The sequence below is a fragment of the Prionailurus viverrinus genome, chromosome C2 (assembly GCF_022837055.1).
Source record: "Prionailurus viverrinus isolate Anna chromosome C2, UM_Priviv_1.0, whole genome shotgun sequence".
Taxonomy (NCBI): domain Eukaryota; kingdom Metazoa; phylum Chordata; class Mammalia; order Carnivora; family Felidae; genus Prionailurus; species Prionailurus viverrinus.
The window spans coordinates 21101380-21173468 of NC_062569.1; the positions used below are offsets into that span (position 1 = coordinate 21101380).

The 72089-nt window shown below is 38.0% G+C and overlaps 1 long non-coding RNA gene across 1 annotated transcript; it reads right to left on the reverse strand.

Moving 5' to 3' along the window:
* Positions 1–34258: 34258 nt before the first annotated feature.
* Positions 34259–40457, reverse strand: LOC125175724 (uncharacterized). Its single transcript, XR_007155944.1, has 3 exons — positions 40359–40457; positions 36742–36869; positions 34259–34457 (listed from the first exon to the last, which is right to left on the reverse strand). It is a non-coding gene; the product is annotated as an uncharacterized LOC125175724 (long non-coding RNA).
* Positions 40458–72089: the final 31632 nt, after the last annotated feature.

Below are 72089 nucleotides of genomic sequence, written 5' to 3' on the forward strand. Positions count from 1 at the left end.
CCTGACATGGGACTCATGGAGCCTGCTTGGGACTTGATCCCACAAATTGTGAGTCATGACCTGAGCCAAGATCAAGAGTTGTACACTTAACTGACTGAGCCACCCAGGCGCCCCTAGAATTGATGTGAATTCTTTAAAAGGTTGGTAGAATTCTCCAGTGAAACCATCTGGGCTTGGAGATTTTTCTTTTGGAGTTTTTAAATGATGAATTCAATTTTGTTAATAGTTATAGGCCTATTCAGGTTATCTATTTCATACTGGGTGTGTTTGCTAGTGGTATTTTTCAATTTTGTCTCAGTTATTAACTCCACCAATGTAGAGTTATCTGTAGTATTCCATCATCATCACCATCATCAACATCATCAACATCATCATTTGATGTCCATAGTGTCTCCAGTTATATCTTATTTTTAGTATTGATAATGCATGTCTTTTTTTTTGGTCATTATTACTAGAAGTTTGCAATTTTATTTATGTTTTAAAAGAACCAACTAGTTGTATCATTTTCTCTAGTGTTTTGCTAGAAAAAAATCCACTTATTTCTACTTTATTATTTCCTTATTTCTGCTTGTTTTGAGTTTATTTTGCTTATTTTTGCTAGGTTTTTGAGGTGGGAGCTTAGATTTTGGGTTTGAGACTTTCCCCTTATATAATGTATATATTTAGTACTATAAATTTTCCTCTTAGCACTGCTTTGCTACATCCCACAGATTTTGCTAGGTTTTGTTTTCATTTGTATCAAGTTCAATGTAACTTAACATTTTTTTTCTTGGGTCTTGCTCTTTGGCCATGTGTCATTTGGAAGTTTCTTGGGGCATCTGGGTGGCTAAGTGGGTTAAGCATCCAACTCTTGATTCTGGCTCAAGTCATGATCTCAAGGTCTGTGGGATCGAGCCCCACATCCCTGCTTGGGATTCTCTCTCTACCTCTCTCTCAATAAATATTTTTTTTAAAAGAAGTGTGTTTCTTAGTTTCCTAGTGTTTAGAAATTCTGTTATATTTCTGTTATTGTTTCTATCTTAATTCTACTTTTCTCTAAAAACATATTGTAAATTATTTCAATTTAAAAATTTTAAGGATTGTTTTATGGACAAGGATATGGTCTTAGTATACATTTTCCATGGGAACTTTAAAAGAATGCATATTCTGCTCTTTTTAGGTAGAGTTTTCTTTAACTGTCTTTTCGATTCTGTTGATCGATAATATTGTTGAATCATATATACTTTCTGATTTTTTTTTCTCTTGTTCTATCGATTGTTTAGATAGGGCATTGAAGTCTCTATAATTGTGAATTATTCTCCTTTTAACTCTCAGTTCTTGTTTCACATACTTGGTAGCTCTCTTGTATATGCACAGTCTTGGTGGATTAACCCTTTGCCATGGATAATTCGTTCTCTGTCTCTGGTACTGTTCTTTGCTCCGAAATCCACCTTATCTAATATTACTATAGTTACTGCTGCTTTCTATTAATTTTTGCATTACACACCTTTCTTTATCCTTTTACATTTTACCTGCCTACATCAATGTAAGTTTCTTGTACCACATTTTTAACCCACTCTACCACTGTTATAATTTGTATATTTAGATCTTTTATATTTAATGTAAGTATTCACACGTTAGGTCTTCATTCTATCAATGTGTTTTTTGTTTTCTGTTTGTTCTGTTGTTTTTCCATTTTCCTGTTTTCTACAGATTATTTGTAATCATGTTTAGAATAAAATTTTCTTAACTTTTTAAAATGTTTATTTATTTTTGAGAGAGAGAGAGACAGAGACAAAGACAGATTGCAAGCAGGGGAGGGGCAGAGAGAGAGGGAGACACAGAATCTGAAGCAGGCTTCAGGTTCCAAGCTGCCAACAGAGAGGCTGTCGTGGGGCTCAAACCCATGAATTGTGAGATCATGACCTGAGAGCTGAAGTTGGATGCTTAACCGAACTACCCAGGAGGCCCTTGAATAACATTTTGATTTGTCTATATACTTGTTGTTGTTGTTGTTGTTGTTGTTGTTGTTTTTTAAACATAATTTATTGTCAAATTAGTTTCCATACAACACCCAGTGCTCATCCCAACAGGTGCCCTCCTCAATACCCATCACCCACCCTCCCCTCCTTCCCACCCCCCATCAGCCCTCAGTTATTATCAGGATTTAAGAGTCTCTTGTGGTTGGCCTCCTTCCCTCTCTGTAACTTCCCCCCCACCCCTTATCCTCTCCCTTGGTCTTCTCTTGAGTTTCTTAGGATCCACATATAAGTGAAAACATATGGTATCTGTCTTTCTCTGTCTGACTTATTTCACCTAGCATAACACTCTCCAGTTCCATCCATGTTGCTACAAATGGCCAGATTTCAGTCTTTCTCATTGTCACGTAGTACTCCATTGTGTATATAAACCACAATTTCTTTACCCATTCATCAGTTGATGGACATTTAGGCTCTTTCCATAATTTGGCTATTGTTGAAAGTGCTGCTATAAACATTGGGGTACAAGTTACTATGAATCAGCACTCCTGTATCCCTTGGGTAAATTCCTAGCAGTGCTATTGCTGGGTCATAGGGTAGATCTATTTTTAATTTTTTGAGGAACCTCCACACTGTTTTCCAGAGTGGCTGCACCAGTTTGCATTCCCACCAACAGTGCAAGAGGGTTCTGGTTTCTCCACATCCTCTCCAGCATCTATAGTCCCAAGTTGTTCATTTTAGCCACTCTGACTGGCATGAGGTGGTATCTGAGTATGGTTTTGATTTGTATTTCCCTGATGAGGAGCGACGTTGAGCATCTTTTCATGTGCCTGTTGGCCATCTGGATGTCTTCTTTAGAGAAGTGTCTATTCATGTTTTCTTCCCATTTCTTCACTGGATTATTTGTTTTATGGGTGTAGAGTTTGGTGAGTTCTTCATAGATTTTGATATGAGCCCTTTGTCCGATATGCCATTTGCAAATATCTTTTCCCATTCCGTTGGTTGACTTTTAGTTTTGTTGATTGTTTCCTTTGCAGTGCAGAAGCTTTTTATCTTCATGAGGTCCCAATACTTCATTTTGCTTTTAATTCCCTTGCCTTTGGAGATGTGTCAAGTAAGAAATTGCTGCCGCTGAGGTCAGAGGGGTTTTTTCCTACTTTCTCTTCTAGGGTTTTGATAGTTTCCTGTCTCACATTCAGGTCCTTTATCCATTTTGAGTTTATTTTTGTGAATGGTGTAAGAAAGTGGTCTAGTTTCATTCTTCTGCATGTTGCTGTCCAGTTCTCCCAGCACCATTTGTTAAAGAGACTGTCTTTTTTCCATTGGATATTCTTTCCAGCTTTGTCAGTAATTAGTTGGCCATACATTTGTGGGTCCAATTCTGGAGTCTCTATTCTATTCCATTGGTCTATGTGTCTGTTTTTGTGCCAATACCATCCTGTCTTGATGATTACAGTTTTGTAGTAGAGGCTAAAGTCTGGGATTGTGATGCCTCCTGCTTTGGTCTTCTTCTTCAATATTAATTTGGCTATTTGGGGTCTTTTGTGGTTCCATACAAATTTTAGGATTGCTTGTTCTAGCCTCGAGAAGAATGCTGGTGCAATTTTGATTGGGGTGGCATGGAATGTGTAGATTGCTTTGGGTAGTATTGACATTTTAACAATATTCTTCCAATCCATGGGCATGGAATGTTTTTCCATTTCTTTTTTTTTTTATTTAAAAAAAAATTTTTTTTAATGTTTATTTATTTTTGAGACAGAGAGAGACAGAGCATGAATGGGGGAGGGGCAGAGAGAGAGGGAGACACAGAATCGGAAGCAAGCTCCAGGCTCTGAGCCATCAGCCCAGGGCCCGATGCGGGGCTCGAACTCACGGACCGCGAGATCGTGACCTGGCTGAAGTCGGACGCTTAACCGACTGCGCCACCCAGGCGCCCCAACAATCTTCTAGCCATTCTTTTAAGGTAGACCTGCCAACAATAAATTCTCTTCGTTTTCCTTTGTCTGAAATGTTATGATTTCCTTTTCATTATTGAAGAGTAATTTCTCTGGATATGGGATTGTATTAATAGTTTCCTTATTCAAGTACTTGGAAAATCTTGTGCTGCTTCCTTCTGGCCTTCATGATTTCTGACAAAAAGCTACTCTTATCCAAATAATTTTTTGCATCTAGGTAAGGTGTTTTTTATCTTGCTGCTTTCAAGAATTTTTTGTTTTTAGTTCTCCTAAGTTTGACTATGATTTATTTGTGTGTGGAATTCTTTGGGTTGATACTGTTTGGAGTTTACTAAGATTCCTGAATCTGTGGTTTCATATCTTTTACCAAACTTAGGAAGTCATCATTTATTTCTCCAAGTACTTTTTCCTCTTTCTCTTCTACTTGCTAAACTTTAATGACATCAATGTTAGACTTTTGTTATAGCCTCACAGTGCCCTGATTGTTCATTTTTGGTTTTTACCTTATTTTGTCTTTGTTGTTCAGGTTGGTTTTTTTCTGTTGCTATAATTCTTCTTTCTTTCTGTTCCTCCACTTAGTCATCCATTGATATTTTTATCTTGGTTCTTGTATTTTTCAGTTTTAAAATTTCCATTTGGTTCTTCTTTATATTTTCCCTTTATTTGCTGAAGCTTTCTATTTATTTGTTGCAAGTGTTTGAAAATTATCAACTAAGAATTTTTACGATGACTACATTAAAATTTTGGCGCTAATTTTAACATTTCTGTTATCATGAAATTGGCATCTATTACCTGTCATTTTCTCAATCAGTTTGAGATATTCTTAGTTCTTGGTATGATGACGTATTTTTTGTTTGTTTATTAAAAGCTGGACATTTTGAATGTTAAGCTTCAATTTTAGCCTGTTTCCTCTGACACAGTATAGAAGGGGTTGGAAGGAATGTGCCACCTTGTCACTGCCAGATGAGAATTCATGTTAAGTTTCCCAACTCAACTTCCATTCACACTCAGGTAGACAAGAGGTTTAGTCATTACTGAATGGGTGTTCAAGTCTCCTACTAAGTCTCCATTAACACCTTTCTGGTTGGGAAAAGTAGGAGCGTCTTGTTATTCTTCCCTATGAGGCCTCTACTGACATCATGGAAAAAAATTGGTCATCACTGGTGGTAAATATCCTGATTCTCCATTAGACCTCTACAGACACCACCCAAGCTGGGGCTGTAAGTTGTGCTTTACTATTGCCAGATATATTTGGAAATCCAAGTTTTTCTACATGGTCTTTAACTCCACAAGGGGAGGTTATCACCTAGTGGTGATGAAATTCTTGGCTTTTTAGTTTTGCCTCTCTGAAATCATTCTGGCAAAGGTGGAAGTGTAGACTACCCACTCAGTCTTATCTTAAGTGGTTGGGGGTGAGGGTCACAATCTTTTTCTGTGGTATTTGGATTAGGTAGAGAGGTATTGTCTAAAGTTTCTGTCTTCCCACATTGTCCTTTTTCTGGTTCTTTGGATAGTAAAATCCAAGTTTTATTGGGGATATTTTATTCATTGGCTTTTCTGGTTGTCATCTTCTTTAGTTCCAAGTCTGGAATATATTAAGCAAAAAGAAAACTCAGAAAACACAATATCTTATCCATCTTTGTGCCTCAAGACCCCTAACCAATCCACTTTCTTCTACCTTAGTTTCTCATATATATAATATCCAAGATCTTTAGTTGTACCTAGTGGGAGGAATAGAGAAAAGTATATTTATTGCATCTTTTCAAATTTTGTTACTCTTCCCCATGCAGCCCAGCAAGGAGAGAAGTACCTTGAGGTTATACGTCTTGGCCTCGACTCTGCTGATGGTCAAGTGTGGGTGCTTCCACATGAAGACTCAAGGGCAGATGTGAAATTTAAGGCATCTCCAGTTTCTTCCTAGCTTCTATCTTATGCACTTTGCCACCTTCTAAAATGAGATGCTCAAGACACTTGATTAGAGGAGCCCAGAGAAATACAGGTATATAAGGTCTGTTTCTTGACAACGTGCATCAGTTGGAGGGAGTTATTTAGTTTTTTCCTCCTGCAGGACTTCTAATTATCATGAGGAACCACAAATTACCATGAATCATTTGAGATACAAGGTCAGCCAGCCCATCCACCTGCACTGTGGGAGGCCTGATTTTATTAGTACTAACCATGCTTGATAGATGGATGTCAAGGCTGTCTTGAATTCCTTTCACAGAAGAATCTGTGTAACATTACTTAGCAGGATACTCATTTACTCTGGCTGAGTTGTCACTGGATTTGACTTTCAGTGAAGCCAGCTAATAGAGACAATAGTAAAAAAAGTAAAAACCAAAACCCAAGCAACAACAACAAAACCCCCCCAAAACAAACAAGAAGGTGGCATAGAGTCTGTCATTCAAAGGGGACTTGAGGGGAAAAAACAGTCCCCTATTTATTTTCCTAAAGGTGGGAAAGGAATGAATAGAACATACTAGGTCACACTCATTCTACACTTCAGTATCCTCATTCATTAGCATTCTCTAATTTGCAATCATTGTGTTTACCCTCCTTACCTCTAAGGGTTTCTGCAAGGCTAAAATGACGTATAATATCACTCCTCCAATGACAAGTGAGTACGAATCCCTAATTATTGGCAAATTTGCATAGTCAATGCCTCCTCTGTGTTCTTTTTGCTTTCTTATATTCTTCTTACAGTTCCATTCAGGATTTAAGAAGGAAGTGGAGAAGGAAATTCCAGGATCCATGAGGTATAATGAAATAGGTCTTGTGATGCCAATTGTACTTTTTCATCATAAGCCTTGCTGGCATGAGGAGCGGAAGAAGATGGGAAGATGTAATGGAAAGAAGAAAGAGAGGTTAAGTCAGGAACTTGCATCTACTCATGAAATATGTGTTAGTCCCTCAGGATACCCCAGGCACTAAGCCAGACAGTGGAATTAAAAGTCCATGTAGCCCAGTCCTCCACTGGATTCCCATATAGAGGGATAGACGATGAAACCAATAATAATCATACAATGTCAATATTGTCAAGGATAATGATTTATGCAACTGTCTTTAAATACCTTTAAATACCTAGCATTCTTAACTCTGCCTATATGCTCAGGGAAGCAAATTTTCACTGAGATGATCATATTCGAGCTAAGTCTTACAAAGGATAAGGAGCTAAGAAAAGAGGGATAAGTGAACACTGGAGAAAAGTTTGCTGCAGCAACAATTTGAAGTGACAATAGAAGGGCTACAATTTACCAGCAAGGAAATTGTTTAAAAAATAATAAAGTACAAAAAAAAACAAAAAACAAAAAAACAAAAAAAAACAGATACAGCAAATGCAATTTGAAAGCAAGGTAAAGTTGAATGCATTTCAGGTTAGCATAAGAAAATTTGGTCTTCAGCAGTTTCTTTTTAAGTTAGCAACATTTTATTTCGGAACAAGAATTCCCCCAACTTGCCTCTGTTCTTAAAACATCAGAAGCTTCATGTCTGAGAAAGGAGAATAAAACCCTCTTTTTCTCTTAATTCCTTCACATATATAAGCCATATGAGGCACTTGATGCCCTGGTGACTCACTCACCTATTCCCTTATTGAATTTGATAGGCCACAAGCTCTGGAATTCTCTTAAGGGTATAAAAAAGAGGACATGGAAAGATCAAGAAGCTATTGTTGAAAGTAGACGGCATCGAAGAAGTAGCATTTATTTTTGCATTTTACATGTTTAAATCCACTAGGATCTTTGTCCAAAATCTCGAATCACTGATCACAAATTCAAGGGCCACTGCTGTATACACAAGGTGTATTTATTTTGTCCACATAGCTTTTTAAGAATCTTGAAATTCATGAATAGACACTTCTCTAAAGAAGACATCTGGATGGCCAACAGGCACATGAAAAGATGCTCAACGTCGCTCCTCATCAGGGAAATACAAATCAAAACCACACTCAGATATCACCTCACGCCAGTCAGAGTGGCCAAAATGAACAAATCAGGAGACTATAGATGCTGGGGAGGATGTGGAGAAACTAGAACCCTCTTGCACTGTTGGTGGGAATGCCAACTGGTGCAGCCACTCTGGAAAACAGTGTGGAGGTTCCTCAAAAAATTAAAAATAGACCTACCCTATGACCCAGCAATAGCACTGCTAGGAATTTACCCAAGGGATACAGGAGTACTGATGCATAGGGGCACTTGTACCCCAATGTTTATAGCAGCACTCTCAACAATAGCCAAATTATGGAAAGAGCCTAAATGTCCATCAACCGATGAATGGATAAATTGTGGTTTATATACACAATGGAGTACTACGTGGCAATGAGAAAGAATGAAATATGGCCCTTTGTAGCAACATGGATGGAACTAGAGAGTGTGATGCTAAGTGAAATAAGCCATACAGAGAAAGACAGATACCATATGGTTTCACTCTTCTGTGGATCCTGAGAAACTTAACAGAAACCCATGGGGGAGGGGAAGGAAAAAAAAAAGAGGTTATAGTAGAAGAGAGCCAAAGGATAAAAGACTCTTAAAAACTGAGAACAAACTGAGGGTTGATGGGGGGTGGGAGGGAGGGGAGGGTGGGTGATGGGTATTGAGGAGGGCACCATTTGGGATGAGCACTGGGTGTTGTATGGAAACCAATTTGACAATAAACTTCATATATTGAAAAAAAAATAAAAATAAAAAATAAAAATCTTGAAATTTAATTATATGTATTATTAGAATTAATTACTTCTCTGTAAAAATCACAATACCTGGCTGTCTAGACCCAAACTTTTGTGTAACAAATGAACAGACAGTGAGGAACTACCATCTCCTGTAGATAAAGCCTGTGCTCTTCAGTTTACCATGTCTCCATTCTACTCTGTTTCCTTATACCTGGCCAGATTCACTCAATTTGTTTTTTCAATGCAGTAGACTTAGAATTTATGAATCCATATATAAATAAAGCAATTTAAAATGTATCTCACTTGATTTTAATGATGTGCCCTATCTTCAGTTTTCACAAATGCAAAACCAAAGACATGGATTTGGATACAGGTAGTTTATTTGGATGGTGAGCCCAAGAAGCTATATTGGAGAGGGAGCAGGGAAGGGAAGATTGCCAAGAAAGAGAGGGTAAATTGGCAACTTTCTGCATGAAATATATGTGACCTTCTGAAACATAATTTAGAATGTCTCAGGGAGGCAAGAAAACTGGAGCATTTATCCACTACATTAATGCTTTCATTGGTTGACAGTCATACTTGGGAGATATTAACTCTCCTATATGTCCAGCTCTACCAGGTTGCTTGAGCATAGGAGGAGTGCTTGTATTAGGGAGTTGTAAGTGCTCATGAGAAGTTTCCACGACAGTTGCAGACAGCCTCAAATTGGTCCAAGTAATATGAATGAGGTAACAATAGTTCTTGCTACATAGTGGTACTCCTGAAATGGAATGTTAGTCCAGGTCCCTCAAGAGGCAGACAAGAAGATGGAATTAAGCATGCAGGGATTTCATTAGGGGAAATACCTATGAAAGAAAATGGGAAAGACTGGGAAAGCCATGAGAACTCAATGCAGGTCTGTCCTTAAATGAGGGAGACAGGACTCAGGGATAAGACAGAAGTGACTCAAATGGCCAAGTGGCTTAAGAAAAGGTTTGGCAAAGCCATGGGGAAGTATGTGAGTCAAAGTCTGTCCTTAGAGGCATTTCAAGTCTTCCAGGAATAGGCTTGCCTTAGCATCCCTGCCATCTTCCCACTGGCTGGGTGTCATCCTAAGAGGTATGTCCTCTGCTCAAATATGATGGTTCTGGAGCATGGCTGCTGATTAACTGCCATCCTTGTAGTCAAAGGTCTTCTAAGTGCATGGTGGTGGCCACCGCAAATAGAAATAGATATATGGCTTGGCATACAACATCCAATAATGTGCAAGCGTCAGGCCATGCTGGCCTGTGTATCTCCTTCAATTCTTGTTCAGTGACTCCTTGGCAACATGAAATTGGCCATGATGGGAATCTTTGCAACACAGACACTGACAAATGCTGCAAATCACGACTTTTTCTCCACTCCAGAGACTGTTGTTAAACATGTACCAGTGCCCCACGAAAAACATCTCTACTAAATGTGTCACAATGTAATAGAATAAAACCCTCTGAATATTCTTCCATTTTCAACCTTACTGAGATTGCACTTCTTTAGAATGATTCCATATTGTTTCCTCTGAAATAATGTCACTCACTTATTTTTACCACCCAAAGAGACTTCATTCCTTTATCTGTCACACAAGAATGTCATACAAGTGCTCTTTCAAAAAAGAAACACATGGTATTTTTATATCAGTGTTTTATTGTCTCTCTAGTCTGAAGACTCAAGAAAAAAATTACATTGAAAAGCAAAATTGGGGCCCGGGTAGCTCAGTCAGTTAAGCTCTTACTCTCAATTTCGGCTCAGGTCATGATCTCACAGTTGTGAGACTGAGCCCGCATCCAGTTCTGTGGTGAGCATGGAGTCTGCTTAGGATTCTCTCTCTCTCCTTCTCTCTCTCTCTGCCCCTCGCCTCCTCATGCTCAGTCTCTCTCTCTCTCAAAATCAATAAATCAGCATTGAAAAAAGAAAAGCAAAATTGTATTCTGTTATTACAATATTATATGTGGCATTAAAAATAAGAACACCTTTTTTGGTGAACATACCATCTCGAGATGCAATAATAGAGTTAAAGTTTAACCATCAATGAATGAAATAAGGTACACTCAACTTAGCAAAAGGGTGAGAGTCAATTCAGACACCTGAATTCTAATATCATGTGTGTTACTCATTCTTGAATTTCAGGGCACTGAATCGGTCTCCCTTCTATAGCCTAATTCAACAAATGAATAGGTAGTATTGCCCCCTACTTACTGCAGAGAGAGACATATATATCGTAGAATAACACCAGTAAAGCAATTTAGGTTTCTGAGAAGAAAGGTCCTTTGTAAATAGCAAGCATTATTATTCATATTCAGGAATTTTAACAACTCCCACAGCTTCCCTTATGATTATCTGCCATTTCCAATAAGTAACACTTCAACATTTGATGTTATCATGCAATCATAATAAAAGAATATTAAACTAGAAAAAAAAAAAGAAAACCAAACACATGGAAATGTCTATACATTGTATTGTATCATATCATGTAATTTAAAATTCATAAAGTCTACAAGACTGGCATAATTTGAGCCTATTCAAGTATACGCTGTCATTTTGGAATAAACATTGTTTCTCATAAAAATTAGACATTTTTATGAGGGTGTGACATTTTAAATAAATACCCTGCTCAAAAGAGAATAGAAAGTTAATGTTTAGATTAGGTGGTACCCACCTGTCAGAGATGCTGTGCTAAAAGTGGATATAGTCACTCTCTTGAGAGTACTGGGATTTGAATCGTGTATGAGGGGGTGAGAGCAAGGATGGTAAAAATTGATGTGCCTACTAGTGAAAATACGTGTTGGGGACAAAGTGGGATTTTGCTCAAAACCACGTTCTTGAACTGTGCCAGGGATTTCGCTTAAAAAGGTATATAAGAATTGCACATTTGCAGAAGCCTACGTTTATAATCCTAGCCAATAGGTCTATGCGGAAGATAAAAAGACTGCTCAGTCCCCCAAATGACTTCCTATCTTCTCCTCATTAGAGATTCATTATGTTGGATCTTTAAGATTCTTTTTATCTTCGAGTATTGTCTTTTCAATTAAATATATCCTTGAGTTAGAGTCATTCTTTAAGAAAGTCTCAGTAAATATTTTATTGATAAATGAGCACCTTAATTTCTAGTTAAGAATGAAAGACCAGGGCCTTTTTGGTAGCTGTCTAGAGAGAGGAATAGAGTCACAGATGACACATCTTGGGGCAAGGATATGAAAACCAAGGGAGAAAAGAGGTGTGAAATAAAATAAATAAAACAGAGTAGGGAAATGTACAGCCTGGTCCTGTGTTTCTCAAATTATGCCATTCAAGCAGTTTTGCTGATTTCTGGGTTAATACAGTTCCTTTATATATAATGGAGGTCTATCTTCATAGCTATGTGTTGGCTGTTTATTTTTATACACACACATGCACACACACACACACACACACACACATGCACACACACGCACACACACAAATGTGTGTCCTTTGTAATGAGGAACATACAAAATACATTATATATGATGCCTAATTTGATTTTGTTAACCATTCTATGTAGTATATACAATTAATTATATCTTACAGATGAGATCACAATAGCTCAGATATGTCAAGTCCTTGGCCCCATACGAGATTTTGAATGAAGAACTGTCAGACACGAATACCCTTTACTAACCATTATGCTACAACATCTTCCTCCTAGCAACTTGTTCAAGAAGATGGTTTATTAAGAAAAGTTGTGGGGCGCCTGGGTGGCTCAGTTGGTTAAGCAGTCGACTTGAGCTCAGGTCACGATCTCACGGTCCGTGAGTTCGAGCCCCGCGTCGGGCTCTGGGCTGATGGCTCAGAGCCTGGAGCCTGCTTCCGATTCTGTGTCTCCCTCTCTCTCTGCCCCTCCCCCATTCATGCTCTGTCTCTCTCTGTCTCAAAAATAAATAAAACATTTAAAAAAATTAAAAATAAATTAAAAATAAAAATAAAAAAATAAAAAAAGAAAAGTTGTTCTGTGATTCAGTATGTTTGGAAAATGTTACGTATTATAAAATCTTGGATGATCAGAAATAACATTAACATATTAAAGGCTAAAGAAATATCATATTTATCTAAAATAAAACACCTTTGTGTAACCTGCCATTTTCAAAGCTGATCAATTTCTGATGGAGCTAATACTCTACAGACCGTAACTGGATATCATGAGCTAGAGAAACATGAGTTAATCCTACATTTCCCTCCCTTCTCTTGACACATTTATAATTTTACTAAAATCCCTTCTTGGGGCACTTGGGTGGTTCAGTTGGTTAAGCATGTGACTCCTGATTTCAGCTCAGGTCATGATTTCACAGCTCATAAGACCCAGCCCTACATCAGACTCTGCTCTGACAGCATGGAGCTTGCTTGGGATTCTCTCTTGCTCTTTCTCTGCCCTTCCCCCACTCAAGCACATGGGTGCACTCTCTCTCTCTCTCTCTCTCTCAAAATAAATAAACATTTTTAAAATTAAAAATAAATAAATAAGAAATAAAATCCCTTATTGATTGTTCATGAAGCCTTTAAGTTCAGTATAGAATCCTGAATAGAATTTAGAGAGATGATTCCTTAATGCCAAGTCATTTGGGCGAAACCTGATTAACTGCTGGAATTGTAAATCACTAGTAATTTGCAGGTATGTTTCTCCTAGGGAATAAATTTGGATTTTGGCTCACCAAGTGCGTATTATTAGAGTCTTTTTTTTCCTAGTTCTTACTAGATAATAAGCTCCATGAGGGCAGGGAGTAAGTTTTATTTCATTCACTATCATATATTGGCAGTATAATTTGTGGGCCATTAAGAGCTACTGAACAGACATTTGTTGAATAAAGATTATCAATGAGGGGCGCCTGGGGTGCCCAGTCAGTTAAGCATCCAACTTTGGCTCAGGTCATGATCTCATGGTTTGGGAGTTCGAGTCCCACATTGGGCTCTGTGCTGACAGCTCAGAGCCTGGAGCCTGCTTCAGATTTTGTGTCTCCCTCTCTTTCTGCCCCTCCCCCCAACTTGTGCTCTGTCTCTTAAAAATAAATACACATTAAAAAATAATAAAAAAAAGATTATCAATGATTAAACAGTAGAAAAGTGACTTAAAACTCAACATATTCTCCACACTAATGTCTGACATTAAAATCCAGGATAAGGGTTGTCCGTGGAATGAGGGTAAGAGGTGGTGACTGGAAGGGACACAAATGGGGCCTTCTGGAATTTTCACAATATTTGTTCCTGATCCTTGTGATGCTTATACGAGTGCGCTCAGTGTTTGAAAATTCATCAACCTGTGCTTCTTCCCATGTTTACTGTATTTCAATAGTACTAGGGAAATATGTGAGATTTAAAAGTGATCAATGTTTTCATCCATTTCATCAATACCTTCTGAGTATGTCAGAGCTCATAGATACATGGAGATCAAGAATTCACTACTAACTACTGATAGACAGTTGGGTATGGTTAAAATCTCACAGTGGTGAACCTTCCCTAGATGGACTTGGCCTAGGCCTCCGGGCCTTTCTATGATGTTTGGGAGTTTTCAGATTGTAGTTCTGTGAATGCTGGGGCTATAGTAGAGAAGGCAAGTTACATATTTTGTGTTTGGAGTTGTACTCTGTAGTTTACTTGCATCACCTAATTCAGTCCTTCCAATAATTCTACGTCGAATATTATTCTCTCTCTTTTATAGATGGAGAGAGATACTGAGGCCCAACGGGCTAACCTAACTGGTCCAAAGTTGTAGGGCAAGCACAAGATTTGAACTCAGATTCTCTAGTCTTGAAGACCCAGACTTTTCTAAATACCATGCTGCCATGAAACCAGTTCTCCTCTAATGAAAAGGAACTCTCTGTCTTGGATAAAACAGAACAAAAGAAAACAAATCAAAACAAAGAAAAACCCCACAATTCATCAGAAATTAGACTCCAAAACCACCACGGATCTGAGATTTCAATTTACTTTCAACTCCAATGTTCGACATATGTGAATTCCAATGATTTGCCTTTTTTTTTTACTGTGTTAAGAATTCTTAATAAAAATATACTTCGTATGTGCTTCTCTTTTTACAAGCACTATTTCTGCACATAAGTGTAAAATATAAATGAAATATCCATAATTATCAGTTAATAAGCATGCGTTCTGCTGAATTTTTTACATATCTAATTGGCTTTATTAAAGTGTTCATGAATCAGACAGCATCCCATCCAGCAAGTGGAAAGGAGGTTCATGTTCATTTTTTTAAACTATGTTTAACCTTCCAGATTAGACATACTCACAAAGTTGAATGATACCCTGAATCCCATTCTGTTTACAAATAACATGTGTTAGATTTAAAATTTAATTTTGTTGAGGCGCCTGGGTGGCTAAGTCAGTTAAGTGTCCAACTTCGGCTCAGGTCATGATCTCATGGTTTGCGAGTTTGAGCCCTACGTCGGGCTCTGTGCTGACAACTCAGAGCCTAGAGCCTGCTTTGGATTCTCCATCTCTCTCCGTTCCTCCCCTACTTGCGTGCTCTTTGTCTCTCCCTTTCCCTCCCCCCCCCCAAAAATAAACATTCTAAAAATTAAATAAAATTGTATATCTGTCCACAAATTCCATCTGTGGTTTGAACGGTACAATAAGTTTGGAAGGGGAGTCAGTTGGATAAAATACAGCTTATTCACATTTGGCTCAATCAGCACATGGAACAATAAGAATAAAAGAAACAATTAAATTGCCTTTTTTTTTTTTTTAAACGTTTATTTATTTTTGGGACAGAGAGAGACAGCATGAACGGGGGAGGGGCAGAGAGAGAGGGAGACACAGGATTGGAAACAGGCTCCAGGCTCTGAGCCATCAGCCCAGAGCCTGACGCGGGGCTCGAACTCACAGGCCGCGAGATCGTGACCTGGCTGAAGTCGGACGCTTAACCGACTGCGCCACCCAGGCGCCCCTAAATTGCCTTTTAAGTGTATTTTGACAAAGCCTTACAAAAGCAAAAGTTTTATCAGGTAAATTCTGGAAACAACTTTATTTAGGTTGTGCATTTTCTGCTTTAGTAGGGATCAGAAATCAGAATCTTGGAGAGAGTTTTCTTCTTTTACTTTAAAATAAATTGCCATTCAGACGCTGGGTAAAATCATAAAAATTGGGAGAAATCAGTCAACTCCAAAAGGTTCATTTAGTTTCTGACAATATTTCTCACACTTGCAGTGAACTATGCAGAAAGAGACAGGTGATTAGCAAGTGTCATTAATCATGTAGGTAAAAGAGAGTGGGGGTGGGGGGGCTTTCATTTTCAGTGAGCAAAAACTCAGAGGCTAATGAAGGCAAAAGTCAACGGGTGACACGTAGTTTACTTATCTCATAGAATAAAGTCTGATTTGGAAAAAAAATATTGTGATTCCAGCAGCATTCTTTTATGATTATTGAAGTCATTTATTCTCCATGGCACACGAATATATCATTTGTCGAAACATATTGGCTTTTTAAAATTTATCTTTTTCTATTTATTTTCACTGTTCAAAGAGAACATGTAGCTTTCTGATCTAAAAGCATACTCAGTGAAAACTGTGGATTATTCTGCCTTCTGAGTGACTCTTCAAAGGTAATTTCCCTGCCACCAAAGGTCAGAACAAAGAGTTACAGTCTTTGTGTAACAGGTGCAAAACCTGTTCACGTAAAGGTAAAAGAAAACAGATACTATTCAAACAGAATTCTAGGGTAGCCTTTGACTAGGGGAGATTAGAATACAGAAGTGGAGATAGGTCAGGTAGTTCTTGAAAAATTTTGTAGGGCACTCATCAGCAGAAGAGGCTTGATCTTTCTATCAGTCAGGTCAGCCAGGAAATAGAGATCATACAATAAATTGAATAGGGTTAATTTAATAGAAAGAATTATTAAATAACAACAGATTAACGGCAAAGGAATAAAGAGGATGCTAAAGAATTCCAGAATAGGGCATTTTAGAAGCAGCCACTACCTCTAGGGATAAGACAGAGTACCTAAAGAAGGAACACATTCGAAGATGTTCCCTATCCCCTACAAAGGTTGAGATTCAGACTTCGTTGTAAAAAGGTAGCTTTAGCGGCCCTAATGGCAGAGAAATTTGCTGGGATGCTGCCAGATAGGGCTGGAAGGCAGGAAAGTACCAAGTACCGTGCTGGTGAGAACCACTGAAAAGCGGCTACTAGGGGCACCACTACAATACTCTGGGAAACTACCTTCTGGGCAACCACTGAGATTCATTTGCAGGGGAGTGTAAACGAGTGTTTTGCATGTCCGCCAAGGGCTGCAAGAGCAGGGGAAAGTACACTAGAAGAAAAGAAGTCGCTTCCTCCTGTAGTGTTCCTCCAGTGCCATCAACTTACAAAGCTTAATCTTGTTCCAGCTGCAAAGAAGAAATGTTTCCAGGGTCCAGCTATAGTATCACAAAGCAGGGCAACAAAGAGTGGATTTGTTACTGAGAGGAAATACAGCGGTAAGTGGCACAACCATCAAGCATATGTCTGGGCGCACAGGCAAACAAGCACACCCTGTGGACTGCATACAAAAGTATTTCAAGATAATAAAATTATTAAGATTGGAAATTCCAGCTAGATGGTATCACATTGGCTCCAAAACTTTAATCTCATTTCTTTAGCAAACTTTCACTGAGCGAAATATATATTTAGTCCAAGTTATCTGAGCTATAAGAGTAAAAACTCCTTTCCTAAACCAACTTTAGTGTTTCCTTTTTCTACAAATGGTTGTGACATCCACTAAGTTGGACAAGGAATAAACTCGCAATAATTCTTTTTTTTTGTAATGTCTATTTATTTTTGAGAGACAGCACGCATGAGCGGGATAGGGGCAGAGAGAGAAGGGGTCAGAGGATCCGAATCATGGAGCTTGAACCCATGAACCGTGAGATCATGGACTGAGCTGAGTGGGTCACTCAAACAACTGAGCCACCCAGGCGCCCCAAACTAGGAATCAAGTTTGAAAACTCGTTTCATTCGTTCACAATGTTAAATTGTGGACCCAACAAACACTGTTAATTGAAAGGAATGCACTTTACAAATCTCTCTAGTCAATGATTCTTTTCTGTCTCTACCCAGACAGGACACCACCATCTCTTCCCTAAATGACTCCAATAGTTGTCAGGGGATTTTTGCATCCAAATAGCATCTGACTTCCGTGCATTTTTAAAAAGGAATTTTAAAAATGTGCAATATGTCTCACAAGAGTGTATACAATGGATATACTACCAAGAATAGATATCAAAGTATCCTCCGTGCATTAGACCATTACCAACACCAGTGAAAATCTGAGTCATTTCCCAGTCTTGCCCTCTACCTCTCCCATCAACAGGGTTCCGTTTTCTGAGTGTTGTGCTAATGATTCACTCTTAATAATTTTCTGCACATATATGCATCTTTGAATAAATTCCCTAGTTGCATTTTTTAAACTTTACATAAATAGAATAATGGCATCATCCTCTATAACAACTGTTTTTTATTTGTTTGCTGATAAAGTAGCTGCCTATGATTGAGTTTCATTATGGTATTCTCTTTGTGACTATCCCATGCTTTCTATATCCATTTTACTGTGGAACAATTTCTAGGTGTTTTTTCTTCCTCTTGTTATGAACAGCAATGTTACAGATCCTTATACATATCTCCTGGTGTCTCTGTGGAATAGCTTCTTTTTGACAGATGCTGGACTAGAAATTGAGCAAATTTCCAATCGATAAGATATAGGACTTCCCATTGCTCTACATGCTCGCCAACACTAATTATTCCAGAATTTTTAGCTTTTGCTAATTTTGCGTCTGTGACATGGTCATTTATTGTGGATTTTCCTGTATTGTTCTGATTACCAATGAGGTCACACATCTTTCCAGATACTTAATGGTAACTTGTATTTGTTCTTTTCTAAAGAGCTTGTTCAAGTCTTACACACATTGAAAGAAATTATTTCTACATGTTCCTACTGATTTGTAGTGATTTTAATTTTGTCAGTTAATATGTTGCAAATGTCTTCTCCCATTAAATGGGTTTTCTTTATATTCTTTAAATACTGTACTCTAATGAGCAGACATTCATAATTTTATTATCATCAATTTTCTCGATATTTCTCTTTTTGTCCTTTATGCCTTTTCATATATTGTTTAGTAAGTCCTCTAACATTCAGAGTTGAACAACAATTATCCTATACTTTATTCTAAAGGTTTAAAAAATTTGCCTTTTTAAGTTTGTCTTTGATTAAGCTGAAATTATTTTTTGCATATAACATTAGGAATATATTTTAATTTTTCTTCCATACAAATACTACAGTGCTTTTAATTTATAACAAATTTGTAACAAATTTGTTATTAATAATACCATACAATTTCACTTATATGTAGAATTTAAAAGGCAAAAGAAATAAAACAAAACAGAAACAGATGCATAGATAACAGACAGCAATCTGGTAGTTGCCAGGAAAGGGAGGCGAAATAGGGTAAGGGGGTTAAAAGGTGTAAAATTCCAGTTATAAAACAAACAAGACACGGATGCAATGTACAGCATAGAGACTACGGTTAATAATAGTCAAACTGTTTTGTATGGTGTTCGATTGTAGCTAGATTTAGTGTGGTGACCGCTTTGTTGTGTGTATAAGCGTTGAATCACTTTGTTGTATGCCTGAAACTAATACAATATTCTATGTCAACTACACTTCAACTAAAAAAAAAAATTGTTCCAGCACTATGCTTTGAATATTTTAACATTTTCTCACTGATTTTCATTACTAGCCACATCATAAAATAGGTTTCCATGTTTGAGTCTGTTTCTGGTTGTTCTCTGTCCCTTTGATCAATTCTGTGCCGATACCACACTGTTTTAATTACTATTAAAAATCTTACCTGATGATTCTTCTTCATCAGTGTCTTGACTTTTCTTAGCTCTTTTCTATCCCATAAATCTAGAATAAGTTTGTCAAATTCTTTGAAATATACTAGTGAGAGTTTGCTTTGCAATTTTATCAGATCTATAGATCAATTTGAAAAAAAAATTGACAATTTTACTATATTGGGTTTGTCTACTGTAAAACATTACTTTTAAATATCTCAGGAAAATTATGCAAATTTTAGCTAATGGTCTCACATATATTTTGTTATGTTCATTCTTACAAGCTTTCATTTTTCTTATGCCATTGTAAATGACATTTTTGAGTTTCAAATTTACAACAAACCAATACCATATGTCACAGATAATGGCAGGGATCATATCATGAGTAAGACAAGATAGTAATGAAGAGAAGAAGGAATTGGGCCATGAATAGAATTTGAGATTTCACAGTGTGTAATTAAACACTATGAAGACACAACTTGGTCCAGTGGCTGTCTCTGGTGGTCTATGATTGGGGTGTAGGGGGGCACAAATAATTTTATATATTTAATTTTCCAAATTATTTCAGTATGTATTTTAGTATCATTTTAAGAGAAATCACTCATTTCATCGTTCTCCAGAAAATATTACACTCTGCCTAAACTACCTTTATATATGTGTGTGTACACGCATATGTATATATGTGTTTTTATTTTTGTTTTAACTCTGAAACAAGGTTCTCTGATCTCTCTAGTGGATGTGTTCTATTGTCTCACATGTTTTGGTCAGAAGGTGCTTATTCAATTCATGAAAATTCTTCTATGGGTAATGGTAAAACCATTTTATCCTTAGTAGAAATGAAGAATAATCCTTCAATATTAATAGTTAAACTATTTCTATATGTCATAAAGCTGTGATAGAGAGGAATCATATATTTCAATACTGCATTTTTCTTTTTTGAGTCAGGAAATCTCAGTTCCTATATCTTGTCTTCCTGTGGTTAGTTCAGTGCAACAAATACCTCTTGAGGACTTTTTCTGTACCAGGTAGAATGTTACTTGCTGCAGAAAAACACATAAGTTACGGTCTCTGTCTTAAGTGAGATAAATAGTTTCAACAACAGATGTACGAACAGAGCCCCAGATTGTAAGAAATAGAAGTTGGTTTCCTGCAAGAAGGAGGGCAGGTGGTCATGGAAATTTCAGAGCCATATTAGCAAATAATTTAATTATGTACATGGTTCTTTATGCATTGATTCAGATTCAAGTTCTTAATAACTTTCATATCCTAAAGATGTGAGTACAGTCCTGTTGCTACCTTTCACACTTATGACTTGTTGCAGCAAGATGACTGATGAAAAGAGACTCCGTATCTGCCTCCGTCTAGTTTGGAAGGTACACAATATATATTTGGGACAATGGCTGAGTTAGTGCTATATAATATTATTACAGGTCAGTCACTGTGGAATTGTGGTCTCAGAATTATTTTGTCAAGTTATCTCTCATTCTTTTTAATACTCTAAAGGCAGGACAGAATGATCGAATGTTCTTTGACAGAATGAGAGAAAAAATGCACCCCAAACATGTGAAAAAATGCACTGTGATGAAAATAAACATATTTAAATTTGAAGTGAATTATTAAAATAACAAATAGAATTATAACAGATCGGCACTGCATGGAGGTCAGGGAAATGGGGAGTGTACGTACATTTTATTTAGGTCCAGAAATGAGAGAACCAACTACTTAACATGCTCTACGTCACTCAGGGGTCTTTTACTTCTCACCAAAAGCTGCAGTGGAGCATTATTTCTAAAGGAGCCATGCTAATAATTAGAAACATTACAAAGCATGCCAAGGTTATGTTCTTAGCAGGTAAAAAAAACACGTCGAGATTCAAACCCAGGACTGTCTAGTCCCCCAAGGGTGTGCTCTCTCTTATAGCCTGCAATACTTCCCAGTTATCAGAACTGTGAAATAAAAGCATCACGGGAACCATACAGAGTGGGGTTGGCACACGGTGAGTGCTTAACAAATGCTAAATGTTGTCTGTTTCTGTTTTTATATTTTGCTACCATGTAATTAGAATCTTCTAGGGAAAAATAACCAACAGTCAGAGGGATCACCATCCCTACTTGGTTTGTATAGCCAGCATTTCTCACAGTGTGCTGTGTACCTGAAGCACTGGAATCATCTGGGAAGTTTCTTACAATGTACATTCTGATAATGAAGGTTTAGGGAGGACCCCAAGATACTACGTTTCTAATAAGGCTTGCAGATGATGCTGATGTTGCTGGTCCAAGGACCGCACTTTGGGCAGCAAAAGTTTACAAATCTCTGAGTCACCTGGTACATTTATTTAAAATGTACTGTCCCATAGTTACTGTCCCATAGTTACTTACTTAGAATACTTGAACGTAAGCCTTGGGAATATGAATTTTCCACACATCTCCTGGCACTTTTGCACACTAAAATTTAAGAACTATTTGTGTGTTCTGGGGTGCCTGGTGGCTCAGTCAGTTGAGTGTCCAATTCTTGATTTTGTCTCAGGTCACGACCTCATGGTTTGTGGGTTCGGGCCCTATGTTGGCTTTGCACTGGCAATGCAGATCCTGATTGAACTTTTCCCTGCTCCCTCATATTTTACCCTTTTCCTTCAGGGAGATAATTTCACAAAGAGATGAATCTGGATGAACAGTTATTCCAGATTTCTTCCCTGAGGTGAGTCTTCAGCCTAGAGTTTCTGATGTGTGTGTGCGCGTGCGTGTGTGTGTGTGTGTTACATTTCGGGATTAGGCTGATGAACCAGCCACCCATATTTAGAGGGCAATGGCCGTGTGGCTGTCCCTGAGAGTCACAAAGGAAATACAAACCAGGATATCTAAGAAGGTCAAGAGAAACATACAAACCCAGAGAACCTCAGACAAAAGTCACTGAAAGGACAGAATATAGAAGGATGTTCATGAGTGCTAAGAGGTTGGTTTTATATATCAAAACAGGATTCTTGGAGAAACTATCTTAAACAGCAGTCTGACAATGTTTAATTCATCTAATACTTACTGGAAGATATTACATGTGTCATGTGCTGGATAAAAGGATATAATCCTTTTCCTCATGGTAATTGAAATCTAGCAGAAGAAGATAGCTTAATAAGGAGAGGTTAAACCTGAGTTCCTGGTGGGAAGAAAGTCAGAGAGCAAAGTAACTTTTCCGGTCATTTTTTTAATTCAGTGAGAAAAACCTATGTCCACAAAGGTTTTTAATAATCTAAAATAACTGGAAAAATCCAAATATCCATCAACAGATGAATGAATAAAGAAATTGTGCTATATTCACACAATGGACCACTCCTCAGCCATAAATAAAATGAACAAATGATGTATGTAAAACATGAGTGTATCTCAAAAGCATTAAGAGAAAGAAGTCAGATATAAAACAATGTACATTCTGACTCAACCTACATAAAATTCAGTAGAAGGTAAAACTAATAATTATTAGCTAATATTAACACTGAGGTTGACAGTAATAAGGATTTCCACACCATGAATACCTACACTAGAAAGATTATTACATAATAATGTAAAACATATACACGCATCTATTTACCATGGTACATAGGTATATGTGTATGTATACATCAATATATACATATTGTTCAGGAAAAGGCAGGTAGGGTTTATCTTGCAGAAGATCAAACAATTTATACGTGGAGCTATTAATATAGCCAATATAGAATGGTGGGGTTAATTTATCAATTTGTGAAGAAATTGAAAGGCCAGGTCATGGAATTTTCGTTTGATATGAGAGGCAGTTGAAACTATTATTTCAGAGAAGTAGATTAAGGCAACAGTGTCTAAGGAGTATGGTTCTGATTGTGTAAGGTATTTTTCTTATTGTTCTTATAGAGTGAGACCTGGTGTGTTACAGACAGGAGGATGATTGATGTCAAGGAAGGACCTACAAGGAAAAGAAGGCACTTAACAAAAATATCTGAAATTAAAAGTGCTTCCCTTTTAGTGTAGGTCTGAAAAAGCAGCTACTTTTCTGTGAAATGTACTGGGTCAGAAATGGCAGGAGTTGATAGTAAAAAAGACATGAAACACCCAAAAGGAGGGAGAAGGCCAACTTTCTTGTCAGAAGGGGGTTTTGTCAACAGTGGAAATGTTTAAAAGGAATAGCACTTTGGCAGAGAGGAAAAGGAAGTCAATATGGAAAATGTTTTGTTTTATGTTATAAAAAGACACAGAAGTGCAACCTCCAGGTGCAGAGGCATTGAGGTTCAGACAGAAAAGAAGTGCAGGAAGTGTAGGTCTGCTGGGCTGCATTTCAGTCAGATTTGTGTTTGATGAATTCTCCAAATCTCACCTAAGGGAAGGAAAATGGAATAAACCGTGAAAGGCAACCATAGAGCTTCTAATGGGATTTAGCGTAATTTTAATTGTGCATTATCACAATACTCCCATAGGGGGACTTCTCTCTGGAATATTCCAGGTCAGGGAATCTCCATCGAAAGGACACAGGATTTGGAGTCAGATCGTCCTTGGGGTAAAGCCAAGCTTGAGTAATTGCTTAACTTCCTTTAACTTCGATTTCCTCATAGACAAAATGGGATAATAACAGCATCCTCATAAGACTTGTGTTGAAGATTAAATGAGTTGATGGGTGTGAGGTGCCAGGTTGGGTATCTCCTACATAATTTTCTCTCAAATATTGATCGTTACAAGTCAATATGTTAGAGGATGTGAATGTCCTTTTAGTTTCAACACGTCTGTTATTCCCAGTATGTAAAATAGCACACCCCATTCTTCTCTCCTTCAATCGAATGTCGGCGTCCCCTCCTTTCAGTTGTATATATTCCCATTCTGAAACTTATTATTTTTAAAAAGTGCCAAGTTAATTGGCAGCAGTGATGCATGGTAAGATAGCATTCACTGCAATTTGTTAAAAGATCCGTGAAATGTAATCAACGGCCATCAAGTGATTCTTTCGTTTTTAATGAAAGAGCTAGATGTGTAATGGAGTGTTTTTCTTTCTTGGCCTTTGCCTGAAAATTTGCCCTGTTAACATATCATGCCTTGTTGTGACATTACAAGTTTTCTTTGAAAAAATCTCTTTCTCTCTGGGGCACCTGGGTGGCTCCGTCGGTTAAGCTTCTGACTTTGGCTCAGGTCATGAACTTGCGGTTCATGAGGTGGAATTCCGTGTCGGGCTCTTGTGCTGACAACCCAGAGCCTGGAGCCTGATCTGTGCCTCCCTCTCTCTGTTCCTCCCCTGCTCACAGTCTGTCTCTCTCTCTCTCTCAAAAATAAAGATTAAAAAAAAAAATTAAAAATCCCTTTCTCTTAAAATGGAAACCAGCCAAGCAAAGTAAAAAGTATAATTTCCATGCACAAAAAGAACAAAAATCCCTGGGATTTATTTGTTTTTAGCTTCCAAACAAAATCCCCTTTGAAATATCTTGATGTATTGTGAATGTAGTAGTCCTCAAATTTATATCTGAATCAAATGTCTGTGTTTGCTAATCTCTTCACTGTTTTCTAAAGGTTGTCTTCCTTTCTGCTGAAATAATAAATGGGTAAATAGTCATATGTGAGATGCTTGCATCTTTAATATGCCAACACCTTCTGTCTTAGAGGCATATTGTGCCAGATGGAACATTTCACAAACACTATAACAGACAAATTACATTAGATACCCTGGCCAGCACAGTGACACACAGCACCTTGATATAACTCAATTTTGTCTTTGCCTACATCTCAACCATTGCATTTTAAATCAGCAGTGGGGTAGTATAAACGATCATCGCTGAATAGAATGATAAATCCATCCGCTATGTTTATAAAGCATTCAGCTTCTATTAATTTTTTTCATAGCAATATTTATGCTAATAGCCAAACCTCAGAATGGCAAAGCAAGATTGTTTTCCCCACAAAACCAATCTCAAAAGACAGTACCTCTTTCTAAGAGTACTGTAAGGACTATGAGACGAAACAATTGAAATACATTTGAATCCTTGTTCTGGCATTTGCAGCTGAGCAAATGACTTAATGTAAACACTTTTTTAAGTTCTTTTTTTAAAGAAATTGGTAGCTTGAAGGTTGACGATAAATAATTCCCATTACACAAAATATTATGACTTTTTGGTATTTAAAGAAGGAATATGCTTTTTTCCCCCAATATATAAATGGGGAAAGTAAGAGAACACTCAGAAGGAAAATAGCAACTAGAGAGATGGATAGATAGATAGATAGATGGACAAATAGAAAGAGCTCATCTAATCCTGGGAAGTCAAGAATAGAATTTATTTTTCCAGTTTGAATAATAAAATAGTTTCTTGCATACTCGAAGTGCTTAATTTAAATAAGTAACTCTAGCTTAAAGGCTTTCGTGTAGGTGTTGTTTTAGACAGCAACTAATATCAGAAGTTGCAAGCATTTAAAGATAGAATTAAACATTCTTAAAAAAATTATTTACGACAAAGATGGAATTTTGACAGCCCCTTTTCTTCACAAAGACCTGTCTGTTCTCTGTTGCCTGCCCTATTAACTCTCAGGGCACTTATCTGGGGGCCTGACTTTGCAGGCCAAGGATTCACAGCAGGCCCTCCCCACTTCCCATCATAAGGAGCTTTTACACGAAAATGTTTCCATTCTCAAGACAAGGCGATAATTATTTTTCTTCATGATGTGGCTTGCCTTTACAATCTAGTTTATTACACAATTTAGTAGAAACTAAGGAAAGCTTAGGAAATGCCTCATGAATTCATGGATTAAAATCATTGCCATAATTGGACACTCCTTAATCTCATGAAGGAGACAATGAAATTTATAGCTGCATGACTAAGTGTAGAAATTGACAACTTTTTTCAATTAGTGGTCTAAAATATAATTTCAATGTGCTAGTGATGGTGAGTTAATTAAAACATAAAGCACCGGTAAACCACGTAAATCAGAAATTGCATAAATCATAATAAAAATTCCTAAAATTTTATTCCTTTAAAAAAATAATTTTGCAGTGAGCATATTTGGAAATGTGTGATCAAATAAAATATGTTATACAAACAAATCTGGTCAGTGATTTAGCAAAGTATGTTTTTTTTAAAAATCTTTTGATACATCAGAACTGTTCTTTTTGCTGAATTAACTATTTGAGAAAGAAAAAATATATACATGATTAACTAAAACATTCATTATCATAATTTAATATGACCACCATTTAGAATAAAGAATCTGATTTGATAGTGGATCTTTTTAAATGTTTTCCATTATAAAATTAACATAACACATTTTTAGAAACTACTGAAACAAAAAGGAAATATACCCATAATCTTAACACACCCATAATCTTAATACACATTTCGTTGTAGATTTTTAGTTTTACTTCCTATTCATTTTTTTTATTATGCTGTCAGCCAGCTTATACAGCAATGTTCTTTTTCTTATTTTCTGTTGTATAGTCAGCATTTTGAGTCTATTAGTCTTTATAATACTCAATTTTAATAGTTGAAGAATATCCCATTCTGTAATTTTAAACCATCCCTTTATTATTGCACATGGGCATTTTCTTATCTGTAGTTTTACTGTAATTAGAATAGAATTGCCACTTTAAAAATGGTTGGAAGAGGTAGAATTGCTAGCTTGAAGCACATGAACTTGAAATTTTTCTTTGGCTATGCTTATTTCTTATTAGACTTTGAACAAAAGATACTTCGTACACAATTTAAAAACATATAAGTGAATGGATATTATCGTGAAGGTGTTCTTTCCATCTAAAAGTATTCCCCCAAAACTTATGAAGACTACAGAATCATGGGGAATTGAACTGGACTGCTCCTACTTACATGTGACCCAAGGCAAACCACTTAACATTTTCTTGGCCCCAGTTTTTCCAAGTGTACAAAAGTACAGTATTGGTATCTACCTCTGGGGTGTTTTGCTTGAGTATTAAACAAGAAAATACACGAAAAGTACTTAATATGATATCAAGCAAATTGTAGGTCTCAGCAGTATTCCTTAAAAATCAATGCTGGTATTGACAATAATATATACTCAGGCCCTTGCTAAATAAATTCATGAAATAGCATGTCTAAAAAAGTTTAGCTAAAAATGCATGATTATTAAATTAATACTAGTAACTAAAATGTCCTGAAAAGTCTCAGATGGGCTGGGCTTTTTCCCCCCCTGGAATTGGCCAGCAGTTTGGGCATCATATAAACTCTCTGGATCAGATATCTGTATGATTGATTGAATTGGCCAGCTAGTCGATCTGAATTGGCTCTTGAGACAGTATTTATCAGATAGATGTGTCTCTGAGTGACGTGGATGGCTATAGGCATTCACATCTCACACTTCCACAATGACATGAGGATGTAATGTGTTCCTCTCAAGCTTTAATTTGGCAAGGAATCTCTGCCTCTGAAAGCAAGGATGTGACAGCTGTCTGAGGAGGCACACAATGTAAGGGAGGAATTACATAGCTGCAAAGACGGGGCGCTGCTCTGTCATTACCATCATCATCATTTAATATTTATCAGGGTGTCCACCATGTGCCTTGTGTTTTCCAGGCTGCAGGCATCCCTACGCCTCAGGAGAGAGAAGCAGATGAAAGTCAGCACATGCCAAAGATGAAACAAACACCCACCCTTCATCAGATGTACCTGCAATATTTAGAAAGATGCTACTTATTTCTGAACGCTGAGCTTGTACGTGCTGGTGGGCAGCTTCCCAGCCAGCAATAACAGGCCTTCAAAAGGAGAAGAAGCAAAGGTGAGATTGGGGAATCTTTTTAAGCAATGATCCTGATGCAAAAATAAGGTTGAACACTATTTTGAAGGTACGTTCTTCCTCTTTGTCTCTGTTGCCCCAGACGTGAGGTAAAGAAAGTGGATGGGACATCTTGTTTGTCAAGTGTCACATTTAAGATGTTAAATCACTCAGAGAAACCATTCATTTCTGGGAGGTTACTGTAGAGTAATGGTCAACGGTCTGTACCAAAGTGAGGGTTTACATTTTGATATAAGACAATACTATCGGCAATTTTTAATGGTATACTTTTGCTCGATTTATTAATGTTTTTGTCTGTAGGAGAAATTAAGGAAAAAATAAAAATATATACAAAGAATAAAATAAAAATTAATTCCTTAAATCTACCATGGTTAACATTTTGTGTACTGCATTTCTGTTTAGGCATTTCTCCATTTAGGAAATACTTTCCTTCTGAAACTTAATTTTCATCATTAAAATCTAAGTAATTTCTCATTAAAAATTTAATTATTTTTTATTATTCTTTTAATTTTTATTATTCTTTTAAATAGTTAATTAGCAAGAAATGCTTTATGACAAATAACTAGAAATTCTATTTCCTGGGACAAAAAGTCATGCCCATTTTAAATTTCAATGGATACTAACCAGTCTTTAAAAACATGCATATACCAAAAGAAGTAAAGACGGAAGAGAATTAGGGGGACTAGAATTTCCCTTGTCCCTCAAACACAGCTATATTGAGGTCAGAACACTTGGAATACCAAGAATACAGGCTGCAGAGTGCCAGAAAAATCTCCACAGATGGAAAGAGATAGCTTGGTGGGAGAGCTGGGTGCATATATGCGAATTGGGAGAGAAAATGGGCGGTATAGACATGGGAGGGGTGGCAACGGGGAGGAACCCCTGTGGTGCAGAGACAAAAGGAGGAGAAAGAGAAGCTGTGGAAGTGTGGTACTGTATTTGTTGTTGTTTTTTTTTAATGTAATTTATTGTCAAATTAGTTTCCATACAACACCCAGTGCTCATCCCAACAGGTGCCCTCCTCAATACCCATCACCCACCCTCCCCTCCCTCTCACCCCCCTTCAACCCTCAGTTTATTCTCAGGATTTAAGAGTCTCTTATGGTTTGCCTGCTTCCCTCTCTGTAACTTTTTTCCCCCCTTATCCTCCCCTCTGGTCTTCTGTTGAGTTTCTCAGCACCCACATATAAGTGAAAATGTATGGTATCTGTCTTTCTCTGTCTGACTTATTTCACCTAGCACAACACTCTCCAGTTCCATCCATGTTGCTACAAATGGCCAGATTTCATTCTTTCTCATTGCCAAGTAGTATTCCATTATATATATAATCCACATCTTCTTTATCCATTCGTCAGTTGATGGACATTTAGGCTCTTTCCATAATTTGGCTATTGTTGAAAGTGCTGCTATAAACATTGGGGTACAAGTGTCCCTATGAATCAGCACTCCTGTATCCCTTGGGTAAATTCCTAGCAGTGCTATTGCTGGGTCATAGGGTAGATCTGTTTTTAATTTTTTGAGGAACCTCCACACTGTTTTTCAGAGTGGCTGCACCAGTTTGCATTCCCACCAACAGTGCAAGAGGGTTCTGGTTTCTCCACATCCTCTCCAGCATCTATAGTCCCCTGAGTTGTTCATTTTAGCCACTCTGACTGGCGTGAGGTGATATCTGAGTGTGGTTTTGATTTGTATTTCCCTGATGAGGACTGACGTTGAGCATCTTCTCATGTGCCTGTTGGCCATCTGGATGTCTTCTTTAGAGAAATGTCTATTCATGTCTTCTGCCCATTTCTTCACTGGATTATTTGTTTTTCGGGTGTGGAGTTTGGTGAGTTCTTTATAGATTTATAGATTTTATACTAGCCCTTTGTCCGATATGCCATTTGCAAATATCTTTTCCCATTCCATCGGTTGCCTTTTAGTTTTGTTGATTGTTTCCTTTGCAGTGCAGAAGCTTTTTATCTTCATGAGGTCCCAATACTTCATTTTTTGCTTTTAATTCCCTTGCCTTTGGAGATGTGTCCAGTAAGAAATTGCTGCCGCTGAGGTCAGAGGGGTTTTTCCCTACTTTCTCCTCTAGGGTTTTGATGGTTTCCTGTCTCACATTCAGGTCCTTTACCCATTTTGAGTTTATCTTTGTGAATGGTGTAAGAAAGTGGTCTAGTTTCATTCTTCTGCATGTTGCTGTCCAGTTCTCCCAGCACCATTTGTTAAAGAGACTGTCTTTTCTCCATTGGATATTCTTTCCTGCTTTGTCAAAGATTAGTTGGCCATACATTTGTGGGTCCAATTCTGGAGTCTCTATTCTATTCCATTGGTCTATGTGTCTGTTTTTGTGCCAAAACCATGCTGTCTTGATGATGACAGCTTTGTAGTAGGGGCTAAAGTCTGGGATTGTGATGCCTCCTGCTTTGGTCTTCTTCTTCAAAGTTACTTTGGCCATTCGGGGCCTTTCATGGTTCCATACAAATTTTAGGATTGCTTGCTCTAGCTTTGAGAATAATGCTGGTGCAATTTTGATTGGGGTGGCATGGAATGTGTAGATTGCTTTGGGTAGTATTGACATTTCAAAAATATTTATTCTTCCAATCCATGGGCACGGAATGTTTTTCCAATTCTTTGTATCTTCTTCAATTTCCTTCATAAGCTTTCTATAGTTTTCAACATATAGATCTTTTACATCTTTGGTTAGGTTTATTCCTAGGTATTTTATGATTCTTGGTATAATTGTGAATGGGATCAGTTTGTTTATTTGTCTTTCTGTTGCTTCATTATTAGTGTATAAGAATGCAACTGATTTCTGTACATTAATTTTGTATCCTGCAACTTTGCTGAATTTATGTATCAGTTCTAGCAGACTTTTGGTGGAGTCTATTGGGTTTTCCATCTATTTGTGGCGTACAAGAGACTCATTTTAGACATGAGGATACCTTCAGATGTATTTGGACAAGAGAAAAACCTCTCCGGACCACAGGCTGGGGATGAGAAATACAGAGGGAGCCAGTCGCTACTTTCCAAACAGCCTCAACAGCTAAGGATTGTTTTCAGGGTTGCGAGACTTTGTGCAGACCAAAGCTTTCCAAGTGTGTGCACCAGCTCCAGGGCTGGGTAGTTATCTTGGAGGTGCACAGGGAGAGAATAGACCCCCTCCCTTGAGTACTGTGTGAAGAGGGTATATTGCCCCCCAAGGACAAAAGACCCTGCAGGTGCCAGCCAAAGGCCCCTTGTCAACTGGGTGGAGTGGTGCTACCCCAGAACTGGGTTTGTGTGGTGTGGGATCCTTAAAGAGGGTGCATTTTGCATCCCAGCCAAGGGCCTAGGTGGTGAGGGAGACAGTGGAGCAGGGCAAGCTGACCACCTGCACTACTCTGTGAGGACTGCCTGAACAGCTGGTTTGAAACACCAAGTCTGGGGAAGAGAAATTGGAGTGTCACCATTTTTCTCCCCAACACCAACACAGTGGGGTTTCAGAGAACAGAACAGCGGCCCCCAGTGGAGGTGGGACCCACTTACACCAAACCCTGCCTGTCTATTCCTGGTAATTTGCACTGAGCAAGCCAGATGGCCTCGCCTCCTCCAGACCAGCACAGCCACCGGTCCCAGGCACCAACAGACAACTGTCTGAGGTTTTGTATGTTTATATTATTTGGTTTTGCTTTTTATTTTCTTCCCTTCTGTTCTCTTTTCCCTTCTGTTTCTTTCTACCCTCCTCTTCCCCCCCAAACTTTGGAATCAGGCTCATAGTTTCTGATTTGATTTTTGATCAATTCTTATTGTATTTCTATATCTGTATCTATATATCTATATCTATATACACACACACTGTATATATATATATACACACATATATACATGTATCTATATATAAATATCTATATATCAATATATAAGTTTATATAGATATCTACATATAAGGCTATATCTATTTATCTATATATAAATTTATTATATATATATACGTCATATATATATATTTTTTCTTTCTCTGTTCTGTTTGTTTGTTTAATCAGGGATTTTTATTCTTTTAACACCTTTTCTGTATCTTTCTTCTTTATTTCTCTCTCTCTCTCTCTCTCTCTCTCTCTCTCTCTCTGGCTTAAGCCTTATAGTTTCTTTGATTCTCTGTCTGGTCTTTTTTTTCACCCCTTTCATCTTTCTCTTTGTATGGGATAATGTTCCCTCCCCCCTTTCTTTTTTTCCGTGGTTATTTCAATGAACAAATCAAATCACACCTGGTGGAAGGTACAAACAATCCACCATTACGAGTAAGGAGGAGATTTGCAGAGGACTGACCAGTGGGAGAAGGCAGCCAAATATGCAAAAACAGAGTGCATGCAACACACTCCAAAAACACTTCCTGAAGTGCCAGGTCCTGGACAGTGTATGACCCCTTTTTAATATAGTAGTTCTCACAGGTGCAGGATACATAGCAAGCTATTAAAACACATAAAAGACACAAACCGGGCCAAAATGACAAAATGGAAGAATTCTCTTCAAAAGAAGTTCCAGGAAGAAATGACAGCCAGAGAATTGCTCAAAACAGATATAAACAATATATCTGAACAATTTAGAATAACAATCTTAAGACTAATAGCTGGATTTGAAAAAAGCATAGAAGACAGCAGAGACTCTATTGCTGTGGCGATCAAAGACCTAAGAAATAGTCACGATGAATTAAGAAATGTTGTAAATAGGTGTAAAATAAACTAGGTGCAGCGACAGCAAGGATGGAAGAAGCAGAGGAAAGAATAGGTGAAATAGAAGATAAAATTATGGAAAATGATGAAGCTGAAAAAGAAAAAAAGAAGGAAAGGAAATTACTAGACCTCGAGGGGAGAATTAGAGACCTAAGTGATTCAATGAAATGAAATAATATCCATATCATAGGCATTCCAGAAAAAGAAGACAGAATGAGCCAGAAGGTTTATTTGAACAAATTATAGCTGAGAGCTTTCCTAATCTGGGGAAGGAAAGAGACATCCAAGTCCAAGAGGCATACAGAACTCCTTTCAAAATCAACAAAAACAGGTAAACACCATGACATATCATAGTGAAACTGGCAAAATACAAAGATCAAGACAGAATTCTGAGAGCAGCTAGGGACAAACAGGTCTTGACTTACAAGGGTAGACACATAAGGGTAGTAGCAGACCTGTCCACTGAAACTTTACAGGCCAGAAGAGACTGGCAGGAAATATTCAATGTGCCGAATAGGAAAAATATGCAGCCAAGAGTCCTTTATCCCACAAGGGTGTCGTTCAGAATAGAAGGAGAGATAAAGTCTTTCCCAGACAAACTGAAGCTAAAGGAGTTCATGACCACTAAACCAGCCCTGCAGGAGATCCTCTGCTTCCTTCTGCTCTGTGAGTGGAAAGCAGCAAAGACTACAAAGGACCAGAGACATTGCCACAAACACAAAACCTACAGATAACACAGTGAAACTAAGTTCGTATCTTTCAATAATCTCTCTGAATGTAAATGAACTAAATGGCCCAATCAAAAGACAGGGTATCAGAATAGATTAAAAACAAAAACAAAAAACAAAATGCATCTACATGCTATCTACAAGAGACTCATTTTAGACCTGTGGATACCTGCATATTGAAAGTGAAGGGGTGGAGAACCATTTATCATGCTGTTGGATGCTAAAACACACACATATACACTAAGAATCTCCTCGTACAAGTAATTTATGAGAATTTCCCTCTGTTTATGCCCTTGCCAAGCCTGGATACTGGCTAAAGTTTGACATTTTATTATTGTTATATTTGATTTTTTTTTAATATAAAAATTGGTTAAAGAATTATTTCATATGTTTATTGACCGTTTTAGATTTTTCTTATGTGAATATATTATTTATTTCACCACTGAAAACTTGGCTATCTTTTTTTCTTTTTCCCCTGACCTGTGCTAGCTCTTTACATTTTCTGGTGTCAAAGCAAAAATTGCACCAGACAAAAATAAACACACAAGGAAGACTTTATTCAAGACCATTTCAATAGGGTAGAGGCCAGTGAATGAACTCAACTCTGTGGAATTGAAGGGCAGGGAAGTTCTAAGTATGGGGGTGAGACAGAGAACGAAGGTCATCTGTGTTTACTAACTAGCTTTACCCAGGAGAAAGTAAACTTTCTCATAGAGCTCTGACAGGAGGGAGACTCATACCTTCCCAAAGAAACTGGAGATACACGTGGGGTTCTGTCTCGCCTGAAGATTGCATTTCGAAGAAGTAGCTCCTGGGTCCTTGAGAAAGGTATTCTTGGGTCATAAAGCTGTCAAGAGATGTTTTAAAATTTTTACAGAGAAGATTATAGGAAGATGGCAGAGTAGGAAGCACCAGGCATCTATCTCACCAGCTAGACAATAACTGCACTGGCACAATCTATCTGTGTAACTGCTTCGGAAATTTAGAGCCTACTGATTGCTTGACACTTCTAGGGGAAGATATGATTGGTAAATCAAGGTTTATTTTGCTTAATCCCATCTCTTATCACTGCAGCAGCTACCTAGCCCTAGCCCTACTCATGGCACACAGCTATGCACCCACTCCATACACACAGCTTGTGGGGACCAGAATGTACAAAATGCACCCTCTTCTCCAAATAGTTGGATCTATCCTTTAATTGCGGGCTGCGGCTTCCAGTTACAAAGGTACAGACAAAAAAAAAGCTGCGGCCATTGTTGCATTTCAGCCATTATTATGACCCGCTCCCCCACCCTCGCCCGACCCCAACTGAACTTCTGGGAGATTTAAAGGGCCAGTGCCCTTCTTCCTCATCATCTTTACCTGTCCCCCATTTGGGGAGCCAGACATTAAAGACTGGAACATTCAAAACCAGTTGCATTTATGGGGAAAGTTAGAAAGTGACCATGTATTCTCAGGGAGAGGCAGTATGGTGGTGCCTCAAAAAGTTAAAAATAGAATTACATCTGGTTCAAAATTCCACTTCTGGGTATATACCCAAAAGAAGTGAAATCAGGTTCTCGAAGAGATATTTGCACACTCACGTTCACAGCAGCATTATTCACAATGGCGAAAATGTGGAAGCAGCCCAAGTGTCCATCAAGAGTTGAAAGGATAAGCAAAATGTGTATACACATACAATGGAATTTTATTCAGCTTTAAAAAGTAAGGACACTCTGACATATGTTGTAACATGGATAAAACCTGATGACATTATGCTAAGTACAAGTGAGTCACAAAAAGACAAATTCTGTACGTTCCCACTTATGTGAGGTACTCAGCGTAGTCAAAATCCTAGAGAAAAAAAGTAGAATGGTGGTGGTCAGTGTCTGGGGTGCAGAGTTTCATCTTCACAAGATTAAAAGGGTTGGATATGATGATGATGATGATGGTTGCACAACATCATGAATATATTTAATAGCACTTCATCGTACACTTAAAATAGTAAAGATGGCAAATTTGATGTTATGTGTATTTTACCACCATAAAAAAATATTGGGAAAAAAAGATTTACATATATCTCAAAGGGGCACAGAAAGCACTTACAAGCTTTCTAAAGAAAATGCTCTAAAACAAGTAAGTCAGGGCCTAGAATCAGGAAGAAGCTGAGGGGAACATTAAGAAAGGTTGTTGAATTCTATGTTACAAATATTTTCTCCAGGTCTGCCACTGACATTTTAACTTCTATGCTTTTTTTTGTAAAAGGATTTTAATTTTTATAGAGTAATTAAGGATTTTAGGACTTGTATTGGTTTCAGAAGATTCTAGGTTTAAAAATATATTTTTCCATTCTCTAATGTGTGTATTTTGGATATTGGTATTAATTCATCTGAACTTATTTTTAGAAACTAATATTTTTCTCCAAATTCTATGGCTAAATATCCTACTACCACTTATTTACCGGTCCACCCTTTCTTGTCAGTGTTAATGCCAACTTTATTTTATACCACGTGGTGTTAATCATGGGGCTACTACTGATCTCACTCTAGTCTGCCTATGTCTCTGTTTAGAATTCATGAATGAGGAGAAACAGACTATGTAAAGAATAGTGAAAGAGAGTGTTTGGGGCTGAGAAAACAGAAAACGTAGAAGTTCCGAGATGGGAAGGATCTCGTTTTTTTAAGAAGGAACAGGAGGTTGGTATGTCTAGAACACAGTAGGTCAAGAGGAGAACGGTTCAAGATCAAGTTTAAAATATGAGGGGGGCCGATCACACGTGGTTGGTGGTGCTTCTGCCTAGTGAAACTCACAAGGAGTGTGGGTGGACACATTTGTGGTCACTGCTTTTCTGGAGAAAATTAGAGACAGGTAAGGTCTGTCTCTTCTCCAGGCCTCCCTGGACCTCTGTCCTCCTCAGACCAGTTACAGAAGAACCTCCATTGGATGGTTAGGGAAATCTCAGAAAAGTACAGTGTGGAGATGATGTGGAAGTTCAATCTAAATTACTTGCTCCCTTAGATTATTATGCAGAAGCTCTTCCAGACTTAGCTGTTGAAACGAGTGTCCTATATAACTTTCTCTCTCTAGACCCCAGGGCCCACTCAGTCCCATCTTCTCCCCACAGCCCTTTTAAATTTTCCCCAGGTCCACACCTTTAGACATTCCGTAAAAAAACACACTGGTCTTCCAGGCATAAGGAGCTTCATCCTCTTCAGCACCTTACAAAGTTGTGATCCGGTGGGATTTACTTATATGCCAGATTATCTTACCATAAAGATGCCTGAGGAGAAGGAGGAGACAGAAATCATCAGGTTCCATTAAAGTGTTACCTTTGGTTTCCTAAACTTTCAATATCCAATGACATCTCTATGTTATAGTATTTTCCTTCTTTTTAATGGCTTTTAATGTTAATATAATACATGGATATTTAAAGATCTATACTGGTATCATGGATTGCAAGCAAATATCTGAAGAATAATAGAAAACCTCAGAGCCCTTGGAATTTTTGGAGTGGATGGGTGGGTACCGGTCATATATCCTCATAGGCAAAGTCTTAAAAATTTGAAGATGATTATGGTGATAAAACCTGCACTTAAATAATGTATACACGTATGATCACATATACTATCCTATTTGAGTCTCACAACATCCTTAGAGATAGGTTTAATTATTATTTTCGCCACCTTACAGCTAGGAAACAAGTTCAGTAAGAAGAAATTGCTTTATTAATAACATATATGCACACAGAAGATGGATCTGGAACCCAGTTTCTCTAACTTTGTAGCCCTTTCAGGCACACCATTCTGTCCTTATTCTATTGAAAAATTTTTTAACGTTTACTTATTTTGGAAGGAGTCAGAGACAGAGTGTGAGGGTGGCAGGTGCAGAGAGAGAGGGAGACACAGAATTCAAAGCAGGCTCCAGGCTCCGAGCTGTCAGCACAGAGCCTGATGCGGGGCTCAAACCCACAAATGGCGAGATCATGACCTCAGCCAAAGTCGGACGCTCAACCGACTGAGCCACCCAGGCGCCCCGTCCTTATTCTATTTAACTAGGGGGCAGCAATATTGTCACTCTACTCTTTACAGTTTTTTAAGGGCTACTATTAGGAAAACAAACAATTAACTCACTATTAGAAAACCAAAAAACATTGCTACTTCTTAGTCATGAAGGCAGAAAGATTATGCTAACAGAAACTTGAACTAATGAGTAACCTTTTATCATGAATTATAATGTAATACCTGTAACATTTAGCTGTAACAATATTTTAATTTTGTGAAGCTTTCTGTAGTACTGTTGGCACACTTATATGAAAATCAAGCAGAAAGAAATATTGAAAGAATCTTAATGGGAGCCATTACACAGATATCCTGCATCCTCAGAATATTTATAAGTCAAAGAAAAACTATTCCATTTCTCCATTTGAGAAATGAACGAACTTTGGCCTGAGGGAAACTTGAGAAGCCACTGATAGCTTTACTTGGACATATTTTTGGAATCTCTATGTTCATCTCCTCCTTTTCTTGTGATTCTTCTTCACCATTTCTCCTACCTCACCTGGGGTGCTTTCATGACAGTGTTCATTCAGATACATAAACATTCTCCAGCAATATGCATTTTAGAGTGGCCCTTACTGTATTTTGAAGATGGTTTTAGCTCTTCAGGGAAAACAAAATAAAGACAAGTCTTTAATTATAAGCTGAATTTCCAGGCAACAAGCGCTATTTCTACTGTGTCATTTAGTCATAGACATTCTTTTATGTAGACACTGGGTAGTGTATGTGGAATAGTGATCGTTTCTCTTGAGTATTATAATTTAAGAGCTGCTTGGGTGCACTGGAGATGATAACGTGCTCCCTTTGTTATAGTAAGAGGCTATCACACCGGTCAGAGTGGCTAAAAGGAACAAATTAGGAAACTACAGATGCTGGCAAGGATGTGGAGAAATGGAAACCCTCTTGCACTGCTGGTGGGAATGCAGACTGTTGCAGCCATTCTGGAAAACAGTGTGGAGGTTCCTCAAAAAATTAAAAATAGACCTACCCTGTGACCCAGCAATAGCAATACTAGGAATTTACCCAAGGGATACAGGAGTGCTGATGCACAGGGGCACATGTACCCCAATGTTTATAGCAGTGCTTTCAACAATAGCCAAATTATGGAAAGAGTCTAAATGTCCATCAACTGATGAATGGATAAAGATGTGGTTTATAGATTCAATGGAATACTATTTGGCAGAGAGGAAGAATGAAATCCTGCCATTTTAAGCAACATGTAGAGAACTGGAAGGTATTATGCTGAATGAAAGAAGTCAGTCAGAGAAGGACAGACATTCTATGTTTCCACTCATATGTGGATCCTGAGAAACTGAACAGAACACCATGCGGGAAGGGAAGGGGAAAAATAGATACAAACAGAGATGGAGGGAGGAAAACCACAAGAGACTATGAAATACAGAGGACAAACTGAGGGTGGATGGGGCCTGGGGGAGAGGGAAAATGGGTGATGGGCATTGAGGAGGGCACTTGTTGGGATGAGCACTGGGTGTTGTATGTAAGCCAATCTGACAATAAAATATACTCATTAAAAAAGAGGCTAGACTTTATATTCTTATAAATTTTTTTTCAACGTTTATTTATTTTTGGGACAGAGAGAGACAGAGCATGAATGGGGGAGGGGCAGAGAGAGAGGGAGACACAGAATCGGAAGCAGGCTCCAGGCTCTAAGCCATCAGCCCAGAGCCTGACGCGGGGCTCGAACTCACGGACCGCGAGATCGTGACCTGGCTGAAGTCGGACGCTTAACCGACTGCGCCACCCAGGCGCCCCTAGACTTTATATTCTTAATTCATAGTCGCTTCCTTTTATCGAAAACTCTTCAAAAACATAGGCCATTTGATTGTCTTGCAGCTAAAATTTAGGGAGAATAATACTTGGCATATAGTTAATAATGCATAGGGATACCAAACACGTATTTGTGAGAGAAAACACTCTTTCTGAGTTGAACGGATAATTTGCAACCTGCAAAAACACTCTGACAAACTGAGCCGGGCAAATTGGCCATTTCAGGTCAGCTTGGCTGTTCTTGATGTATTCAATGCTGAACAATGTCATAACAACACTGCATTTTATTTCTACAATCTCCATGCACTATAAAGGAAGTCCCCTAGGTGCTAAATAAGAGTAAGAGCAGTGAAAAGTTGTTGTACAATAAACTCACAAATAATTTATCCATTCCAAGTGGATTTATAATACACCTTTTGTGTCGAAATGACACAACACAACAAAGAAAACAAATCTCAAATTAGTGTGTGTGTATATAAAATTAAAATTATATATTACACGTAAATATACAATTTAAAAGCCAAGAAAAGAACATTGGAGAAGAAAAAGAAAAAGGAAAAGGAAGTTGACTGGAATAGCGGATTGTCTCCTCAGAGCCAGAGGGTCCCATTTCTCTTTAGCAACAGGACAGATAGAGTCCTCTTGATTGATTTTTTTTCTGTGGTTTGAGCTCTGGTTCTGAGGCTCTTTGTTGAGCATTCATAGCTAGATTAGGAGTCCAGATAAACTACGGTCCCTGTTTTAATTAAGACCAGGAGGCAGCCATCGGAGTTCTTTTGAAATAAATTACAGTGTATTTTCTCCATGAAGAGAATCAGGAAGCTAGAGCACAATAAGAAAGAGAATGAAAAGTAAAGGAAATGGGAAAATGCATTGGATGGTACCACTGATTGTTACCAAAAATTAATTTGTTCTTTTTTGTGAACCTTTTCATCAGGAGAGTCTCCATCAAGTGCAACATGATGTTTCCAATGAATGTCCTCAAGGCAATAGAAGTAAAAATTCACCCTGTGTTGCAGCAAATGCTCACCCTGAAATTGAACAGAAGCGATCAATTCAAGTCCAAACAATAACATTTAAACAAATAATAAGAAAGACTCCAGATCAGGGGATGATATAATTAAAAGGCAGCCTCTTGAGAACTGAAAAGGTTTGGGGTTTAAAAAAATCCAATTTCAATAAAAAGAAACCTGTTAAAAAATGTAATCATATTTCAAAATAATTCACTTTTAGAGGAAAATACTTTTTTTTTTACATATTCAATTCAGAATGGAATATTGAACCTGAGTATACAGAGGATAGCAAGGGTTGCTTTAAAGTGTTTTCATTATAATTGCTTTGATTTTCTTTGTTACGATTGCTTGCAAGATCTCAGAGGGCAGATGATTATTATCTCTATTTTTTTCAGAGAAAGAAATGGACACAGAGATATCCAATGATATATACCCAAGTGGTAGAGACAGAAACATTGGTTTTGTGAGTCCTCATCACCAATGTGTTCCTATAAAACAAGCATTTTTTAAAAAGCAAATGACAACAGTATTTTTATGAAACAGTTTCTGATTTAATATCAAAGTTTAATTTATATAATATATGATTTCTAAACTTTGGTCCTTAGTTTTGAGATTTGGAGCTGCCATGTTTCTGATTAATGAATGTATGGATCACCTTGAGTGAATATGCCTGTGGTATTTTAGAAGTTTTTGGGTTTTTTTTTTGTAATTTTGAAATAATTTTAGACTTTAAGAGAATTGAGGGCACCTGGGTGGCTCAGTCAGTTAAGCATTCAACTCCTGATTTCAGCTCAGGTCATGATCTCACAGTTTGTGAGTTCAAGCCCTGAATCCGGCTCTGTGCTGACAAAGCCTGGTTGGGATTCACTCTCTTCTCTCTCTCTCTCTCTCTCTCTCTCTCTCTCTCTCTCTCTGCCCCTCCCCCAGCTTGCACGTGCATACACACATGCTCTCTCTCTCTCAAAATAAACACACATTAAAAAAAAATTGTAAAACTAGTACGAAGAATCCCTTATACCCTTTACCTAGATTCTTCAAAATATAACTAGAATTAATAATTAAAATCAGGAAATTAATCTTGATAACAATATTAATATTTGGATCTACAGACTGGTTTTGCCAACTGACCCACCAATGTTCTTGTACTGACCCAGGATCTAATGTAAGATGAGGATTCATTTTGTTGTCCTGGATTCCTATTTTCCTTTAATCTGGAAAGGTTCTTTCATTGACCTTTGTCTTTCGTAACCTTGATATTTCTCCAGAGTACTGGAGTGTTAATTTGTAAAGTACTTCTTGCTTTAGTCTGATGTTTTCTCAGGACTATGTATTTGTGCTAAGAGTGCCACAGAAATTCTGCTGTGCCTTCTTGTGACATTATGCTTATCTCACACTCATGATGCCCCTAGGTCTTATTACTGGTGAAGCTAAGGTGATATCTGCCAGATTTCTACACTGTAAATTATTATTTTTCTTTTTGTATTTAGTATCATGTGGGGAGATGCTTTGGAATTATGTAAATATTTTATTTCTCATCACGCTGTTGCCTAGCATCCACAAATGATTCCTTACTGAAGCGACTGTTGTATTTTGTATATTCTAAATTTATTAGTCGGAATTCTGCTTTCAGCAGAACCACACATTACCTACCATTTATTCATTCTTTCAATTTTTTAATCAGTATGAACTCGTGGCTTCTTATTTTAGTGTATGGGTAATAATCTAGTACTATCATTATTTATTGATTTTTTTCCGGGGACATTTTATAAATCAATCTGTTGGAAGTGTCAGAAAAACAGGTTATAAAGGTGAATTGGTATGAGCTGGTAAGATCCCTTTTAGGGCTAAAGTTCTATGCTCTGGATGTTCCCACATATTGGAATGTGTCTGAGGTGCAATTTGCTACCACGCCTTCCTTTGCTGGAAATATATTTATGAACCTAGAGACCATTACTGGGTTTCAAAAGTGTTTTTTCTGCGCTGAAGTCTGATGGTCTGCCCGTAGGCTAATCCTTGGGCTCAGCCAAACACTGCCTTGCTCTATTTCTAACCCTGCCTCAGGCTATCACCCAGATCCCTTCACTTATCCATTCCTTCTGTGCCCCGGAAAGCCCCAAACACTAAAAGTTCTTCAGCTTTATGTTTCTAATTTATCAAAATAATAACATCATCATTCCCCACTCAGGTGGCTCTTTGCAATGTGTAGGCTGTCATTTGGGTTCTCCTTATTAGCGATCCTGAGACCAGGATTCATTTGTCAGTAGTATGCTTGAGCAGTTCAGATAACACAGGTGGAGACATGATAAAAGGCATGGAAAGCAGCCAGTGGAAGGTGTGCTATTAAGCCAGCTGACATAGCATACAAGTTGAGCTAAATCCTACTTGGACTCTGGAAATTGATACAAAACACAGACGTCATAATTAGGCAATCTGAAGTATAAGGCAACTAGAGTATTTATATATTAATTCTAGAGAGCCAACGGTTGAGAGTTGCTCCTGGAGCTGTTAGTTCCTCAGTTTTCTCCCTGTTCTGTGTATGCACACACATGAGCACATAGATACTGAGGTTTTCCATGGTTTCCGGGGGAAAAAAAAAGAAGCCAGTGTTTTCAGAGTTTCAGATACGGGAAGTTTGTTATTGGCTAGAAACACTGAAAGATGCTAGAGTTATGGGTGAGGCAATGATAAGGTCTGCTACCCAAGTCCTTTTGTGTATTTTATTTAAGGCTCTAAAAGAATCATGCCCAAGTAGGGAGGATAGATGTCATTTTCATTGTATAAATTAAATAGCTGAGGTGTGGAGACATGAGTGGCAAGCTTAAGGTCACATACTGTAATGTATGTACATAAAGGATAGGGCTAGACAATTGCAGCGAATAGGGGAAAAAAATATGTCTTCACTTCCCTTTTTTAGAGTATGGAGTTGCTGGTATTAGGTTGACCCTTACAGGGAAGAGATTTGCTCCTTAGCTTTCTAAAGTGGACCCTGGGACCTCTCAGCCACAGGAAGTCCTCAGACATACTCCAAAGTGCAAAATGGCATGAACCATCCCCATTTCTTGGTGATTTACATTTTGCTGCTCTGCTCAATTGATACCACTGAGTAATGACCTATATTTCATTTCTTGCTGACTTTACCTGCACATTAGGCAGTTTCTATTAAAGTCCTAATGTACCAAAGCAAATGGCTGATCAGGAGATGGGCACATACAGCCCCAAAGTTTCCTTAGAGTCATCCACCATGAGACCCAGTCAAGCTAATGCCTGGAATCTAAAAACTAGGAAATGCCTGAGCTAATTCAGCACTAAAAATAAAGGAAGTGCTCCGTATTTTTACTAGACATAAATGCAATTATAGATCTAAGAAGAACAGAATTACTGAATAGTCAAAATTATATCAATTCATTTATTTACTATTTTATTTACTATAAATAAATACTTATTTAGCTTATTAGTTATAGTTCATTTATTGATTCCTATTATATGTCTACATCTGTGTAAGCACCAACACTATAAAAATACATGTCATTGTCCTTGCTTTTATGAAACATACACTCTAGGGAAGTATGGAATGCAAGGAACTCCCTAAAAATTGAAAACACTTGTGATGCAAAATGGTAGTCTACAATAGAATACAGGGTGGCAGAAAATGAAACTGGAATGACAGATTGGATCCAGATTGTGAGGGGATTTTAATGTGATGACAGGGGTTTTGGATTGTTTTAGGTAACAAGGAATCAGTGGATTTTTCTTCAAAGCAGTGGTATGACTTAGAAACATATCAATAAAGTAAAGAAAATTATTACTCCCTCAATTAGGCAATCCGGTTCTTGAGCACTATCGTCTCCTTCAAAGAAATGCCCTGCTATTAAAAATGACCTAATGATTCTATGGGCCATTTGGTCACAAGTTTTTAAATTTTTAAAAAAATTTAATGTTTATTTATTTTTGAGGGAGAGAGAGAGAAAGCATGGGAGAGGCAGAAGATCCCAAGCAAGCTCTGTGCTGATTGCCTGACGTGGGGCTCACACTCACTCCAAGATCATGACCCAAGTCGAAGTTGGATGCATAACCAACTGAGCCACACAGGCTCCCCTTTTTGGTCACAACTTTTGAGTAACTTGCCTTGTTTGTTTTCTTTGAGGGCACATCCTTTGCTTGCTGATATTTCATCCATGAGTCTGACCCACCTGTAGAAAGCATTAAAAAATCCATAGATAAATGAGGGGAATATTATAGGTTATGGATCTTTGTAGTGCTTTATCTCTCACAGAAATTTTTTTCAAAGGAAACTTCTGAGTATTCCCTGCAGAATAATTGTCTTATTGGTTCAGTGAAGCAATGAAAAACAGGCGATGAGAATGCCTAAGAAGAAAGAATATCAATACCAATAACATGTAAGTAGTGAGGTTTTGTTATATCCCAGACACTATGTCAGGTACTGCAGGAAGAATTGGGAGTAACACGGGTAGATTCACCTCCATCCTAATCTGATAGGTGGGTAAATGTGGAGAGAGAGCCGAATCATGGAAAGAGCAATGAGATTTGGGGACTGGGATGTGAATGCCACACGAACACTGGGAAAAGTGCCTCACTTCTTGGTCTTAGCTTATCGTTTATAAAATGGAGATAAGATAGTTTACTTTTTATAACTCTCAATCCCCATTAATCTCTTTCCACTAACCCTGCTCTATTCAAGTATTTATCTATTCTTAAAAATGTATGACATGTTTCTATATTTGTTAATCTCTCCCCTCATTAAAATACGATTTCCAGCAGGGCAGAGATCTTAACCAGTCTTGGCTACTGTGGTAGACAGAATAATGTTCCCTCAGTGATGTCCAAGTTCATATTATATGACATGGTGAAGGGGAATTAAGGTAGCTGATTGAATTAAGCTTGTTCATTGGCTGACATTAAGATAGGGAAATTGGGGCGCCTGGGTGGCGCAGTCGGTTAAGCGTCCGACTTCAACCAGGTCACGATCTCACAGTCCGTGAGTTCGAGCCCCGCGTCAGGCTCTGGGCTGATGGCTCCGAGCCTGGAGCCTGTTTCCGATTCTGTGTCTCCCTCTCTCTCTGCCCCTCCCCCGTTCATGCTCTGTCTCTCTCTGTCCCCAAAATAAATAAACGTTGAAAAAAAAATATTTAAAAAAAGATAGGGAAATTATTGATTATCCAGGATTTCAGATAGAACAACAGAGCGAATGGCAGTATAAGGACCACTCAGCATTGCTGGTTTTGAAAATCAAAGTATGAGTCCACAAACCAAGGAATGTAGGTGACTTTTAGAAGCTGGAAATAGTAAGAAAGAAGGTCCTCCCCTAGAGCCCCAAGCAGTAACACAGACAGCTGACACTTGATTTTAGCCCAGCAGGACCTATCTTGGACTTCTGACTTCCAGAGATGTATAATATTTTTGTGTTACTCTAAGCCACTAAGTTTATGACAATTTGTTATACCAGCCATAAGAAACTAATATTGCTGCTCAGGACTTTTTTTTTTCCTACTACTCTGTCACTTACTGTCTAGCATAGTGACTGTAGCACAGCAACAAATAAATATGTGTGTATGTGTGTGCATGTGTATTTTATAAATTCGTGAAGTGATACACAATCAACTGGAATATAATGACACCACTATTTATTTACTTATTTATTTAGTTAGTTAGTTAAAGTTTATTTATTTTGAGAGAGAGAGAGACAGAAAGACCATGAGCAAGGGAAGGGCAGAGAGAGAGAGGGACAGAGAACACCCCAAGCAGGCTCTGCGCTATCAGCACAGAGCCCAATGTGGGCCTCAGTCTCACAATTAATGAGATCATGACCTGAGCTGAGATCAACAGTCAGATGCTTAACCAACTGAGCCACCCAGATGCCCCAATGACACCACAATTTAAGGGCACAGAAATCTACAAGTAAAACACACATAGATATGAGCATATAAAGGCCAAACATGTATCAAAGAGATTTAATGTAAAATTATTTCATTAAAATTATATTCATTATTTTACACACATATAGAATGATATGTACTATTCCACAGAACGTATCTTAGTTTGCTTTGGTTTAGGAGCACAAAATTTTACGTAACATATGTTAAGGAAAAGGTGCTGAAAGACCTTCTGATCAACTATTATCACAAGTTTTTGTCAATTACTGCTATGTAAAACCCTTCTGGTTTTTAGTATTACATGAGAGCCTAGGTGACATCACTGAGAACAGAAGTAAAGGAAGTACAGTCTTTTCTAAGTACAATAACACTGATAAGGCACAACACCCTCTTGATACTAGTATTTTCTTAGCAGTGTTTCCTTCTCACCATTACTGTCATTCTCTTCTAGCTCCCTTGTAAAGAGAACTCATTACATAATCACATTTTAGTATTGACATTCCTTTCCCCTAGACCAAACATCAAGCACCTCACTAATCTTATTTCATCATAGCTATAGCATAAGGAGACAGAAAATAAACGAACATAGGCACAAGGTAAGCCTGAAACAGATTTTTGTGCCATAAAATAAGAGATCAATCAGTGAATGATGGAAATATGTTAAAAATTCTCTTGAGCCATTTCAAAGGGCTCCAAGTAGTCAAATATGAGACAACTGGAACATAAAAATAAATTATATTAATGGTTTATATAATCCATTGAAGAAAATAAAAATACATGAATTCAAAAAGATATAAATAAATAAGTGGAAGGAGAAAGGAAATCTCTTTCTTAAAAACAAAAACATCAACTAATAAATACAGAATAGATGACAGAGTCAGTCATCCATGGATACTAATATTAGTGAGTGAAAGTTTGAGGAGGAACAAGGTATGTATAGTATCAAAGTATTACCCCACAGATTACTATTAACTACAAAGGGAAAAAAATAATAGCATCACAGTGGAGAAATACGAAAGAAACCATTTGAACAGATAGCCAAGGTTATCACTAGTTTTGAGGTAAATCAACACCATGTTGCCAGGATATGCTAGGAAGAATATAACATTTCTGGGATATTCCTGCCACAAATGTGTATAACTTGAATAAAACTGTGAAGAAATGTTAGACAAACCTAAACTAAAGCACATTCTGTACAATAACTGACCTGTGCTATGTCAAAATATCACACTGAAGAAATTTTCCAGGTAGAATAATCTAATAAAAAATGACAAATAAATGTAATTTATGATCTTAAATTGGATCCTGAAACAAGGGAAAATAGCATAAAGGGTATTGTTGGGGCAACTGATGGAATTTAAACAGTGATTGAGAATTATGTGAAAGTACGAAATCAATTTTAAATTTCCTGCTTTCCATAACTGTACTGTGGCTAAATAAGAGAATATCCTTATTCTTAGGAAATTCACACTGAAATGTTTAGAGATCAAGGGATATACATGTCTAGCTTAGTCTCAAATGGAGCAAATACAGGGAATAGGTGAATGCAAGTAAATGGTATACAAGTTCCTTTAAGTGTTCATGTGACTTTTCTGCATATTTGAAATTACAACAAAATTTAAAGGTACAAGCAATACCAGTAGGTTTAGATTTTACAGTTTCCAGAGACACTGACAGTGCCAGTAGTTCATAAAGACATGGAAACACCACGAGCGGTATTTGAATTGCTACAATGGCTTTGGAAAGGAAATTGATAGCATCTAATAACTGATGATTTGTATCCTTGTGGTAGGCTAAATAATGTCCTCTCAAAGATATCCACATCCTAATCTCTGAAACGTGTCATTTTGCGTAATAAAGGGACTCTGCAATGTGATTAAGTTAAAGATCTTGAGGTGTGGGGCTAATCCTGGATTATCTGGGTGGGCCCGACATAATCACAAGGGTCCTTTTAAGAGGGAGACAGAAGTGAAGGGTCAGAAGCAGAAAAAGATTTCAGTTTGGTGAAGAGAAAAAAAGATTCGCTCTCTGAAATGTAGGTGCAATATGATACCATATACGTAAATTCTTAAAACAGTACTCTATATTAAGGGTACATATATATGCAAAAATATATGTTATAATATGAAATCATGTACAGAAAGGATGCACATTCAATCAAGCATTACACCTGGAAGAGGGAGGGGGACTGAGATTGAGGAGAGGCTACCCAGATGATTTGGTCAAATTAACATAAAAATGAATACGACATGATTAATAGATAAGAACAGTGAAGAGAGAGGAGTCAGTAAGACCAGTATTTTGTAAACTCAAGTAAGTATTTGTTGATAACTGTAAGCGGGAGTGGTAATAAAAAAGGAAGAAGAACATGTTTTTGAGAAAATGAAATAATTTCTGGTTTAAATCTCCAGCATTTGAACACTTTCTCTAAGATGTCTACAGGGAATGATGCAAATATATCTATGATACTACCACTGTCCTCAAGATGATTATATTCTGGACCAGAGGTAGGCAAAATTATCCTGTAAACGATCAGACAGTAAATATATGAGGCTTTGAAAGCCATTTGTTGTCTATTGCAACCACTCATTTCCAATGTTATTGCATGGAAACACATGTAAACAACATGTAAGTGAACGGGTGTGGCTCTATTCTAAGAAAATCGTATTATAAATACAGGAACGTGGCCGAATTTGGCCCACAAGCTGTAATTTGCTGTCTCCTGTTAGACTCAATATTTTACATTTCTTCATGTAATAACGGCTATAGTTGCACTAGTCTATTGATTGAAAAAATATACAAACATGTATAAATGTATGGGTCCCCTTTAAGAATTCCATTCCTTCCAAGGGGCTGAAGGTTTAGGTCTGGGGAACCACCGTTATGTTGGAAGTAAATTAAGTGTGCAAATAATTAAAACGCAAAACTGAACACACTAGAAAAGAGATTTGAACAGAGGTCTTGGGAATTTACCTAGGAAAGTAATCAACAGGGTGCTGGAGAATGTTTGGCATATGAGTGGGGTGTGGCTAGATGCGTACAGGCTGAAAATTACATGAGCCAAGAAAGGCATGGAGCCCAGCGAACATGTGGTATATAAGCAAGGGGGGAGCCTAGGGGTGATGCTGCTATTTGGTAAATGTGTAGACTACAGGAAGCAGTGGGGGTTAAAATGCTCTCACAGAATGTAATTTGGAAATTAGGTCTTTAAGGGCCTTAAGCGTTAAGTCTAAGACCTATGTTTTTGGAATCTGTAATTTCTCACTACTACATAAATCTTAGGATACTCTATTAATTTGCACCATAAGACATTTCTAAATGTTCAGCTTGCTGGGCAAATGGCTGAAATTGCTTTCAAGATACAGCATGTTTTTTTTTTAAATCTTTTTTATTTTATTATTTTTTTTTTGGCTTCTAACACTGGGGAAAAATGTGTTCATAAACTCCAAGACCTTTTAAGATATCAAATGCATTTTTAAAAACTGATGAATAGAGGGTCGGCGGCAAGATGGCGGCTTAGGAGGACGCTGGGCTCACCGCACGTCCTGCTGATCACTTAGATTCCATCTACATCTGCCTAAATAACCCAGAAAACCGCCAGAGGATTAGCAGAACGGACTCGCCGGAGCCAAACGCAGACGAGAGGCCCACGGAAGAGGGTAGGAAGGGCGGCGAGGCGGTGCGCGCTCCACGGACTGGCGGGAGGGAGCTGGGGCGGAGGGGCGGCTCGCCGGCCAAGCACAGCCACCGAGTCTGGCTTGCAAAAGCGGAGGGGCCTGACGGACTGTGTTCCCACAACAAGCGCGACTTAGCGTCTGGGAGGTCATAAGTTAACAGCTCTGCTCGGAAAGCGGGAAGGCTGGAGGACAAAGGGAGGGAGAGCTGCTGAGCCCCCTGACAACAGAGCTCAGTTTGGTGGGGAACAAAGGCGCTCGCCAGCGCCATCTCCCCCGCCCATCCCCCAGCCGAAATCCCAAAAAGAACCTGTTCCTGCCGGGGAACTTGCTCGCTCCGCGCAAACACCCAACTCTGCGCTTCGGCGGAGCCAAACCTCCGGCAGCGGATCTGACTCCCTCCCGCTGCCACAGGGCCCCTCCTGAAGTGGATCACCTAAGGAGAAGCGATCTAAGCCTGCCCCTCCTGCCCCCGAGCACCTTGCCTACCCACCCCAGCTAATACGCCAGATCCCCAGCATCACAAGCCTGGCACGGTGCAAGTAGCCCAGACGAGCCACACCACCCCACAGTGAATCCTGCCCCTAGGAGAGGGGAAGAGAAGGCACACACCAGTCTGACCGTGGCCCCAGCGGTGGGCTGGGGACAGACATCAGGTCTGACTGCGGCCCCGCCCACCAACTCCAGTTATACACTACAGCACAGGGGAAGTGCCCTGCAGGTCCGCACCACTCCAGGGACTATCCAAAATGACCAAGCGGAAGAACTCCCCTCAGAAGAATCTCCAGGAAATAACAACAGCTAATGAGCTGATCAAAAAGGATTTAAATAATATAACAGAAAGTGAATTTAGAATAATAGTCATAAAATTAATCGCTGGGCTTGAAAACAGTATAGAGGACAGCAGAGAATCTCTTGCTACAGAGATCAAGGGACTAAGGAACAGTCACGAGGAGCTGAAAAACGCTTTAAACGAAATGCATAACAAAATGGAAACCACCACAGCTCGGCTTGAAGAGGCAGAGGAGAGAATAGGTGAACTAGAAGATAAAGTTATGGAAAAAGAGGAAGCTGAGAAAAAGAGAGATAAAAAAATCCAGGAGTATGAGGGGAAAATTAGAGAATTAAGTGATACACTAAAAAGAAATAATATACGCATAATTGGTATCCCAGAGGAGGAAGAGAGAGGGAAAGGTGCTGAAGGGGTACTTGAAGAAATCATAGCTGAGAACTTCCCTGAACTGGGGAAGGAAAAAGGCATTGAAATCCAAGAGGCACAGAGAACTCCCTTCAGACGTAACTTGAATCGATCTTCTGCACGACATATCATAGTGAAACTGGCAAAATACAAGGATAAAGAGAAAATTCTGAAAGCAGCAAGGGGTAAACGTGCCCTCACATATAAAGGGAGACCTATAAGACTCGTGACTGATCTCTCTTTTGAAACTTGGCAGGCCAGAAAGAATTGGCACGAGATTTTCAGGGTGCTAGACAGAAAAAATATGCAGCCGAGAATCCTTTATCCAGCAAGTCTGTCATTTAGAATAGAAGGAGAGATAAAGGTCTTCCCAAACAAACAAAAACTGAAGGAATTTGTCACCACTAAACCAGCCCTACAAGAGATCCTAAGGGGGACCCTGTGAGACAAAGTCCCAGAGACATCACTACAAGCATAAAACATACAGACATCACAATGACTCTAAACCCGTATCTTTCTATAATAACACTGAATGTAAATGGATTAAATGCGCCAACCAAAAGACATAGGGTATCAGAATGGATAAAAAAACAAGACCCATCTATTTGCTGTCTACAAGAGACTCATTTTAGACCTGAGGACACCTTTAGATTGAGAGTGAGGGGATGGAGAACTATTTATCATGCGACTGGAAGCCAAAAGAAAGCTGGAGTAGCCATACTTATATCAGACAAACTAGACTTTAAATTAAAGGCTGTAACAAGAGATGAAGAAGGACATTATATAATAGTTACAGGGTCTATCCATCAGGAAGAGGTAACAATTATAAATGTCTATGCACCGAATACCGGAGCCCCCAAATATATAAAACAATTACTCATAAACATAAGCAACCTTATTGATAAGAATGTGGTAATTGCAGGGGACTTTAATACACCACTTACAGAAATGGATAGATCATCTAGACACACGGTCAATAAAGAAACAAGGGCCCTGAATGAGACATTGGATCAGATGGACTTGACAGATATATTTAGAACTCTGCATCCCAAAGCAACAGAATATACTTTCTTCTCGAGTGCACATGGAACATTCTCCAAGATAGATCATATACTGGGTCACAAAACAGCCCTTCATAAGTTTACAAGAATTGAAATTATACCATGCTTACTTTCAGACCACAATGCTATGAAGCTTGAAATCAACCACAGAAAAAAGTCTGGAAAACCTCCAAAAGCATGGAGGTTAAAGAACACCCTACTAACGAATGAGTGGGTCAACCAGGCAATTAGAGAAGAAATTAAAAAATATATGGAAACAAATGAAAATGAAAATACAACAATCCAAACGCTTTGGGACGCAGCAAAGGCAGTCCTGAGAGGAAAATACATTGCAATCCAGGCCTATCTCAAGAAACAAGAAAAATCCCAAATACAAAATCTAACAGCACACCTAAAGGAACTAGAAGCAGAACAGCAAAGGCAGCCTAAGCCCAGCAGAAGAAGAGAAATAATAAAGATCAGGGCAGAAATAAACAATATAGAAACTAAAAAAACTGTAGAGCAGATCAACGAAACCAAGAGTTGGTTTTTTGAAAAAATAAACAAAATTGACAAACCTCTAGCCAGGCTTCTCAAAAAGAAAAGGGAGATGACCCAAATAGATAAAATCATGAATGAAAATGGAATTATTACAACCAATCCCTCAGAGATACAAACAATTATCAGGGAATACTATGAAAAATTATATGCCAACAAACTGGACAACCTGGAAGAAATGGACAAATTCCTGAACAACCACACTCTTCCAAAACTCAATCAGGAGGAAATAGAAAGCTTGAACAGACCCATAACCAGCGAAGAAATTGAATCGGTTATCAAAAATCTCCCAACAAATAAGAGTCCAGGACCAGATGGCTTCCCAGGGGAGTTCTACCAGACGTTTAAAGCAGAGATCATACCTATCCTTCTCAAGCTATTCCAAGAAATAGAAAGGGAAGGAAAACTTCCAGACTCATTCTATGAAGCCAGTATTACTTTGATTCCTAAACCAGACAGAGACCCAGTAAAAAAAGAGAACTACAGGCCAATATCCCTGATGAATATGGATGCAAAAATTCTCAATAAGGTACTAGCAAATCGAATTCAACGGCATATAAAAAGAATTATTCACCATGATCAAGTGGGATTCATTCCTGGGATGCAGGGCTGGTTCAACATTCGCAAATCAATCAACGTGATACATCACATTAACAAAAAAAAAGAGAAGAACCATATGATCCTGTCAATCGATGCAGAAAAGGCCTTCGACAAAATCCAGCACCCTTTCTTAATAAAAACCCTTGAGAAAGTCGGGATAGAAGGAACATACTTAAAGATCATAAAAGCCATTTATGAAAAGCCCACAGCTAACATCATCCTCAACGGGGAAAAACTGAGAGCTTTTTCCCTGAGATCAGGAACACGACAAGGATGCCCACTCTCACCGCTGCTGTTTAACATAGTGCTGGAAGTTCTAGCATCAGCAATCAGACAACAAAAGGAAATCAAAGGCATCAAAATTGGCAAAGATGAAGTCAAGCTTTCGCTTTTTGCAGATGACATGATATTATACATGGAAAATCCGATAGACTCCACCAAAAGTCTGCTAGAACTGATACAGGAATTCAGCAAAGTTGCAGGATACAAAATCAATGTACAGAAATCAGTTGCATTCTTATACACTAACAATGAAGCAACAGAAAGACAAATAAAGAAACTGATCCCATTCACAATTGCACCAAGAAGCATAAAATACCTAGGAATAAATCTAACCAAAGATGTAAAGGATCTGTATGCTGAAAACTGTAGAAAGCTTATGAAGGAAATTGAAGAAGATTTAAAGAAATGGAAAGACATTCCCTGCTCATGGATTGGAAAAATAAATATTGTCAAAATGTCAATACTACCCAAAGCTATCTACACATTCAATGCAATCCCAATCAAAATTGCACCAGCATTCTTCTCGAAACTAGAACAAGCAATCCTAAAATTCATATGGAACCACAAAAGGCCCCGAATAGCCAAAGGAATTTTGAAGAAGACCAAAGCAGGAGGCATCACAATCCCAGACTTTAGCCTCTACTACAAAGCTGTCATCATCAAGACAGCATGGTATTGGCACCAAAACAGACACATAGACCAATGGAATAGAATAGAAACCCCAGAACTAGACCCACAAACGTATGGCCAACTCATCTTTGACAAAGCAGGAAAGAACATCCAATGGAAAAAAGACAGCCTCTTTAACAAATGGTGCTGGGAGAACTGGACAGCAACATGCAGAAGGTTGAAACTAGACCACTTTCTCACACCATTCACAAAAATAAACTCAAAATGGATAAAGGACCTAAATGTGAGACAGGAAACCATCAAAACCTTAGAGGAGAAAGCAGGAAAAGACCTCTCTGACCTCAGCCGTAGCAATCTCTTACTGGACACATCCCCAAAGGCAAGGGAATTAAAAGCAAAAGTGAATTACTGGGACCTTATGAAGATAAAAAGCTTCTGCACAGCCAAGGAAACAACCAACAAAACTAAAAGGCAACCAACGGAATGGGAAAAGATATTCGCAAATGACATATCGGACAAAGGGCTAGTATCCAAAATCTATAAAGAGCTCACCAAACTCCACACCCGAAAAACAAATAACCCAGTGAAGACATGGGCAGAAAACATGAATAGACACTTCTCTAAAGAAGACATCCGGATGGCCAACAGGCACATGAAAAGATGTTCAGCGTCGCTCCTTATCAGGGAAATACAAATCAAAACCACACTCAGGTATCACCTCACGCCAGTCAGAGTGGCCAAAATGAACAAATCCAGAGACTATAGATGCTGGAGAGGATGTGGAGAAACGGGAACCCTCTTGCACTGTTGGTGGGAATGCAAATTGGTGCAGCCGCTCTGGAAAGCAGTGTGGAGGTTCCTCAGAAAATTAAAAATAGACCTACCCTATGACCCAGCAATAGCACTGCTAGGAATTTATCCAAGGGATACAGGAGCACTGATGCATAGGGCCACGTGTACCCCAATGTTCATAGCAGCACTCTCAACAATAGCCAAATTATGGAAAGAGCCTAAATGTCCATCAACTGATGAATGGATAAAGAAATTGTGGTTTATATACACAATGGAATATTACGTGGCAATGAGAAAAAATGAAATATGGCCTTTCGTAGCAACGTGGATGGAACTGGAGAGTGTGATGCTAAGTGAAATAAGCCATACAGAGAAAGACAGATACCATATGGTTTCACTCTTATGTGGATCCTGAGAAACTTCACAGGAACCCATGGGGGAGGGGAAGGAAAAAAAAAAAAAAAAAGAGGTTAGAATGGGAGAGAGCCAAAGCATAAGAGACTTAAAAACTGAGAACAAACTGAGGGTTGATGGGGGGTGGGAGGGAGGAGAGGGTGGGTGATGGGTATTGAGGAGGGCACCTTTTGGGATGAGCACTGGGTGTTGTATGGAAACCAATTTGTCAATAAATTTCAAAAAAAAAAAAAAAATAAAATAAAAACTGATGAATAATAATGAAAATGACCTAAGAGGTCTCTCACTCTATCTTTCTGCCAGCTTATTGTTGCCCATATTAATATACTTTGCTGTCTCTTATCTTCTCTGGTTTAAAAATCCACTAGGGGGGCGCCTGGGTGGCGCAGTCGGTTAAGCGTCCGACTTCAGCCAGGTCACGATCTCGCGGTCCGTGAGTTCGAGCCCCGCGTCGGGCTCTGGGTTGATGGCTCAGAGCCTGGAGCCTGTTTCCGATTCTGTGACTCCCTCTCTCTCTGCCCCTCCCCCGTTCATGCTCTGTCTCTCTCTGTCCCAAAAATAAATAAACGTTGAAAAAAAAAAAAATTAAAAAAAAAAAAAAAAAATCCACTAGGGATGAAACTATTGAAATAATTTGCCGTTTCTTCCCTTGACAAGTTATCATTGTGGTCAGATCAATTTCTGTTATTTTCAGAGTAAATTTTTTAACACCCAATTCCTTGCTTTGTTGCTAAGAAAGAGATTCCTTCCTCTCAAGATTTGTTTATTGCCTCTTTTTGTATGCTTTACACACGTAGGTTAATAGTTCATCATATTATAGCTTCATAGTTAAATCATATTATACTATGCAAATCCAGCAATACAAGCATTTCTTTATATATCAGACTTCTGTGACTCCCTCCCATGATGTATTATGTTAGCAGGAAAAGCCCAAGAACATCACCAAAATATTGCCTTCTCTGTTTCTTCTAACTTATTGGAGTTTGGTACAAGAAATAGTGTCTGATGTCTACCTACATGACAGAAAAATTACAACAATTTTAACAGGAATGGAAAAAAATACTGCCATGAAAAAAAAAGAAAAGAAAAAAAGAAAAGAAAAATACATGACTTTTTCAATTTTCAGGGTAAAAGCATGTTTTGGATTATGTGTATGTTTCTGTGTTTGTGTGTGTGTGTGTGTATTGTGTGTATGTGCACGCTTGTGAATGTAGATGAATCATATAGTATCCCAGGACTCTAGTTAATCGGAAGAAAATAATATTAGCAAGAAGTGTTATACTATGTTTAAGTATCAGTATTTTTATTTAAAAAGAACAACCTAATTTGGGGTGTACTTCGTGTTTAATAGTTCTTTGCAGAAATCAATGGAAAACAAAGTGAGAGTCTTGTAGGCAAAGAGGGAATTGTGGGAGACAAGGTCAAACTAGGCAACCAAAAGGAGAAAGAGTGGTATTTGTGATCATTTTTTGAGCACTGCTTCTCAGAGACTTGAATACTTGATTCTAACTAATTTCCCACTGTCATTAACAATATGTCCTCTCTGACCTGAATACAATATCCTTGTCCTTGGTCGTGCTTCTGGTTTGTTTTCATCTCTACTATATAGCAGTTTTCAATATATTATCATTCTGTGGGTATCTCCTTTACTCTCCCTTCCAGGTCATTGCCAATCATTGCCAATAGAATGCCACCCTTGTTAAATACAATCCCATTTGTCTCATGAAGGAATCTTAGTGTTGAGCTGTTTGCCCAAGTGAAACCATGAGAAAAAGTTTTAGCCCATTTTGCGTCAATTCTTTTAAGTCAAAATGTCTTCAATCCCGTATTAAGAAATTTTGTAGGAACCAAATTCAAAATTTTTAACATATTCCTTCCCGCCATTATGTGCTAATTCCATCAACAGAAGCAATTAAATAGGTTTGGTTTCTTTATTCTTAATAATTTTAGCATCTCTTCATTCATGACTCTTTATGAGGTAGATATATGGAGGATTTCTTTAGTATTTTCAGTGTTAGAATTTTTTCTAATGTTTAATTAATAGTTAAAAATAAGTTAGCAAACCTTGAGTTTTTTATTCCAAGCAACTTAGATTTATCAATTTCAAGAAATATATATTAATGAACATGGAACAGTCAACATCATTTATTTCATTTTGAGATATTCAAATAGTTAGCTAGAACTGTGCATTTACACCTTGTCTCTGTCCTTTTATCCCTCTCTGAACCAGGTGGACATATGGAACTGCTCTGGATTCCAAATCAGGGGAAACCAGTGTTAAAATACTAGGGTTTTCCATTTATATTCACATTTCTACAGATATACATAACAGACACACAGTAAACTTTGTAGTCTTTTCCTATGTCCCTTTGCATGGATTTTAATAAAATGTAAGCTTTTTAAATCTGTTTCTGTTTTAATTATATATGTTTATTGTGAGAGATCATTAGGGAAAAATCCCCACATAGTATCTGAAACTCTCCAAGACTATGAAGTATCAATATATTTTTCTTATATAAAGCAGTGTGGATAATAAACAGCTTATGCCGTTTATTTCACGGTTGCAAGTAAAAAAGACAAGCTTTGCAGGTTTATATGTTGCATGTTTCCAATAAGAAAACTGAACATGAAGAGTCAGCACACACTTTGTTTAGAATTCACATAAGCTTGCTTTTTCCACATGTCTGTTTCTACAAAAAGAAGGAGAATGAGAAGGAGAGGAAGAGGAGGAGGAAGGGGAGGAGGAAGGGGAGGAGGAAGGGGAGGAGGAACGGGAGGAGGAAGGGGAGGAGGAACGGGAGGGGGAAAGGGAGGAGGAACGGGAGGAAGAAGGGGAGGAAGAGGAAGAGGAAGAGGAAGAGGAAGAAGAAGAAGAAGAAGAAGAAGAAGAAGAAGAAGAAAAATAAAAAGGAAAACACTTGTCTATTAGTGTCCAGACTCAAACAAGAAATGCTTGCAACTAGAAATCATTAAAGTCCTTAATTAATTTCTTCCCCATGAGGATTATTTAAAGAAATTGGAATCTTTTAGAATATTTTGTTAGAACAGTCACATTCTAAATTCCTAACAGGTCAGCTGCAGGTTCTGAAGGAAGTATGGAAGAAATCACACACCTAAGCAAACTTGTGCTGCATCACCTCCAAGACCCAAGACTGTCCAAACTATCAAAAATTCCACATTTGACGGACGCCGGAGACAATGTTGAAAAAGCTAAATAGTACTAGCCATTATAATTTATAAAGGTTAAAGGGAGACAGACCCACAGAGAACTAAAGGACCAAATAAGCTTTTGTCAGGGTAGGAGAGACACCATCATTAAATCTTTAGGTATTATTTATACAGTTTTGTTACAAAGGTATTTTTTAATCTTCAGTCAATGAACACCTATATATTGAGTATCTACAATGTAAAAAACTGTGATAGGGTTCTGTTGGATGGCCCATGGGGTGGGCAGAATTCTAAGATGGTCCTGGAAATTCCTGCTTCCTGTGTACATGTCTCATGTAATTCTTCTTCCCGAATGTGGGCAGAATATGTTGATATGATGGTGTATCAGTTCAGGGATTTTTGTAGGTATGATGATGTTACTAATCAGTTGACATCCAGTTAATCAAAGTTAATTTAAAAAAAAAAACAAACTCACTAGACCTGTGGGAAAGGAGTGGAGGAACAAAGAGAAATGGAAAGGAAATGACAGGGAAAAAACATGCGCGAAGTATTCCAAACCCAGGACGATAAAAAGGGCAGCTCTTGGAGAAGAAATCAGATTGGTCTTCACTGGGCTCCCACTGAGCTTTGGAATCATCAGCAGCAGGTTTAGTTTAGGAATTTTGTCAGAATGATTCTCAGATAAGACAAAATTCTGCACACACAAATACTAATTAAAGAGCTCATTTGGTTCTGCCTGGCCCACCTTGCCATCATCACCTGTCTCCTCCATAGCCAACACTCCTCCCAACACACAGATATTAGTACCTGTCCCTGTCCCTGTCCCTAATGTACCACGCTTGGTTTAACTGCTGTACCTTCGCAAACACTGTTTTTGCTCAGTTTTGGTCTCCTTCCATTGGCGGCTCTGCATTTACAAGGAACTTTCATTGGATACAGTGAATACCTCTGTCAGAGCATTGATCACAATTTTGTGATTATCCATTAGCTGATCTCTTTTACTCTGCTATGGCTGCTTTAAGCTTATGTAACAAATATTTAACCTCTGTACCCTTAGCCTATCAAATGTCTGACACGTATTAAGTGAACAAGATCTGCTTTATGAATGAATTGGTATGACCAAACATACATTTTTAAAAACTGTGAATCATTACATGGTTTCCCATTCTGACCGTAGCTGCTTCCCTAGGGTCAAGAAGACATATATTTTATGAAGCACTCTAAAGCAGATGGTGTAATCTAAGAGAAGTTTTGGGAATCGTGGAAGGGGAGCCACATGAAAGTGTCACACTTGAAAGTAGGGTCAACTTGCTGTGACTAGAGAAAATCAGAGTCGAGGAACATGTTGCAAAGCGTACAGTAAAAGATTTACCAACAATGCAGCAGAGGGATATTTTTTCAAAAATTTTTGCACTTTCTCTAGTATATGAAGTGTCAAACAAAGAGCTATGAATGGTACATAGAAACTTCAGCAGATCTTTCTATTTAAGTGTAATCCTGCTGCTAAAACAGACTCTATTTTGAAATATGACAATACCTTCTGATCTCTTTTCCCTTGTTTTTCATTATGAAGTACATTTTCAGGATAATAGGATGTCTCTCTTTTAGTAGCACATCTGTTCCTACTCCATTGTCTTCTCTTGAAATCCTAATTTCCTCTTTGGGAATGTACAATTGGTGGCAAGTAGAGATGATTATGATGTAATAAACAGAAACGATGACTTCAGGTGGGTAATAAGAGTTAAGAAACCAAGGTTTTTGCTTCCAAGTAAATTCCTCTGCTGATTGAAATGAGGGAAAACGAAGCCAAAGTACGTACAATGCCTGAGCAGAATGCCTCAGAATTGAATGGCTTCTCTTAGACTATCTCTGATTTGAGGCTGTCTATTCCTTATGGCTTGTGTCACAGCTGTTGTGGCTAAAAACCTTTGTTATTGTCACATAGACATATAATGCATGTGTGTGTGTGTGTGTGTGTGTGAATCTCAAATAGTTTCAGTTTATTATTAGATAATGTAAAGAGGAAAAACTTTCTTTGGAACAGACTTGGGTTGAATCCTGGCTGGAACACTTTTTTCTTTGACTTTAACCACTTTGAGCCTCGATGCCTGCTTCAATAAAACTTCAGATGAAAATATCAGATTCGTTATTCTGAACATTTTATATAATACTTTAACATGCATTTTCAAATGCATGGGCCAGGATGTCTGAACCATGGTAGTTATTTTTTTTTATTAATCTGTGAAAAATCATCCCCAAACCTCACGTGACACCTCTGTGTCTTTAAGTTCCAGTTTCTAGTATTTAATTTTGTCTTTGCCAGTGTTTGTCTTGGGTCTGATTCCACATTTTGCCTTCAATCAAAGTAATCTAGCTTCTATTTTCCTGGATGCTTATACCTGTCTGCCCAAACATTGGCTCCCACCCAACTGAATTCTATGAAAGAACATTTTAAAAGTTGGAAAAACTGATGGATTCTCCTTAAATAAAAATTCTTATAGAGCCCTAATTTTGGCTAACTTTATAAATATATAAAAATTAAAGATTATATATAACTATGAAATATAATTTTACATTTATTTTGTTCATTAAATGCACCCACATAAAATTATGCATATAGTTGTTGTGCTTAAAGCTATTTGTAATTATAAATAACAAGAATTGACAACTTAATGATAAAATCTCTACCAAATTAAAAAATAAAAACACATCCAACGTAAACATCATTTTGACTTCTAACACCCATACGTTAATTTTGCCAGTTGCATTTGAATATCAGGAAGATGGAATTATAAAATGTGTACTCTGTTGTGTCTGACTTCTTTTGCTGAAAATTATGTTTGTGAGCTAGGTCTAGCCATTTGTCACTAGGATGAATGAATTTTAACCATTCTGTCTTCTCTTGTGTTATTAGCTCAATATTTAATTTCCCACAGAGAAACCTTTTACTTGGCAAGGTGGTGGATGCGTAATGTGCCACGAACATGACCCTTCAGGAATAAAGGACTTCTCGTCCCAGTTGCTTAGAATACTGTGATTGAAAGCCCTAGCCAACACCCCCATGGAAGGTGCTGATTAAAGAAAACTGTACTCTCCCTAACTGGGGTGGTCTGGATACAACAATGGGCATGGGGCTTTTCCCCTGGTCCTAACTCAACACAACGCCAAAGGGTCATTGTTGCTCAGAACTTGCTATGGTATTAGCTGACCTCTGCACTGAGACTATGTTGTAGCCCAATTTCTCCCTCTGTCCAAACCTGCTTGCTTTCCTTTCCTTCCAAGAATATTCCCTACTCAACCTCCTGCATGTCAATCATACTCTTCACAGTCAGCTTCCTCCAGTACCCAAGCGGCATGGCCATGATCAGGTGACCTGGGATAGTGAGAAAAGGGTTTTGCTCTTTTGGTTTCTAAGCAATTAGATGCTTCTGTAACACCTAGTTACCTAGACTATTTGGCCTACACTAAATGAAGGGAAGTTATCCCTCAAGAAGGTAAGTAGAATGTTGAGCTGAAGGGTTGCGAACACTGGCAGAAATTCATTCTAAGCAAGGATATGGGGGCAGGAAACAATTGACAATTTTCTTTCCTTATCGCACAAAGTGTCTTGTATTCACGTTTGATAGACCTGGTCTCACTTATTGGTAACTTTAATGTCACCCCCTTGTAATGGACTGAACTGTGTCCCCTCCCCACCAAATTCGTATGTTGAAGCCATCAAAGATAAACATGATTAACAATCGTTAAAGCAGTGAAAACAGATTTTACCCAGTAGGTACTGACAGTGAAAGAAAGAACTGGGAGTTTCATGAGAGTTCCATTCTGATTTGTGCAGATGTGATTGGGTTCTTCAAAGGAAGGAAACAGGAAGGAAAGCAGCGGCTTAGTAGAGTCAGAGAAGTGAAAAATCACAAACCATTGGCCAGTGTGAATGTGATTCCGTCAGCTGTGTTTGCAAGCTGACAGGATTCTATCCTCCTTACAAACACTGGAAGACATTGGTCCTATCCTTCCAGATGACTCATTTCAAAGGAGTAGCTCTCAGGTCTTTGAGGAAATCACATGTGGTAAGAGATACCTGTTCACATTTGTAAGCCCTGTTTAGTAAGCGTTCTAAGAAGTTTGGGTCCTATCCTCCAGTGTTGGCTGCAACAAACACTGAATTCTCCAGGCAGCACCGAGTTTTCTCAGGCAGACTTTTTTTAAGAGGGGCCCTGGGATTATCCTAGGGACATGGCTTATGTCACTAGCAGCCATGCTAGAGTTTGGTCAAGTGTCTTAGTGCAGAGGTTTGGGAAGAGATGTTATGTGCTGAGAGTTCTACAGCTCTTAAAGCACTAACATGTGACTGTACTTAAAGACAGGGTCTTCAGGAGCTCAACAAAGTAAAACGAGGTCATATGGGTGGGGGCCTAATCTAGTAGTGTTGGTCCTTGTAAGAAGAGGAAGAGATTCCCAAGAGATCTTTTTCTCCACATGCACAAAGTGGCAAAGCCGTATGAGGACAGAGCCAAGAAGCAGCTTTTGCAAACCAGACAGAGAGCCCTCACTAGAAATGGAGTCAGCTGGTACCTTTATCTAGACTTCCAGAACCGTAAGAAAATAAATTTCTGTTGTTTAATCTCCCAGGCTGTAATATTTTGTTATGGCAGCAGACTAGTACACCTCTGCACACTACATTCGAAATCCTACTAGGTATCAATTTTAACATTCTGTGATAATACATGTATACACAGTCACATTTTAATTCAGAAACCTAAAACAAAGAATTGTTTGTTTGTTTTTACTAAGGCTGTTTACTGGATATGCTAATTTCAGTCTCCCTCTGGGACTTAAAAGATTTGTTTCTAGTTAAGCAGCATTTATACTTATTTATACTGACTTCAAAAACTAAAGGCATTGTCAAAAGATGAAATGTGAATTGCTTTTAAAACCACTAAGTGGACCAAAACAGAGTGGTTGTGTGTGTGTGTGTGTGTGTGTGTGTGTGTGTGTGTGTTTGACATAATATCGAGGTATTTGGATAGATTAACCTTTCAAATGTAATTAATGAAAAGCATCCAGAGAATAAAAGAATGAACAGTGCCTAGAACACAGTAGATATCCAATCGACAGTAGTGTTCTACTCCCACCGTGGATCATACTGTTACACAAATACAAATGTATACACCCACATCTTCTTGCCTTTTGTGGCTTTCATAACCCTTGACTATAACTCACAGAATTTACAAACAGAATTACTAAATATAGTAACTTACAAACAGAAGTGATAGGTCTCATCATTTGAGAGATATCATCAATTAACATACTGAAATAATGATACATCAATATCACTATTGTAAAAAGTGTAGAGTTACACCATGATAAGCTATATAGAAAATGAGAGTCAAACTTTGTATTTTTTTATCAAAAGTCTGGGTATATTTCCTAATCCAGGCTGGCGTACAAAATTATATCAATAGAGAATTTGGGATTTATTGCACTGGTTATTTGTGATTATGATTCCCAACAGATTCTTTGTTTTTTAGAAAATTTTGGTAAATTCTCATCATTTTTTATCAACTCTAGTCTCGCCATTTTTCAACTTTGAAAGGAAAGTGACCCAAATCGCAAATTGATCCTGTTTTGGCTGATTTGCGTTTTATTTATATAAAAAGATAGATGTTAACATACAGCAGTAAAGTTAGATCACAGGTTATGTTTAAATTGGCCTATACTGGGGCGCCTGGGTGGCGCAGTCGGTTAAGCGTCCGACTTCAGCCAGGTCACGATCTCACGGTCCGTGAGTTCGAGCCCCGCGTCAGGCTCTGGGCTGATGGCTCGGAGCCTGGAGCCTGTTTCCGATTCTGTGTCTCCCTCTCTCTCTGCCCCTCCCCCGTTCATGCTCTGTCTCTCTCTGTCCCAAAAAATAAAATAAATGTTGGAAAAAAAAAATTTTTAATTGGCCTATACAGCAATGAGAAAGGGTTGAAAATAAGATTAAAAATAAGATTGAAAATAAGATTTTCCAACTATAGAATAAAATGAATATATTTACTCTGTAAGATTCCTTCAGGAAAAAGTTTGCTTTGTTTTGTTGCATCCAGAACTAGTTTAGGAACGAAAAAAAAAAATGATTTCCCTTGGAATGACATCTGACATAAATACATAGATCACTCATAACCCACACAATTTTACTGAATGATGTGTCATGATTCTTCTTTTTCTGAGCCTTCTGTATGTCACAAGGCTTCAGCCAATCAGTACTTATGGCACTTAAGTATCTGCCTCAGTAGTTTCTGTTAATTTCTACTTTGTTCAGGCTGCTACAACAAAGTACCATAGACTGGATGGCTTAGAAAAAAAACCAGAAATTTATTTTTCCCAGCTCTTGGGGCTTAAATCTGAAATCAGGGTGCCAGATGGTCAAGTGCAAGTGGGAGCCCCATTCCAGGCTGTAAACTGCCCTCTTCTGACTGTGTCTTTACGTGATGGAAGGAGCGAGGGAACTCTCTGGGTTTCTCGTATAAGGGCACTCATCATTCACAAGGGTTCTGTGCCTTCATGAACTAATCACCTCCCAAACACTTCAACTCCAAATACCATCACACTGGAGATTCCATTGCAACATAGGACTTTCGGCAAGACACAAACACTCCATCTGTAACAGGGTTCATATCAAATTGACATTTAAAAAGTTTTTGCCTCTGATCAGTGAAAAACACTTCAAAAAGATGTTTCTATATAAACTCTTTAAGCAAAATTAGACACACCCTGTAATAATATTAAATATAAAAATCTAGGTAGGAGATCAAGGGACTGGTGGTTCCTTGAGGGTCCCAAATGCAGCAGGGAAGATCCTCTCTTCTATTGCCCCTCCCACCTTCAGTTTTTCACAAATCAAGAAGCAGCTCATTTTATGGAGTTACATCTTGGAACTCTAAATAGATCGTTTACCTGTAGGAAAGACAACTGTACATGAAAACCTCATGCATGAGGACCTGCATGTTCTCCTTTCTTCTGTATTCTCTCACTTTTGTCTCATCCCCTAGATGCCAAAGTAGGAAGCTATTCGAGGGCCTGCTCTCAGGGATGTAAGGGATTGCTCTGGAGTCCCCATTTTGCCTCTTCTGTTTATGCTGCAAGATCAGTTAAGACAGCCTAGCCTATCTATCTTGAAACATTTCTGTGTCTCAGTGTACCGTGGCTTAGTAATCAATCAGCCTCAGAAAGCTGGCTTAGGGCAAAATTTAGACAGGAGGCGGGAGATACTCTTGCAGGCTTTGGGAAGATCACTAATTCTAGCTCACTTTTCCAGAATGCTGGGCATTGCAGTTATGAGCACAAGACCAGTCAAAATAAAATCTGCCTTTAATTCCTATTTGTGATTGTTTTTTTGTTTGTTTACAAATTTCCCTTGGAATTTTCAAGAGCAGGAATGGATATGTTTGGGGCACAATTTGGCATCCTGAGTCTCCTAACCATAATAGAGTATTAATATCATTAATACACTGAGTATTACTGGAGACTTTGGATTAAATATAAATGTAGTGCTTATATATATGATATATTTAATACATGTATATATAAAATATATGTATATATGTATTTATATATATATATATGGGGGTATATATACACATACTGCTTCAAGCACTAATTTCAGATACACTTATCATAGAATAGAGATGGAAATTTCTACATTGATCTTTAGAAATAATACTGATTTATCTATAATTCAAATTTGAAATATTTGCTAGTGACATTATGAGATAAAACCTAGGCCTGGACAACTGGGTGCTGGTTTGTAATATATTGGTAACTCACTAAGTGACTCAACATTTTCATCGATAAAAGGGACCAGATCTTTGCTCAGATACCTTATTGGGCTATACTATCATTCAGTCAGTCTTTCTTTCACTCAGTGACTATATTTATTGGCTCTTATTATGTGACATGATTATTCTAAACTAGTGGTTCAGTAATTAAATGTATAAAAAGACTTGGTTTGCAGAGGGTCTAAATATTTGTGAAAGCATTTTGACAGGTGTTCAGTTCTACTTAAATATAAATGAAATGTCATAATTTTAATTGTTATGAGCTTAGCCATAAGGAAGTGGGGAATACTTCTCCAAGGACATTCAGAAGAAGGAAAAGATAAATGCACAACTACCTATTGAGCTCTTACTATATTCTAGACAGTGCTGTCCAGTAAAATCTTGTATAATGATGTAAATACCTTTTCCTGCACCGTTAAATATGGTAACTACTCATCACTTGTGGCTATTGAGCACTTGAAATATAGTGTGCAACAGAGGAACTGAAATTTTATTTTAATTAATTTAAGCTCAAATTGAAGTAATCATACATGGGGGCACCTGGGTGTCTCAGTTGGTTAAGCATCTGAATCTTGATTTCAGCTCAAGTCATGACCTCACAGTTCATGCGATCAAGCCCCACATTGGGCTCTGCACTGACAGCGCAGAACCTGCTTACTCCCCTGCTCTCTCTCAAAATAAATAAACTTTAATATATATATATATAGAGAGAGAGATAGATAGATGGTATATCTATATATGGTAGTCCTATGTGGCTAGTGACTACCATATTGGATTGCACAGTGAGATCCATATTAAGTAATTTACAGGAAGTATCTTACTTATTAACTTTACCTAATTAAATTAATAAAATGTACTTAATAATTAATAATTATTACCTTTAGAGTACTACTATTAACTTTATCCTACAGATATAAAAACTGTAGTGCAGGGCAGTTAAATAACTTGAAAGGTCATTCATATTGTAAGTGATATAACTGAAATTTCAGGCCAAGTAGGATTATGCTATAATTCCTGATCTGCTAGGTAGCTTCCCTTTGTGCTACACTGAATACCAATCATACGAAAATTGTTACATATATCTGGAGCCAATAATAGATGAAAAACTATGATGCTATAAATGAAAATTATTAAAGTAATATAGAAAAAGGAAAATATTGGGGCGCCTGGGTGGCGCAGTCGGTTAAGCGTCCGACTTCAGCCAGGTCACGATCTCGCGGTCCGTGAGTTCGAGCCCCGCGTCAGGCTCTGGGCTGATGGCTCGGAGCCTGGAGCCTGTTTCCGATTCTGTGTCTCCCTCTCTCTCTGCCCCTCCCCCGTTCATGCTCTGTCTCTCTCTGTCCCAAAAATAAATAAACGTTGAAAAAAAAAATTAAAAAAAAAAAAGAAAAAGGAAAATATTTATGACAAATGAAAACAGCAGAATGTAAAAGAACACAAACTTTCTTAAGAGTAATTGTGTAAAAATAACATGAACATGTTAAGAGCAACATGAAAATTTGAACGCCGATTTTTTTTCTGGTGATAATCTTATGGATACATTTTAAGTGTCTTTACTATTTGTAACTTTTACTAGTTTTCATTTTACTTTTGTTGGTCCTTTCATATCATACAAGTAGCAACACTGGGATATGTGGAAACAAGTAGAGAAATTCATTCGTTGGTCCTTCAAATTAGGACATGCCTAGGATTGACTTGGAGTTTGCAAAAATTACTGCACGGCTATCCTATAACTTTTTATTTTCCTTGCTAACAAATTCCCGAAAGTCTCCAAAAGGGAAACTGCAACCAATCTCATGGAATTTAACAGTTTTATCCAGCCATCTCCTCACTTTCCCAGCCGCCCTTGGACTCAGAGATAGCCATATTATCTGATTTTAGCGAATTGGACACAAAGACAGACCAGCAGGGGAATCTAAAAAGGATTTTACCCCTTAACAAAAGGAAAGCCCCTTTTCTACCTGCTTTCCTCCTTCATGTTTGGAATGTGATTTGGTGACGCTCTGCTTGCTTAGAGCTGCAACTACCATTTCGTGTCAATGAGAGAAGGACTACAGATGAACAGAAATGTTCACATCCCTGATATAGTTGAGACGCTGTTCCAAAACAAAAACAAAAACAGAAACACAACAACAAAAAACAAACAAAAAAAGATCTATCTCTATAATTTGTATATAATTTTGTTTCCTTTTTTGAAGCCACTTTTCATAGAGTGTTCTGTTACCTGCAGCTTAAAACTTTTCTAATAGGTTCACGTTCCCTTGCCTCATAAGCTTTCCATTATGTGGAAGATACATGAAGTTGGGAGACTGGGTATTAGCTTTGCCTTTGTGGTACAGGCTTTCCATAAATCTCCATAAAAGACAGAGTCTCTATGCAAACCATCAGAGCACAGCTGAAAAGACTTGCTAACCAGCATAGTTAAAATCTATAAAGCAGCAGGGACCTAAAAGATCCACAAATGCCTATTTTTAAATTCTGTTCTCTAACATGAATATATTAAAGTTGCTGGAGTCTTTCTACAGATGATATTTGGGTTGGCATTTCTGTAAGTGGAAGAGATTATCTTTTGCTTAAGATTTGTCACTTCTAACTGACTGTAGATCACAGCAGTTTAGAAGCTTAACCCCTTTAAGTTAGGCTTTCTTCCAACATTTACAAAAATCCTGTCAGCAGGCTGATGAAAATAGAAGCAGCAAAGCAATTAGGTGTAATCCCAAACATCTGCAGGCCAAGCCAGACCAATAACTGCTTTCTCCCATGCTAGTTACATATAACTCAAAAGTCTCATTTAAGGTCCTGACAAAGTAAAAAGAATGGAGGGTCCTTCAAATTATACACACTGAAATCCAACTCTAAATACTTCCATCCAATTCTCGTGGCGAATACTGGCCATCAACGTCAGTGAAACTTGGTGCAATAAAGTTATGTTGTGTCTGGATTCACTGGAACAAATAACTGAAAATTGGATCTCAGTCCAATTTAGGAAACATTTCACAAATGCCTACTTGTCTTAAGTGCTCTCAAAAGTTGGACATAAAGACATGCCTTCAAGTATCCCATAGTCTAGAGGCAGGCAGGTTGTAATCTGTTTCTTCAATACTGCACGTACTATTTTATCAAGGATTCATAGTATCACAGATCTTAACATTTGAAGAAACCCATGGCAAGACATATTCTCCTCAATAATTAGCCTCTGTGAATTTCTGAGGTTCTATTAAATAAGTCAACAACCTATAAGAATTTGGTTAACTTCCAAAGCATAAAGCAGAGAATTTTTTTTACCTGAGCCAGAAAATCTAAATTAGATTAATTTAGAAAACAATCTAAATTAATAACAGTAATAATGAGGAGGCAGCTTAGGTTTCGTTAAAGCACACAATGTATTGGAATTTTACAAATCCCCCCTCCCCACCTCTTTTCCTTAGTTAAATCGCCACAGGATCTTTTCCTTCTGCCTAATCAAATTAAAGGTTTTGATCACCAGCTAACTTTCTGCAAGTAGATTTTTGTAAGTAAGAAACCTATGTTTTACTAATTGTGTTTTGTACCAATTCCAAGGTTATTGAGCTTTCTGATGGTCTTCTGAGACTAGTTATGAAGAAGTTCATATACGTGCATGCTCTCTCACCCTCTCCACCAAAAAAGGTAGAAATTACAAGTCTGATATCTCACAAAGGTCAATAATGACTCCCAAGTGACAATTCTGGGTCTCTGGGAAACAGGTGCCAAAAGGAAAATAAAAATGCAAGAGAGTTATTGGAGGTAATTCCTGTGAGGGGGAAAAAAGAGAGAAAAGGTAAAAATAGTCAGGAAAAGACTTCTCAGCGTGATGCTGGTCTCACCTTGCAAAAGCAAGGGAAGGAAGGAGGATTGAGCTGGATGACCTTCAGACAGTTCTGCACAAGTCTCAGCCAGCCCACCACCGGGAAACTTCAGTGTAAAGATTGCCCATAAGAAGAGAGTCAAAATGACCACAAGTGGTAAGCCCTTGGATCCCCATCTTGTTTGGTCATTGGCTAGAGATTGCCCAGAAAGTGTATGGTCTTGAATTGATACCTGAGACAGATCTTGAAGGGCTGGGACTCAGCTAACTGTTCTCCTTGCAGCAGATTCTCTTTCAAAAGATGTGAGTGGCCCACCTTTAAGGCTGCAATTGTGAACTGATAATGATTTTTAACCTTTTTTCTTATGATATTTGGCAATTTTCTAGAGCTAAGCTCTGGTCACGTAACTTAGTACCTAAAACGGAACCAGATGCTTGAACAATATCACCAGAACATGGCGACATTGTTTACTTTTTCCCCATCCTTCTCTTAGATCTTTAATTACCCATGGTGCTTTGAGGTTTTGCCAGTCACTTCATAAGGCTGGACAGGATTCAATCCCTAATGCCTAAGATAAGAGGGAGGGTTGGATGCAGAACAGACATCCCCCAAATTATAAAATTTCCTCTATACTTGGTGACAGGACAGTTTTGTAAATAGTATTCAGCAAGTTATATTGGCTTACTACAATAATTATCTTTTTTTTTTTTACCTATTTGATACTATCATATTATTGAGTAGTTACATCTCCAATGTTTTCATGATTACCTTTAGTTTTATATCAATGAATAGTCAGACTATGAAAAAAATTCAATTTTTTTTTTTTTTTAATTTTTTTTTTCAACGTTTATTTATTTTTGGGACAGAGAGAGGCAGAGCATGAACGGGGGAGGGGCAGCGAGAGAGGGAGTCACAGAATCGGAAACAGGCTCCAGGCTCTGAGCCATCAGCCCAGAGCCCGACGCGGGGCTCAAACTCACGGACCGTGAGATCGTGACCTGGCTGAAGTCGGATGCTTAACCGACTGCGCCACCCAGGCGCCCCAAAAAAATTCAATTTTTAATGTTCATTTGGTACAAAGCCAAAGTGCAAGCGAAAAAGACTTGAAATGACAAACTAAACTAAAAAGTATTATGGCTAAATGGGTAAGGGACACTAAGAAATCTACTCCTGAAATCATTGTTGCACTATAGGCTAACTAATTTGGATGTAAATTTTAAAAACTAAAAAATAAAATTAAAAAACGTACTATGCCAGAACTATATTTAAATTTAGTATTTAATCCCACATGATACTAAAATAATATCTATTTGAAAGGGCAGCAGAAATAATGATTATCAGTTTTTGTATCTCAAGAAGTGAGCTGTTAATAACTATGGCCAAAAAGAAAATGATAACTTTATAAAAATCGTTAAGTGTGATATCAGAAACAATATCACAATGACCTCTAAAAGCAAAATTGTGTCTACATATTGAAATAAATTGCATAGTTCTATTTTTATAATAAAAAAGTATTTTAGGGGTGGCTGGGTGGCTCAGTCGAGTGTCCAACTATGGCTCAGGTCATGATCTCATGGTTCATGGGTTCAAGCCCCACATTGGACTCACTGCTATTAGCCTGTCAGCACAGAGCCCACTTTGGATCTTCCGTCCCCATCTCTCTGCCTTTCCCCCACTTGCTCTCTCCCAAAAATAAATGAATCTTTAAAAAAAGTATTTTAGTGGTTATTATTGAGTAATTGCAAGTTGTTTT